The 70,667-nt window shown below is 39.4% G+C and overlaps 5 protein-coding genes across 7 annotated transcripts in view; 4 read left to right on the top strand and 1 right to left on the bottom strand.

Annotated features, from left to right (window-relative positions):
• Positions 1-23,942, bottom strand: part of LOC134640043 (phosphatidylcholine:ceramide cholinephosphotransferase 1-like) — a 24,908-nt gene extending 966 nt beyond the window's left edge. The window contains exons 1-6 of the mRNA XM_063491609.1: positions 23,852-23,942; positions 6,295-7,161; positions 6,055-6,172; positions 2,919-3,072; positions 1,924-2,090; positions 1-1,495 (exon numbers count right to left, since the gene is read on the bottom strand). The exon at positions 1-1,495 is cut by the window's left edge and continues 966 nt beyond it. Of these exons, the coding sequence (XP_063347679.1) occupies positions 1,319-1,495; positions 1,924-2,090; positions 2,919-3,072; positions 6,055-6,172; positions 6,295-6,893 (1,215 nt within the window). The 5' untranslated portion in view covers positions 6,894-7,161; positions 23,852-23,942 and the 3' untranslated portion in view covers positions 1-1,318. The remainder of the gene's footprint in view (positions 1,496-1,923; positions 2,091-2,918; positions 3,073-6,054; positions 6,173-6,294; positions 7,162-23,851) is intronic.
• A 1,328-nt stretch (positions 23,943-25,270) lies between these two features.
• Positions 25,271-27,342, top strand: LOC134640403 (multiple inositol polyphosphate phosphatase 1-like). The gene is made up of 5 exons (XM_063492200.1): positions 25,271-25,850; positions 25,929-26,123; positions 26,378-26,475; positions 26,605-26,735; positions 26,961-27,342. Exons 1-5 carry the CDS (start codon positions 25,271-25,273, stop codon positions 27,340-27,342), a joined length of 1,386 nt encoding a protein of 461 aa, XP_063348270.1.
• A 2,337-nt stretch (positions 27,343-29,679) lies between these two features.
• LOC134639913 (multiple inositol polyphosphate phosphatase 1-like) lies at positions 29,680-37,851 on the top strand. The gene is made up of 5 exons (XM_063491430.1): positions 29,680-30,304; positions 30,383-30,577; positions 32,243-32,340; positions 34,730-34,860; positions 37,239-37,851. Exons 1-5 carry the CDS (start codon positions 29,716-29,718, stop codon positions 37,618-37,620), a joined length of 1,395 nt encoding a protein of 464 aa, XP_063347500.1. The 5' UTR covers positions 29,680-29,715; the 3' UTR covers positions 37,621-37,851.
• A 3,576-nt stretch (positions 37,852-41,427) lies between these two features.
• Positions 41,428-56,825, top strand: LOC134639894 (bifunctional 3'-phosphoadenosine 5'-phosphosulfate synthase 2-like). Of its 2 annotated transcripts, none has more exons than XM_063491405.1 (12): positions 41,428-41,819; positions 43,665-43,779; positions 43,862-44,097; positions 44,240-44,378; positions 44,550-44,668; positions 46,204-46,317; positions 46,919-47,030; positions 48,806-49,011; positions 49,131-49,266; positions 51,533-51,801; positions 51,885-52,114; positions 55,541-56,825. In XM_063491405.1, exons 1-12 carry the CDS (start codon positions 41,793-41,795, stop codon positions 55,680-55,682), a joined length of 1,845 nt encoding a protein of 614 aa, XP_063347475.1. In that variant the 5' UTR covers positions 41,428-41,792; the 3' UTR covers positions 55,683-56,825. The 2 variants fall into 2 exon arrangements, with proteins under 2 accessions (XP_063347475.1, XP_063347476.1); XM_063491406.1 differs by lacking the exon at positions 41,428-41,819 and adding an exon at positions 43,432-43,512.
• A 1,738-nt stretch (positions 56,826-58,563) lies between these two features.
• Positions 58,564-69,776, top strand: LOC134639955 (phosphatidylinositol 3,4,5-trisphosphate 3-phosphatase and dual-specificity protein phosphatase PTEN). Of its 2 annotated transcripts, XM_063491482.1 has the most exons (10): positions 58,564-59,345; positions 63,038-63,122; positions 63,254-63,298; positions 63,410-63,453; positions 63,656-63,894; positions 64,835-64,976; positions 66,693-66,761; positions 67,345-67,511; positions 68,241-68,582; positions 68,704-69,775. In XM_063491482.1, exons 1-10 carry the CDS (start codon positions 59,267-59,269, stop codon positions 68,884-68,886), a joined length of 1,395 nt encoding a protein of 464 aa, XP_063347552.1. In that variant the 5' UTR covers positions 58,564-59,266; the 3' UTR covers positions 68,887-69,775. The 2 variants fall into 2 exon arrangements, with proteins under 2 accessions (XP_063347552.1, XP_063347553.1); XM_063491483.1 differs by lacking the exon at positions 66,693-66,761 and having other exon boundaries at positions 68,704-69,776.
• Positions 69,777-70,667: the final 891 nt, after the last annotated feature.

The raw sequence follows: 70,667 nt of genomic DNA, 5'->3' as shown, positions 1-70,667 counted from the left end.
AGTTTCTGTTTTGTTGACATTTCCTCAGCTCGACACAAGTGTCACGCTGAACATTTCCCTCTACGTTTCATCACCAAAAAGGTTACGCGACAATACTCTAATGAGGTTAATTCTGATTTCAAACAAAGAACTCCGTGTGGGGAACAAGAGAGGGGCTCATTATCTCCTGAGGAAGAGATTCTGCATTGATGCACAAGACGTGTCCAGACCCAAAATAACTCAACTCAGCACCTCAGAGACATTTCATATGCAACCTCCAATTAGGGAGTGATTTTTCCAGATACTGTTGCAAAGTAAAACTAGCAGATGCGGTGTAGCATGCAACTGAGCATCAGTGGTTGGGCTTTGAACATAACCGGTGGCAGTTAAACCGTGGTGAAAAGGAAATGCTTTAGACATGAACAAAATACAATTAACAGTCATTGTTTCTGGTAGAACAGCGTTAACCAGCTAAGCACAAACTGACATCAAAGAGCACTGACAACCAAACTGGATACGTCCCTCTCTGCACTTAATTTTGGGAAGACCAATCTTCTGGCAAGGCTGGCGTAGTTTCTTTTATACATTCATGGGAACGAGACTGTGACCACGCCACGGTACGAGGAAGGTACCGCTGCAGACAGACACATTACATATAGTACTTGGACTGTTTTACAATCAAGCAAAAGAAGGCACTGGAAACATATTATACCACACTGGATTCTTATGCTCTCAGTTATCCATCTTGAAAAAGATAAAAATCTAAAAATCTTCTCTGGACATCATTTGTTTTTGAAAAATAAAGTCTGAAATGTTTAGAAAAATTATTTTTGCACCTTTGACTCGTTTCAGCAAGGATAGTTTACAAAAATTAAGCTGCTATTAAAAAAAAAAAAAAGGGAAAAAAATACTTATGGCATTTTGGTTCTTACATAAACCTCTGATTGACCCATTTGCACTAAAAATCTGAGAACATGACAACATCGACTATTCTTTTGTGCTGATAGGGAAAGAAAACTTGTGTGTGCTGTTTTGACAAACAAGTTGAGTTTTAAAAAAGTGTTTAAATGCTTTATAGATGTACTATAAAAGCAGAAATGTATGTTACCTTTGAAATGGAAACAAAAACAAATAAATTAGTGCTCTGTGTCGACAAATACTGTCAGAAAAGAAAGAAGAGAGGAAAAAGAAAATACTAGGTGGGTCACAGTGCTACCCATTTGGACAAGGGTGTTACTAGAGGTGAAAGGACAGCGCTACATTGGACAGTGCCATCTTCCTTGGTTAAAAACAGCACTTATGGAAGTCACAGTCCTTGCCTGCTTTAACATGATAGGGGTCACTGGATGTCCAGTCTGCTGTACTTCACGCTGTGGTTCCAGTGCAACGCTCGCCACGACAATGGCAGCTGGTAGTTCCGGGGGACCGGGCCGTTCACGTTCTCTTCAAAGTATTGGAACAGTCTATACCACCACACCCGTGAGAATGGGTTACTCTGTGATGTCTCTTTCAGCGACTGAAACACAACAACAACAAAAAGGAGAGATCACAACTGAGCCACAATTCCTATTGTGGCAGGTTAAGACCTTGTAATGGTACCTGTACCTCACATCCTCTATACAACTTACGTACTAAAGCACAGGCTCTATTCAGCTTTATTCGCTGCAAAAAAAATCACATTTGAATACATGTCTATGCTACACATGATTTTAGCCCACTGGTATGTGGTTGCTAGGCAACATGACGACATTATAATATCTGATATAGATAAGAACCTAGAGGGGCCTTCGGTATGTTTGTTTGCTCAACTCTTTATTGCAAAAGAGGATTTTGCTAATTTTGTGTTTTATAGCAAGATTAGGCATCTTTACTTTGATGACATTATCTTTGTCCAAGAAAATAAAAAATATAAATCTAGCAGACAAACATAAATGGTACAATCACCTGTTGGTTCGCCATAGTATGGTACCACCAGAAGAGACGTGTAGTGATAAAGTAGGCCACAACCACATCCACAGTGTAGTGGTCATGGGCAAGAAGGATGCAGACTATTCCCACTGCACTCAGAGTCCAGCAAAGCCAGTGATACCACCAGAATCGCTTTGGAGAATCTGCCAAAAAGAGAGGGAAAAAAAGTTCAATATACCAGAAAGAACAAACCATATACCAAAAAATTGTTTTCTCTTCCTATGAATTCCAACTCCTGTATCAGCTGGTACTGATGTGTCAGTGTGACCCTACAGCACTACTTAAAGCTTTTCTTCTTTTCACCACTAGATGTCACCACTCTATCAACCAGCACTGCAGTGCCATGTAACACAGGCAAATAAAGACCTTTCAAACACCAGGATTTAATCAAAAACATTGCCACAATATGATAAAGCAGTTAAAAAAGCTACAGCATTTCATCCGCATTCTGGGTTAGCAGTAAACAGGTTAGTGGGGGTGCGGGGAATGGGGGTGGGGGTGGTTAGATAATGGATAACGCCTGCTGAGCAACAGAAACTGTTGTTATGTAATCAAGCAACAACTAAACAAACTGACACTAAGATGACAAAAAAAAAAAAAAATGTCGAGACTGAAACACTTCCTCTTCACTTTTACACAGGGTCCACATTTGCTTGTGCAGTTGTGTCACAGTATCTACTTGAGTGTGAAATATCAATGTGATGCCAAAGGCACTAAAACCGAAAGACTAGTTGGTAAATCGAAAATATATAATCTAAGTCCATCTTAATGCTAATTTTAGTAGCAGAGAAAATCGGGGGGGGGGGGGGGGGGGGGGGGGGGGGACCACACATTTTTAAATGGTTTATGAGACTGTCAAAATCATCAGTTTTAAACAGAAAGCTTGACTTTGAGAAAGGGAACTGACCCTAGAAGTAAAATATTACAATATATTCTCAATTAAACTGCAACATAGACAAAGTTAAACTTACACTCTTTGATGAAGAGGTACGTTAGTGTCAGCATGACAGTGTGGCCACTATACAGGTAATCTCCACACATAGTGTGAGCACCTGTGATGGATAGTCCCCCACCGGCAATCATTTTCATTACTCTCCTCATCTGTGCCTCCCAGTTCCCAAGAAGCTGAAAGAAACACAGTCGTTCGTTAATTCACCTCTAAAGTATGACGCCATCGGCAAGTGTGTGCACATTACTTATAAAAAGCAAAAATGTAAAAGTTTGTCGTTGCTTTTTAGCTTCCTTTTGAATCCCCAAATTCCATTATTTTATGACAATTATATTTATTTAAATATAGGTAAACCATACTGAAGATATGACAGTTGCAAAACACCTGGTTACAAGTGAAAGCTTCTGCAACCATACGCTCACAAAAACGACTATATTGGAAGCAAAATGTACAGTGTGGAAAAAGGAGTTTTCACAGAAACCTATGCAGTCCTGTGAAACTGTAAGTACAGCCTTACTGCTTCCACAGGAATTAAGAAGGCTAGTAGCAGCCAGGTCCTGCTAATCAAATACATCTGATTAATAAATCATCAGCAACTGACAATTCCTATAAAAGCAGAGATGTACGCAGTTTGCTGGTCTGGTGCATTCAGGTGTGTTTTTTTTGTTTTGTTTTGTTTTTTAGAAGAAAGCCTCTCGTCTCTAAAATGACGCATCTGAACAAACCGCAGGACTTGAGAAATAAGACCGCAGCAGAGATGTTTGGTAAAAACCAAGACCAACACCTTACACCAAGTGTCAAGCAAAGTAGTGTAGAGGCCTTGATTTAGACTCATTTTGCAGCAGGACCTGCACACCTTGCAATCATTGAGCTGACTCTGGCTACGTCCACACTAGCCCAGATAGGTCTGAAAACGCTCCGCGTCCACACTAGCGTTTTCAGTCGTTTTCACAGAGTTGAGCGTCCACATTGAAACGGCCCAAAACGCTTACGTTCCAGTTCTGCGCATGCACAAAAGCGAGTGAGAATTAAAGAATTTCAAGAAAAGCTATCTGGAGCATGTACAAACTGATATGAATCTTTTTAAGGGCTGTCAAAATTGAGAGCAATCAAAACAACTGCTGTATAATGCCCTCCGCTATCTTTGTTTAATTGGTCACATGACTGCATCACATGACTAAAATGCGTCATCGTTTTAGAAAGTCTGCGTTTTCGAGTGTCCACACTGTGACGGGACAGCTCCGTTTTGAAATGTATGCGTTTTCGAGAGCGTTTTTAAAACGCTGCGTTTTTCCTTTAGGAAAACGCCGTCTCAGTGTGGACGGGAGGCCAAAACGGAGAGAAAACGATCCGTTTTCAAACAAAAACGCATTAGTGTGGACGTAGCCTAAGTTTAAGTGCTCTAATGTCAGGTGTGAAGACATCTGTCTGACAGCTTGACCTAAATTAGGTCAAGACAATGAACCCAAGCACAGCAGCAAATCTATAAAAGAGAGGCTGAAAGGGAAAAGAATCTAACTGGGTCATTGCAGGATCTAAAGTCTAGACATCAACCTAATAGAAATGCTGTGGCCAGCCATTAAAACAGCTGTGCATAAACTTATGTCCACAAACTCCAGTAAAAGCAATGCTGTAAAGACGAGTGACACAAAATATTCCCACATTGATATGAGAGACTGATAAAGTCGAATACAAAACAAGTCATTACTGCTAAAAGTGGTTCTGCAAGCTAGTGAACCTGCAGGGTTGCTTACGTTTTCCACAGGAATTCAGAGTCCTGTGAAAGGTTTTCTCACATGACTATAGTTTAAGTAGCAAAGTTTAAAGTAACAATAAATGATGAATCCCTTTGAGATGTTTGAACCATGAAAAAAAGAACTGTAATGCTGTAGTATCTGTTAATACCCATACCATTATGTGGATTTTATATTTTCTTTTAACATACAGAGTCAAATAACAAACACATCTTTGTTATTTGAAGACCAACTTCTTCAGGCTTTGCTGCACCACCGGAGGAAGTGGTTTAGTATTTTTACATAACAGCAAAAAGCAAGGGTGTACGACACTATCGGGGCAGAAAGGCTGTGTGGCTTATCTGCCCTCAATCTCACATTTCCCCCAAACATGTCAACATGAGCAGGGTAGGCTACATGACCTAAACTTTAGTAGCATGATCCTAAAATAATATTTTAAGCTAGGTACAAGAAGATATTATCCCAACAGAAAGCCTTGATTTAGGGATGTCAAACTCTTGGGCCCAATCCAGCCAACTTTGATCTCAATGGAAGCCCGTTTCCACCACTAAGAAAAAAAAAAAAAAAAGGATCCATAACTCAAAATTTCGAGTTATTTTCTCGAAATTTCGACTTATTAACTCGAAATTTCAACTTATTTACTCGACATTTTGAGAAAAGTAACTCGAAATTTCGAGTAAGCACTGCCAATCAGTAATCTACGTGAATGACGTCATTTCCTTGTTACCCGGAAGCTGAAGCCCTCAGGTACAAATGCTACAGCTAAGCTACTGGTATTACATCCAGTCATGAACGCACAGATTGCTGAGTAATTTCAGCATGGCTTCAAAAATGATGAAATCCTTGTGTTATTAGCTGAAACACATGGCGTTACTATCAGCAAACGTACTCGTGAAAGCTCCAATTTGTTGCGATCCGGTTTTGAGTGTGCGTTACTCTGCGCCATATGCTTCCAGGTAACAAGAAAGTGACCTCATTCACGTAGATTAACTCGAAATTTCGAGAAAAGTAACTCAAAATTTCAAGTTATGGATATTTGTTTGTTTGGGGGTTTTTTTTAGTGGCGGAAACGGGCTTCCATACAAGTGGGACAGGTAAGTGAAAGTCCCCTTTTTTGGCAGTGTCAAAAAACTTTAACTACACATTTAATACCTGACATTGTTTTTTCAACCAGTCGGCCAATTCTGGCCCTTGGGCTTTTGGTTTCTCATTCTTGATACAAAGGCTTCCAATAAGGAGATATGAAAATGCTTTCCTAGCATTTGCAAAATAGGAACCCAAAGAAAGTTGAGCAACTACTTGACTCTCCCATGGCAAAAATAGATGGACAAATACAATCAGTGATCAGTGGGGACAACATTTGTTCCAAAATCAGTTAAGAAACAAACTATTCACTCTCCATACCTTTGGAGCACATTTAAAGTGCATCCCAGGAACAGGCAAAGTAGTGATGTACATTGTAATACACCGGTACATGTAGAGTGTGCCCACAATGAAAAAGAACCTTCTGCCTATTATTGACCTGGAGAAAAAAAGAAGAGGGAAGAGAAAGAAAGTAAATAAAAGAATAATATATTTCCATTTAAATGAAATTTTAGCTTTGACAAGCTAAAAGTTTACACCTAACTGAGACGGTGACTGTACCTGTGCTTGAGGAGTATCCACTGTATGAGCCAGAGTGCCACCAGGAGCATGCCGTTTATCTCACAGATGAAGAAAGCCCACTCTACCCTATCAAACCAGTCGAAGAACTTATCGGGCAGTGGTGGAGTGTGCTCCTTTGGCGGGACTCTCTCGTGGACAACCGAGATGACAACAGTGGTGGTGACAAAGCACACCACCGCATAGAGGAATGCTATGCCCGTCTTCCCCCACTCAGCAGGGAATGGTGTAGCCTCCATTGTAGGGATGGGAATTTGAATCATGTCCTGGAATTCCTTCAATGTGCCATTTCTGTGAGACTTACTAGTTCCGTTGGATATTCCACCAACGTGCCCATTTGCGTGGCCGTTTTTATGAGCCTCCATGTGTGTCTCTAGCTTTAGTGTCTCCAGTCGCTCCAACAGCTGCTGCCCACAATCAGACGACACCAGTGAGAGAGGAGGCTTTTGGAAATCTGCTTCTGTGAGCCTGAGTAAAGCAGGGCCATTCATCTGCTGGAGGGCATCTATGTACTCCGGCATTCCCTCTTTGCTCAACCACTGGGAAACATCCTCTGCTGTCCATGCCACCACCTTCCTCATTTTGGCCAGTGGGCAATGTGGAGGATTAGGATGGTCCCCAGACTAGAGGGTAAGGGTTAAAAGAGATTTGGCTGTTTAAAGGATAGTGGTACATCCTCTCCAGTTTTGGCACATGGTGAGTTTCGCACCTAGAGGGAGCCCAAGCCTCCTCTTATTGTGATGAAGAAAAAAAGGAAGCAAGATCTCTTAAGGTTAGGACCAATAGATGAACAGATGTGTGTCACAGCAGCTTCCTTCACCTCACAAGCTTTTTCCGCAGACTTCACCCCTGTGAAAAATAAAATGCTGTGAATCAGACTGCAGTGGTGACATTCATATCCATTTCCACATACTCCACCCTAAGAGAAGTTAAAACATGATTCATAATGCTAGTAAACGGCACTAAGTCAATTTACATGCAGACATCCGGCTTAGGCTGCTACTGGGTGTGGTCTGTACCAGATGCCTGGCCAGACCTGCAAGCCTGTGTGTGCATTCCGTTTAATAGAGCAGCATATTGCATGTTGCAAACCACAGATCAAACCACCAAAGATTTAATTCAGGGTTAGGGTTTCAGATTCAAATAGATGTTGATGGGAGACCTTCCATGCAAACACGAGCACATTATGAGTCTTATCTGCTGAGAGGGTGTAAAAATACACACAAAACATATCATGGAGTGCCTCTTTTGAGCTGCAACATAAAAGGGGGTTTCTGGTTCAAAATCACTATTATTTGACAAAGGCTCACAGATCTGAGGTAAATGCAAAGAAAGAGAAAGTGATGGATAGATGGAAGGAGAAAAGAAAACATCTACAGCGTGAGGCAGGGATTCATCGCTCATGGAATAAGCAGAGGAGACAGGGCCAAACACAGATAAATCCTAATTTCTACAGTTTGCTGGAGTAGACTGTCAAGCTAGCTGACCAAGTAATTCAGGTTGTTTCACAATATTATCAATCAAAACAAAAAATATCACAAAAGCTCATATACTCTGAGAAAATAACATTCTGCAAGTAAATCATGCCCTTTACCTTCAACTTAAGTTTTCTTTTTGTAGTGTGCACAGTAACATCAAAATCTTTACACCAGCTAGAAGATGAACTCACGTATCTGCTGCATTTCATTAGTTTGTTTATACACCGCGGTGTAGGCGGCTGACACAGGGAGGCCCTGCTTGTGATTCTGGGAGAGCAATGTACATCTGGAGACAAATTCTGCTCTACCACATGGATGGGTCAACAGAGCAGGAGGATGGGAGGGAACCAGGCTGAGAAGAGGAACTCATAAATCAAAATGAAGGTCAGAGCTGAGCACCAAGTCAGCCCCACCCCTGTCAGGAGGGCAGTCAGCCAGCAGTCATGCCCTCACACAGCCAGGTCAGCCTAGGCCAGCAGCAGCTAAATACACTGGCAGACTGACTAGTTGGCAGGACAACAAACTGCACATCAGTACCCCATCTCACCTCCAATCTGCTCAGAGGCCTCTTCATTTAGGCCAGCAAAACAGGGCCAAATAAAAAGGCTGTAAGCTTGATTGTCTACAGAAGCAGTAACACCTGGCATCGGATTTATTCTCGCTGATGTCAGGGAAATAATATGACCTAATCACCCAATAATTCCAAAGCATACAAAACACTACTAAAAGAAGAAGTGTAAAAAAATAAATAAATAAAGACAATGCTAATGGTACCCCCATGGACCAGCTACATGACATCCCAGCTGTGTACGAAGACATAGCATGCTGGGAGCAAAGCAGAGCAGCATTTACAACAATGTGTTAACAGTTCACAAGCAAGACAGATCAGAGATTAGCTGTCACTGAGTCAGCTGGGTGCGAACGACCTTCGGTCTATGAATCAGCTTACTCGCAAATAATCTCACACAAGCAAAGGGAAACAACAAACTAATTCTCAAACTAATAAAGTAACCTGTACAATCACACACCATGCCACATTATTAGGTACACCTGTTTATCTACCCTTTAAAGCAAATATCTAATCAGTGAGTCACATGGCAGTAGTGTCATGCATTCAGGCATGTAGACATTGTTAAGATAATCTAAGGTTCAAAGTACCAGAATGAGGACGAAAGATGATTTAGATGACTTGGAACGGGGTATGGCTCTTGGTGCCAGACAGGCTGGTCTGAGTATTTCAGAAACCCACACAGCCATCTCTACAGTCTATAAAATGGAGAAATCACCCACTGGGCAGCAGTTCTCTGATGAGTCTTGATTTCCACTGTGACATTTGGATGGTAAGGTCAGAAGTTGTTATACGCAACATGAAAACATGGATCTGTCCTGCCTTCTATCATCAGTCTGGGTTGCTAGTAATTGTGTGGGAATTTTATTATCACACTTTGAGCATGTGTAAATGCCACAGCCTTACTGAGTACTGCTGATGATCATGTCCATCCCATTATGACCACATCTTCTGATGGTTGCTCCCAGCACCATAATGTGCCATGTCACAAAGTTCAAATAATTGTGTGAATGCCTCAGAGTTCCTGTTTCTCTTTATTCTTTATCCTTCCTTTATTCTTGTTGCTTCCGTACGTTTTTTGCACCTTAACTAGTCCCACAGTTTTTATCCGATTTTTGCCGTTCAAACTTTAAAAAATTCTGCTCCGAATTATGCCGAATATCTTTTGGTGCTCATAACTTCTATACTTTTTGAGATATTAAATTTTTAATGCAATTATTTTTGCCCATTGAAATGAATGGAACACATTATCAATGTGGTCACTTATTTCTGCTTGCAGGGCTGAGGTGTGTTTTAGCTCAGTGAGATGAGCAGCTGTTCCCAGACCGGGAGGGTTCAAATCCCGCTTATGGCAACATTTTTTTTAGTTAACAGTTAAATTTTTTAACCCTTTTCAACAGAAATTTCAGCTTCTTCATCCCTTTTCAGCAGAATTTTTAGTTTTTTCACCCCTTTTCAGCACAAATCCCAGCTTTTTCAGCTGTTTTCAGCAGAAACCTCTTTTCAGCAGAAATTCTGCTGATTCACCTCTATTCAGCAGAATTTTAAGCCTTTTCACCTCGTCTCAGCACAAATCTCAGCATCCTTTGCTCATTTCAGCAGAATTGTCAGTTTCTCCATCACTTTTTAGTTTCCTGCAAGCCAGTTTGGTTCAGTGAGATGAGTAGCCGCCTTAAGCCCAGGAGGCCCGGGTTCAAACCCTGCTCAGGGCAACTTTTCTTTTCAAGAGACAGTTAAACTTTTTCACCTATTGTCAGTACAAATTTCTGCTTCTTCACCCCTTTTCAGCAGATTTTTCAGTTTATTCACCTCCTTTCAGCACATAGTTTTACTTCTGCTTTTTTCAGCAGATTCCACTACAAGACATTCACACAGCATTTTCGCAGGAAATGCAACTTTTTCTAGTGTCAAACTGGTTTTGTGAACATGGCATGGTACCAGATCTCAATCCAGTAGAGCAACTTTGGGATGGGATAAAAAGAGAGATTTGCAACATGGATGCTCCCAACAAATGTGGAATCTATGCCACAAAGAATTAAAGCAGTTCTTAAACCAAAAGAGAGTCCAACCTGTTACTGGCAAGGTGGACCCTATGAAGTGGCCAGTGAGTGTATTTGCATGGACAAATATTATATTTGAATTTGAAAGATACCACCTTTCAACAATATTTTTGTTTAGTTATTTTGGTACTTAGGTATGGTGCGGTACTTTTTCATTGGCTGTAACGGTTATATGACCCTATGGGAACTTAAGGATTCTCTGATAGCAAAAAGTGTGCGTGTGTGCGCGTGTGTGTGTAACACACACACACACGCACACACACACAGAAACAGAAATTACACTAAGGATTGCAAGCAAACAAGCAAAACCCTCAACCTCATATTATTGTGAATTTTGAAATGCAACAAAGATAATATGTATGTATATGCATCTTTAGTCGTACACATAAAGCAGTGCAAAGTCCACATCCTATGAAGTGACAAGTCAAGCAAGCAGATGTCTTAAAAGATAAACTGTAGATAATCAACTGTGTAGACAGAGACATGGTGTTTTTACTCTGTGTTTTAAGAGGTTTTTACTCTGTGCCATTGATGTTCTTTCTTAACTGTGCAAATTTAACTTCTTGAGCGATGTGGACAGTACTCACATGAGCTGTTACAAGTTTGTAAGTCTCATTTTAATATTAAGTATGCATTCTTCAAAAGATTATTCACCCGTTATTGGGTTTTGATAGGCAGCTACCCAGTTGATTCATTAAAAGTCTTTGATGCATGGCTGAATCACTTCAGTAACCCACACCAACACAACTGATGACTTCCGCATGCATTTCACAATGTGGTCAGTTGTGCAAAGATGAAAAAGAAGATGGGGGTTTAAACTTCTCACTGTAGCCCTTCTTCCGTTCTTCAGCCAACTATCGCTGTCACTTATTGTTACCCACTGTGAAACACTCTGATGCCTTTTCAGAAGAGACTGTCTGAAAGTAGTCCAATTTTCAGCCGAGGACTAATATTGTCAGCTTTTCTATTCCTTATCAGGTATTAAAATGGTGAATAAACATCATTATTTTCTATATTTGATACAAGCCATTCTAATCCTGCCAGTAAATAACTGAAGTGACTATCTACCAGGTATTTTCCAAAATGGAACACAGCCATTAAAACCAAATGAGCCTAGTACTTGGAATTCAGCATTACACGTAAAGCTAAGGCTTGCTGGCCAAAAGCATGTGGGCATGCTTTTCAACTAAAAAATTAATAATTAATTGTTGTTTAACAGCTACAAATACATCACATGGTGTGATGGAAAGAAATAAAGAACAAAAGAAGCAACCATCATTGTACAAGAAGCATTTTGGAGAAGCAGATCATGTCACCACTTCCTCATATTTTCACATGTAAGCTCTGTTGCACACAAAAAATAGAATTATTCTAACAATGATAGCTTTAACACGAGTACAGTACCACCCATGAGCAACAATATATCACCAGACAAACATAAACACACCATCCATAGTCTGGTTAGTGAGCCAAAAGTGGGACCAAGAGACTCATTTACAACAGCGACTATGAACGGAGAGTCGATTCAGATCAGTAATTCAAAAAAAAGCTTTTCTAAAAACACAGTTGCTCTGCTCGACATTCATTCCTGTACTTGACAGGGTAGACACACTGATGACTTTCTGTTGGGCCAACACTAGATACACGCTTTTTTAAATGCTTGAAATGAATTTGAGCTTAAAGTGTCAGCTGTGTGATGCGCTTAATTACTCCTTACGTGTTGCAAAATGTATGTTTGCATGAATGGACGCAAACACATTGTGTTTATATTTTATCTGATTTTATCAATTTTGCTGCACATTTATTTGTTTTGGAGGGGGGTTTTTTTCTAACCTTTCCAAAATAAACGGCTGCCTCTTGTGACAGCTGAAACTTCCTAGCATGACTAATCACCTTTGTGAAATTAGGAGAAGTACAGACTTGCATATTTTGGGCTGTGAATACAGATGTACACTACAGATGTTACCACAAAAAAATGTGCACAGAGACAAGTAAACCGGACCTACCTGTGATGGTTTATCTGTGGATCACTCAAGCTGGAACATGTAGATATGTTTTTTGTAGAGCATTTAATTTTTTTTCCTTTTTTTGGGCCAGTTAACCAATGACAAGAAGAGGGGAATGTCTCCAAACCATGAAAAACGATTCAGAGGGCCAAGGTAACTAGCAGTAACAAGCAACAAACTGAGCTAATGGTATGACTAGTAGAAAAATGTAGCAAGAGGCAAAGGGCAATTAGTCAATTAATTATCATGAGTCAAATTCTACCTCTTTACTTTGATTTTACCTCTTGCTGGTCAACTACAACTGAATAAATTTAGGAAAAACAAGATATTTATGATGAATATTAGTGAAAAAAATTACTATTTGTTAATGAGCAAAGAAATCTGTGATTATTATTTGTATGTGGTTATTATATTAGTTGTATTATTTGTAATCAAAAAAATTTTGAAATTAAAAAAAAAATATTCAATCGCCGTCCGCTAGTAAAGATTACATTAACTGGATATGTTAAAAATGAGTAAAACACTAAATGCAACAGAAATAAAATTACACATATCTAATTTTCCTTCATATAAACTGAAAAGTAAACTAACTTGATCATTTATTATTTGTCTTTTGGGACGAGGTTTGTTATAATACAAACCATCAACCACAAGCATGGAAGCATATAAAAAGATCATCAGCTGCGCAGCTATTTTGAGAACAACTCTTGCACCTACAAAACCTGTGCAATTATTTGGAGTTAGCCAAGCACATCACTTTGCCTTAAAAGGGCAACTAATATTAGTGTTATTAAAATTATTTGTGCTTTGTTTCTGATGAATCAAATGTGGTGAAATTGCAGTTCTGTTTTTTAATTATAGACGCACTAACATAAAAGTAACCACTCTCGGTGTTTCAACTCCAATTATGTGGAGAGGAAAAAATTGATGGATTTCAGCTTTTGATGCACAAGTGTCTCTTATTCACAGCGCCCAGGGTTATTCATTTTGGCTCTTTACTTTTAAACTCTGGTAGATTAACTGCTAATGAAAACTGTTAGTTGCCCCCTAACATAAGCTACACAATCTTTTTTTAAGCTACATATTTAGCTATTTCTCATTGAGACACAGCTAAGCTATTGCAGTTGAAAAGAAGCCACAGTAAAAAAAAAAAAGGTCCTAATTATATTCTATGCACAAGATTTAAAGTAAAATAAAATTAAATACAGCATTAGTTTTCTAACTACGTCACCTACATCCATACACACATTAGTAAATGTCCAATCAAAGTTCAAATCAAATCAAAGTTTATTTATATAGCACATATTAAAACAACAGTGTTGACCATAGTGCTTCACAGTCAGTCAAAACACGAAACAATTAAAACAAACAATAAAATAGGACAACAAACAATAGGTAACAAGACAATAAACTAAAATCAGCCAACTAGTTAGAATCAAAGGCCAAAGTAAACAGATAAGTTTTAAGACGAGATCTAAAAGACTGGATAGACTCGGCCATACGAATATGTACAGGGAGGGTATTCCAGAGTCTAGGTGCCACGATCGCAAAATAATCCAATAATTCGATCAGAAAATTATTTAACTGTAGGCTATAGACTTTGCATGCCACATGACTTGTCTTAAGAAAAGTACACAGTTACTTTTGTTGTTAGGCAGTGATCAATCCAAGCTCCATACCAAGCACAATTTAGAAATAATGAAGTTACTACTCTTTTGTCACATGCTTGCATGCAAGCAACGCTCTTGGACAGGAGACACTCATGGATGTTGCCTGCTGCTGCAGGCATGTAATAAAACAAAGAGTTGCACCAATTCCAGATTTTAACTTTTTTTTAAACTCTTGCCAAAGTGAGATTTAACTATTTAAATCTCATTAACCTGACATAGATTCACACAGCCACATCACAGCAATAACTTCTATTCTCTATAAACTTTCTGAGCTACAGTAGATACAGCACTGTATGCAGCCTAACACGTTTGAAAGGTGCTGGTTGACTTTTAAGAGGTCTATGTGAACTTCCGCCAACTAAAGGCGGTTTTTTTTTTGGTTTTTTTTGGTTTTTTTACACCCTCCGTGTCACTTGTGCACCAGTGTAAGTGGTGAAATGCAGACACTTTCTGATATTCACAGCTCAGAACGAGTACTGATTTATTGAGAGTATGACGAAAAACTGCCAGCAGATCAGTTCGCTACTTTACACCAATAAATCTCACATGTGAAAAGCTTGTGTTGCCTTTAACCTATATGTCTGCATGTGATACAATGATCATTTTGTGTAAATGTAAATACATTTTATGTCAATGGAAGTAAACAAATATGACATTCCCACACAACTGCTTTTAAAAAGGAATGAATCGTTTATCTTCTTCCTGTTCTGTGATCTAAGGGAGTTGGCCCTTTCTTTGTTGAGATTTTGAAAGACTTCTATCCGATTACAATTTTTTTTGTACCTTTGGAGCCCACTAACAATGAATGAACAAGACGCTCTCATCTGTATCCCTTTACAGCACGCAAACAAACACCCCCATTGAGAGACAATGAAAGGACAATATTTACATAACCGGGCTAACCTGGCTGCAGTGAAAGATTATATTGATAAAATGCAACCCTGTTTGTTCCTGTGAATCACATGGTAGTTCAGAGAGCCCTACTCATTGGAATGAGTTAATTTGGTTAGGCCAAGTCCTTCAACTATGGTCCCATTTCTAAGAAGCAGAGCCACTGAGAAGGTTAGATTCACAAGAAGAAATCCATTTGTAAGCATCCTTCACACTGGTACTATACTTTAAAACTTCCTTAGTGGTGAATACTCAGGAATGAATAATCTCCTTGGGCTACATAAAATAAAAAATATTAGGTTATATTTCTGTTACTAACTACTAAAAAGGTAAGGCTAGTGTGGGGAGGAAAGAAATCAGTGTTTTTTAAAGTCCTAGCACTTTATATCAGGATAAACATGCTACCAAAGTAAACATCCTTGCTGTTGCACAGTTGCTTCTTAATAATACTTAATCTATGCCAAAAACACATCTAACTTTCTCATTTAATCTACAGCTTGATGTTGCTTTCTTAAAATAACAGAATGTGTATTTAGTGTTGCAGAGGGGTATGACCCCTTTGAAATGCGACCAAAAATAAATGCAAAAACCAGAATTGCAAGCATCATCTCTTGAAGTGACCCGATCAGCTTCAGAAGCCACGTGAAATGCAGAACGAGATACAGCCACTAGAAAGTTTTGCATAATATTGCAGTGACAGTGACAACTGCCATGACCAGACTATGAACTGTGGTTATAACTGCATGACTGTAGGTATAGTACAAAGTGCCCATGGAATAATACTGTCATTAAAATGAGCCATTTCTATTCCTTCCCATGTTGGATTTAAAATCCAAAGGGCCCAAAGGCAAAAATCATTCCGTCTTGAATGAATTCAATTGAAGTTGTTGAAATGTTAACTCCATATCATTCTTTTACTACTTTATGTTATGAAACCTACAACATATGCTGTTCATACCTTAAAGGTCCTGCTATCACAAAACAATGTTATCTCAAGTCAATCTGTTAACTGACAGTGTAAAGGTGTTTAGCCAAGGGTAATGATGAGACAGGCCACAAAAATAGGATAGGTGTTTGCACAAGTCTCTGGGGGAGCTGAATGTCACAACAACCAATGTACTGAGAGTTTCTGTCTTCTAATGAGAAAACCACCTGTGGCTTTATGGGTCATGGATAAAGATGACAGGCCCATACAGCCCCAGAGGACCATCACACAAATTAGCTAGATGCTCTGTTCATCTGTGTGTGGTGTAGACATTTCATAAATTATATCTGGGATAGCAAAGAGAAGACTTGTTGTCAACAGGGAGTAGTTAGTGTATTACCCAGCATTGACTACATATTAGCATTTATCAACAATCTGACTACAAAGACGAGTCTCACAGCTACAATGACCTAGCAGACTTGGGCAGAAAATTCCCAACCTGCCAAAAATGTTTTCTGACTGAAACTAGAAAATTGATAGCTTATGTCATTTAGAAAAATCGTAAAACATTTAAAGCACACTTTAAATGCCAACGAAACACAATAATGATTCTCAACTAGAGTGGACTTTGGACTTTTAAGGATCATTAACTTACTGTACTCCAAGTCTTCTTGGTCCTTCATGTCTGGGTTTCTGCGACCTCAACAGTCTTTACGTGAAGAGGCAATCAGTGCGCCCTTTTGATATCCTCATGGCAAGGAAGGTCAAATGGAAGGGAAAACAGCTACTTGTTCATCTATATTAACATACTATTTTATTTAAACTATGTATATGACCTCCTTAATCCATTAGGCATAAAAGTGTATGTTAAAGGTTTAGTCATGTGGAAGCCAGGGCAACAAGAACCAGACAAAATTGTATAGGTATGATTAGTCCTTAAAGCTCATTACCATGTAGGCTCAAACTGTATCTTTTGCAGTCTGCTTCCTCATTATACGACTGACGTAAACTGAATGGGAAATCATCTCTTACTTGACTTTCTAGCAATCCTTTGTGTCTACACAATTTGTTTTTCATATGTCATAGCACTGGTCTGCCTTTGGTCACTGTTACACCAGTTACCCCAAGTACATTACTAGGTTCATTGTTCCATGTAAAATAGGCTAAAATCTACAATAAGGCTGCACCGTATCATACACTCTGCAATAATATTCTTATAAATTTTTATGTAATACAAAAGGGTTATACTATGCATTTACATGCATAACACTGACACTAGCCGATGTCTGAGTGAGAGACCAGCATGTCAGCCTATGCCAATACAGTACCTAAAATTGTAGCTATTACAGAGGACAATACTTTATTTAAATGTTTAACGGGAACAGTTTTCTTACATAATTTGCAAAATCTGTTTCATCACTTGATAAAAAAAATAAATAAATATCTCCATCAAAGCACCACAAGGCTATGACGACAAGTGACGAGATGCAAGCAGCTGGTGACGTGCAGCCCTAACTCCCATAACTAATATGGGATGCAAAGAGAAATCAGAGCTACCTGAAAGAAACCAAAAAGGAAAATACCCAGCTCAGATGTATGCAAGGAAAATATAAGCTTATTAAAAGGCCTTCAGTGGTAGCTTGATCTGCTTAAAATGTCTTACCAACAGCCCCACCCATCATGCTTGCCAACATGTGTTTGTCATGGCCCTGCATCAACTAAAAACTTAAACTAAAAGCTCACACATCAACTCCAGTGAAATTGAGCTAAATACATTTAAAGTCTGTTTTGCTTTTTGATATATTCATACTTATGCACTGCCCTTTTGTTGCAGTATTATTAAAATGCCATCTTGTATTTTGACACAATTTCTTTCCTGACATTTCCGTGCTACTAGCCTAGATTTCTAAAAGCTGTTGTAGGACACAAGAAAACTGGGGCATCATGTGAGTGGTGGTAAAATTTCATGTGTTTCTAATTATGGCAGAAACAGTACTGAAGCTCTCTGCATTTTACTTGGGCAGTAAATGTTCAATTAAACCAATAGCAGTTGATCAATAAAATGTAAAATCAACTAACATCTGCATTAGCTACTAGCATTAACACATGAGATTGCATATTAAGGCACAAATATGCTAACTATTTTCAGTCATCAAATACATATCAAAATGTTTAAATTATAAAACCTATGAAATAAAAAACAGAAACTGAATATTAACAAAAAATTACAATACAGAATTAGTTAGTGTAAGTGGTACTATTGCCCACAACTAAGTTTAAACTAGGCTAAGTTACTGCTACCCAAAGGGAGCGCACAGTAGGGATCAAGCCCTAATTAGGAAGATTTTAAAGAGTGCTAAAACTCAATGCCAAGCTTGTTCTGAGTTATTTTGATAATGACAGCAAACGATAGACCTTAAGGTCAAAGTAGTTGCAATTTTAGTTAATCCCAGCAGTGTTAGAAACGAGAGGCTGTTCAAAAGAAGCTGGTGTTTTGGTTAAGCAGCCAAATATGCTGAACCATACCTATTAATCTAATAAATGGTCCTTTTATCAGTTTTCTGATTTTGCTGGTGTTGCCTTATTTATGCGCAACTACCTTTTTATATACAGTATATAGCATTTAGCTGCTTTTTCATTAACTCTTTTTAGCCTAACATAGAACAAGCCCACCAGAGCTTATCTTTACATTTTTATGTGCTGTTGTGCCATTCTTTGGAACATTTCAAATGGCTATGAATCAATACAACTGTTATATCCCAAATTAAACTACAACGAAATTAAAAATTGTTTTTGTTTTTTTGTAAGTTTTTTTTTGTTGGGGTTTTTTTTTTGTTTTTGTTTTTGTCAAAATGTCAAAGATGTATCCCTCAAAATTGTCAATGGACATTGATATACACTCCTTTTTATAAACTGCAGCAAAAGCAAAAATAGACATTATTCTGCACAATTTGCAAAAACAACAGCATGTGCATCAAAATAAACTATTTCCAATAGTGTCATCAAAGTGTCCCAGGAACTATACAAGAAGCCACAAAGTCAAACATGACTTTCAATACCACTAGTAGAGGCCCCGGGGGGGGGAGAGAGAGAGAGAGAGAAAAAAACCTTTCCTGTTTGTCCGGTTTTCAAAGGTAATGGCCACATTAAACCATGTGATAGGTCATGCTGACAATGTGATGGCGTTTATTCCGACATAGGATGTGCTATGAACAGCTGATCAGATTGGCAAATCATGTGTCTGGATTATAATGTTTTTGTTGTTGCATGTGCCTTTTACATGACTTTTGAAAACCCATTAGTGGAAGGAAACTGCAGACTGGGGCATGCTGAATGCATGATATGCAAATAAAACTCCAAAATCTTTATTTCCAAAAAATAATGTTCTAACTTATTTGTTTGCAGTTCTACCAGGATTTAAAAATAGATCTGCAAATAGGATCGCAGGGCTCCCATCAGCTTTTAAGGGTTAAATTTAGGTAAGTAAGTCATTGAAAAGTTTCATTTATATAGCAGCTTTCAAGACTAATATCACTAAAATCACAACAAAAATGCTAGAAATAAAAACATTTCCTGAAAGAAAACTTTTTTTTTTAAATTAGTTTTTAGCTGAGGTCTTGAACACAAGACCTCAATTAACCTAAAGATGTTCCTAACTGAATGCTATCTGTATATAAGTGATAAGAAATGTCCTTAAAAGTTCTCAAAATGTGCAGAACAAGGATCATACAATTGAAATCAAAAGAGCTCAAAAAAAGAACCTTGTGGCTCACCACAAGCACAAGAAGTGAAAAAGGAGCTGAACTTAGAAGCAGCCACTGAAAAAGATTACTCTTCATATCTGTGTGAACAAAGTGAGCACAAGATTTTGAACAGTCTAGCCTGTCAGTCATGACTAGACAGCACAGTACATAAACAAACAGCAATGTCAGAATCTTAATTGTTAAAGGGTGGTGAGAAATTTGAAAGCGGTAACCATCTTAGCATCAATAGTTGTTATATAAATATTAACAAAAGGCAATATTTATTAAGTCGTAAAAGCAAGCATGAACCTAAGATTTAACACAAACATCCAAACTGAAACTGAGTCAAAAGTTAAACCAAGTTTCTTAGTGTAACTCTAGGTCCCTTCGCCACTTTTGCCAAAGGGACCTCGTGTTTCCATTACTTTAGGCACAAATCTCACAAGGGCCACAAACAAGTACTTCTGTTTTCTCTTTATCGAGTCAACAAATTGTGAGCCATCCAATTTTTAATAGTCTTTGCACTTATGCAAGATCTATAACTTAGAAACATCTTGAGGTTTAAAACAGATATGTAATTAAATGTCATCTGTGTATCAGTGATAACAAATGTGGACCACAAGGACAATATATATCAGAAACTATAAAGGCTCCAAAATAGAACCTTGTGGCACACCATAAGCACAAGAAGTGAAAGAGGTGGTGAACTTAAAAGCAGCCACCAAAAGAGATAATTCAGTGAGATATATAGAGTTTTTAAAAAAAAGAAAAAAAAAAGAGGACTTTGAACAGTCCAGGCTATGACCAGAAGGCACATGATGTAAACAGACAGCAATGCAATTATTAAAGGGTGCTTAGAAATTTGAAAGAAATTGCCATCTTAGAATCAGTAAGCGTTACATAAATATTAAGAGGGACCATTTGTCAGACTAGTCTGAATTTATGGTTCTTAATACCCATCACTAGACAGTAATCCTGGACAGTAATCCAGTCAAAGCCATTATACATGAACACAAGTTATTAATAGTGTTATGGACCTAGTAGCTACACAACATAGAAAAACATATTTAGTTACCTTTATTTTTTGTTTTTGTAATTACATAATGTAATTACATAATTACATCATGTGTCAGTGTTTGTGTTTCTCTTGTTTGTTAGCTCAATTTTGGTCACTTCTGTTAGATAACTTACTTCACCTTATATGTTGACATTGTATGGTTTGTTCCGCTAAACTCACCTCTTTTAATGGCCCAGAACTATGATTTCCAATTACAATTTGGTTGGTTTTCCATTTTTAGGTAAAATAAAAGACATTTGTTTCAAAAACTACACATGTGACCAAATGTTTAGCCAGTGGCACCAACATAAAATCATTGAAACCATTTATTTACCACTAAACATTCTTTAAACCTCACTATATCATGAAGACATTTCAAAAATAATCTAAATAAAAACTGAAGCAGCAATGTGCATGAGAAACAAAATTTTAGCCATGACTGAACACTGTGTTACTAACCACCTTGGCCCTTCACAATTATTTATTCTGAAAGAAGGGTATTTAATCCTAGTGTTGCAGTTCAACCCCACTTCAAAAGCACTGACAGAAGGACTGTGGCACCTGACAAGTTTACAACTTGTATAGTTTATGCCAGTACGAAATAAAACTCTGCCACACACACCACCCCCTGGTCTGAAATAACTTTAAAATTTGTGAACAAAATCCTCAAACAGGTTAAGCATATTACTAGAGATGACTACATTTCTAGAGAGAAAGGTAAGGATAATAACACTGGTCACATTATCAAGCACACCTGACAATCTAAAGCACTCTAGTAAGGTGCTTTTCTACTGGGTCCACTTTTATGATGCCCATAATGTTCGTTTTTCCCTGACACTGTCACAGCTTTGTTAATTGTTAACCAAGACCTCCATCACCTCTGCAAATATATCAGAAATCGCTGGTTGGCACAAAGTGACGTGGACTGATGGTAAAACTTTAAACACGTCAGCAAACCCTAACTCCACATATTACATTAATATAAAAAAATATTAACATTAAATACATCAAGTATATTTTTGACAAATGAATGAAAGAAGAATAAATGTAAACTCAATTAATGGGGAATAATTCAAGAGTTACATTTTATGCCCAAAAGTGCGTTATTTCAATCTGCGCTGCCCAGGTAATGGAGAAGTAATCAGCCAGTTATTTAGGGTTTCTGAGCATGACTAATATTTAGTTTATATGGGTATCACTATTACAACAAAACAAATCCACCCAAACCACTACACCAGTATGCAGTATGCACTGCTAACACGCCCAGTGTATCTTTCACAAAAGGCTTTATTTACTAAAACTCTGTGGTGAGTGCACATGCAGACTTCTTCCCCCCTTTTATCTGCTTTTCCCTGTCTTGGAGTTTGTGTCTCACTTGTCTTCGTCATCCTGCTCTGTTCATAACTGTGTCTCTCCTCATTTCCTGCCGCTGTCTGCTTCTCTCTCTCTTCTGCAGAGGCTAGACCCAAAAATTTCCCTAAGCTTCCACTAATAGCGTTTGTCGGCAAATGCAAACATCACTCATAAAGGTGCTACTGTCACTTAGATTCAAAAAGTTAATGTCAAAACCTAGACAACGGTGCTAACAAAAATAATAATTACACCACCTCATACACTTTAATTGCATCCTGTAACCAACATCATTGATAAACAAACAAACAAAAAGTAGAGTTTGTGTGTCTGTGTTAGATATTTTTAATTTCTAAATTAAAAATAAAAAACTGGGCGGGGGGGGGGGGCAATAGTCAATGACAGCATGGAAACCCCATTTCCTTCCCAGTTCTCGAGGAAAAAGGAAATTCATGATCGCTGGTATTGTTGTCCAATCTGTTTTTCATGGCTGTGCCTAGAGGAATCACATTTTTTACCCCTTACTAAACGAAAAAAATCTGTTTTCTTGCTTGTCAAATGCTTGTTCAATGTGTGGCATGCTTCCCTTGTGCAATGAGGCGTTCTCTGCAAAAGCTCTGAGTACAGTGACAACAATAAACCCCATTTAACATTTTGCCTTCTTGACACTGGCTGCAGTCACACTGTTTATCGCAGTGAAGAGCTGCTTTCTCAACAGTTTCTTGGCACAGACATCTCCCTGTTCACTTCGTTCACTGTCTCTTTTGACTGGTGAAAGTCTTCAGGGCATTTCCTTGTGCCCTGTGTGGATATCGGTGGTCATACACAGCAAATAAAACAGATTTCAGTTTTGTTTTTTCAAAGAAGCTACAATTATTTAAACACCTCTGTTTCCTTAAAGTGAAGTGGGCTTCTCTGTTGCAGTGTGTGGAAAACAGTACTATGTCAGGTCCCACCTCCTCTTCTTCTTCTTAAGAGAAGCAAAACAGATGCGGCTGTTATTCAGCCAAGAAGCACAGGGCTAAAACAAATGTTTGACTATCTTTTTCTCTCGGTTAATATTTACACAGAAAGAGTAAGAGGAGTACAGCGAGATTGGTGGAAAATACATATACTGATCCGCCGTCTCTGTAACGTTACCGGGCACACCTGAGATTTAGCTTTGCATCCAAATAATGGTTGACTCAAGTGACTTAGCGTGCTAAAAACACCGCTTTCATTCACACCAAGGCCTTAGCAGCCGTTCTGTATAGTGTGGCTTAAAAGCTTATAGTCTGACCACCTAAAAATAGATAGACAAGCTGGCGTCTTCAGTATTTAGCTAGCTAGCCTGCTAGCTTGGGCTCTTGTATTGAAAGAGAGGGTCTGGGAGGACAGTAAGCAAGTGTGAGTGTGTGTGTACAGGAATAAAAACTGCACATCAATAACCACCACGGGTTAAAATTTCCACACAGATGAGTGTAGCTGAATCCCGATAAACGATAACGGGACATGTTTAGTCGAGAAGAGTCGATAAAAATGTTTCAACACAAGGCCAGGGAGCGCTTAGTGGGCTAACGCAACGTTTGGAAATACATGGAAAAGATAAGAAGTGGTCGCACAAAAGAGCAGCTGTTGCAATACAGCGGTTTATCTTTCAGTTTGTAGTTAACACATTAACTTAGGTTAACCTATCTCCACATGACTCGGAAGCCAAAGTGTTAACTTAACAACTAAATATGGAACAGAGAGGTATCTTTTGATAGCTATGTTCGTTTTCGACATTAGATAACTGTATTGAAATTGCCTTACCGTTGAGATGTTTACGGACCTCTTCTCGACTCGTACTGCTCAGTACCGCAATGTGGTATGTATCTTTTGGTCAGTGGGGTAGGCGGGTTAGCAGGGAGTTCCCCACACAACGTCATCAAGTGCTGCCTTCAAGGATAAATGGAAATCGCACAATTTGAAAAATGACGCTTCATGCCAATACAGCAACGTGACCAACGATGAGACTCAGCAGCACACGACTCCCATTAAGCATAAAAAAGCAGCAAAATTGACAACCTACAGCTCGTTTCGGTGTTTTTAGCAGCAACTAGAAATGTTTACATGTTTAATTTATGATTTACCAGCTCAGTCGGAGCATTTAAACACAGCAACAGTGACAACTACAGTGAGGGAAAAATGCAATGTTGTACAGGAACACGACAACTTCAATCATTTTCATCTGAGGCCATCTATTGGTGAAGACTGGACTCTACTTAGTAAGCCACGCTTACTTTCAATTCTGTGTCAGAGTCTTTGATTATTTCTGAAGTTATGAACTATTTTTTCTCAGATTATTTCTAAAAATTACCTTACTGTATCAGTAATACCAAAGCCTTCAGGACATTGTTGTTGTGATTTATATTAGAACTATATAAACTGAACTGAAAATAAAAAGTGGGGTTAAATGTAGTATATATTATGTTATCAGAGGTTATCATAATTTAAAACATAAATAAGAAAACAAGTCTATCTTAATGAACACAAAGCAAATTCTTCAGACAAGCATTTAAAACTGACTGAAGATAAAAATTTGAACCAGCTGGTTTAAATCTACACTATCAAATCATCCTAATGCAATTCTACCATAAAAGGTAAAAGAGCCAATATGAGGCCCCTAGACCTAGCACATTCTGATTCTGTTTTTTGCTTCTTTTGGCATTAGAAAAGAATGGATTTTCTCAAGTTTACTCTTTCACTGTCTTCAAATCCTGATCGACCATAAACAAGAATTTTATAAAGAACTTTGCATTAACAAATGTGTGACTTTTTCTTTTTAGCTAATGAATGTCTTTTATTCATCAGGATCTAACCCTAATTTGTATAATGCAAAGCATACTGGGCACCAAGAAGTCATAAAAACATCAACAAACACGCCCAACCTTTCACGTTAAATATGTTTTCATTTCCTGTTTGTTCAAAACTGAAATTAAAATATCTAGTGACAAGTACTGGAGGAGTATTTAATGAATTGTAATTATGAAAGACAAAGAAACAGTGACGTATCAGTAATGACTGGAAGGGACTTGGGAAGTTAAAGGGGAATGGAAAGTCCTTGGAATTGGAACATGTGCTCTGTGGAAATCAAGGTAAATAAACTGCACTGGACTTTGCTCTGTCCTATTTCTGATGGTGTGACATTGATTTTTTTTTTTTCTTTTTTGGTCTCTTCAAGCGTGCATCATGCTGACTTTTCTTTGGAAATTTACAGTGTTTCATGTTTTTTACACCTCTGGGTTTTTATCTAATTACGTGACGTTCGAAGATGAGGCTAATATACCAGCAATCGCCAAATATTTCAACACGAAAGGGAGGTACGAGGAGGTTAACCCGTATCTCAGAAAGGACATACTTGCTGTAAACAGATCTATTTTACAGCCTCCACTGGATGAATGTCAACAAATTCATCTGACAGCCATAATAAGACATGGCACAAGATACCCGACGACCAAAAATATTAAGGAGATGCAGCAGCTCTATAACATCGTCCTGCACAATGCCTCAGGAGAACAGAGCTGGCTGCACAAATTGCAGACCCAGTGGAGGATGTGGTACACTGAGGACATGGACGGACGACTCGTCCAGAAAGGTGTGGATGAGCTGAAGCACCTGGCTGTCAGGCTGTCAAAGCTGTTCCCCTCACTGATTTCAGAGGAGAAACTTCGAGGTGGATTCATCAAATTCATAACCAGCTCAAAGCACAGATGTGTCAACAGCACACTGTCCTTCAAGGCAGGACTGACAGAGCTGTGGGATATTAAAGGTATGACCATGATTATTATGATGGACCCTTTATGCATAACCTGTTGCTCATTATAACCTGTTGCTTTCCTCTGTGCAGATGTGGAGTTTGATCACGCAGTGAACGATGCTCTCATGAGGTTTTTTGACAAATGCACCAGGTTTTTGGAGGAAGTTGATAACAACCCATCAGCTGTGACAGAGGTGGAGAAGTTCAAGCAAGGGCCAGAGATGAGGAGGGTCCAGCAGAAGATCGCAGACATCCTCAACGTCCAATACAGTTCCATCACATACGGTTGTATCTACAAAACCAAACTGAGTGTATTATCTGCACTCTTATTATCTGTATTAACAGAGCAATGCCTTATTTATAATATCATATATCTTACATCTAAGGTACTTCAGTGTTAACTTCATTCTGAGCAGTCAGATGAAGGCTGCTCTCTAAATGCTTCCTAGTTCATTTTGTGAGGATGCCATCTCTCTGGAAGAGAAGAATTCATGTTTGAACAGCCTGTGTTACTGAACCACTTAACATTTATCTTGCAGATGTGGCTGAGGCTGCATTTTACTTGTGTGCTTACGAATTTGCAATTAGGTCAGTGAAGTCCCCCTGGTGTGAGCTCTTTGACGAGGATGATGCAAAGGTAGGAGATAGCGATCAGATATATTAAGTGCAGATGTTTATGAGGTTGTTAGAGAAGCCAGAAGAATCTTTTGTGGTTTAAACAGTTGAACATCTTGTTTCAATTTTGTGCATTTATCTGGTTTAACAGGTTATTGAGTATGCAAGTGACCTAAGGGAATTCTGGAAAAGAGGCTATGGTCATGATATTAACAGCAAGGCAAGCTGTATCCTATTTCATGACGTGTTTAGCCGAATGAACAAGACGGCCGCTCAGAATAAGTAGGTGAACTTTTAATAACCTGTGGGTTTCTGATGCCCTTGATTAAAGAAATACATGAAATAATTATGTTTAGATAACTATAAACAATTCATCAAAGGACAATTTTATATGGCATGTGGGATGGACTCCAGAGTCCCGCTTTTGTGTTTTCTTTACAGTTTATCTTCAGATTTACAGCAGGAACTGTAGCTAATTTTAAAATTTCTTTCTCCTCTGTGCGGCAGGTTGGGACAGCAGGTGACTGAAGCTGTGACAGTCCAGGTGGGCCATGCAGACACCCTTCTTCCTCTGCTTACCCTTCTGGGCTTCTTCAAGGACAGCGAACCGCTGACATCAACCAACTATGCTGCACAGGCCCATCGCTCATTCCGCACCACTCACATGTTGCCCTATGCAGCTAACTTGATCCTGGTGCTCTCTGACTGCGGGGGAGGCGATCTCAGACTACAGCCGCTGCTCAATGAGAAGCCTGTAACTTTCCCCGGTTTGACTGATCGGTCTTCCATGCCGCTCTATCGTGATGTCCTAGAGCACTACAGTGATCTGCTCCAAGGCTGCAACTTTGAAACCGAGTGTCAGCTGTTCAAGCAGCCTGCTAAAGTTTAGGTAGATATTAACAGCAGCCTTGTTATTTAATTTTTCCACAGTGGAACAAATGATAGGCTCCTACAGTAAAAATGCAACTGGCTGAAAAAGCTTTTATTTCCAAGTGTTCCATCTTGAAGCGATGACCATCTTTTCTTAAGCTCTGACATTAAAGAAATAAATGGACAAATATGCTCTGTTTTATTTCTTTTAATTTGTTTAACGAGATGTTCAAGAAATCTTCTTTTATAGAAAAAAACCCCCAAAAACCTTTAAGTAGTTATAAGCTAAATTCCATGATTGCCGATGGTATATGATTCATTCAAAACTAAATAATAATAAGACATTTTTGCATTAGAGGAGTTCCCATCTGTGGAGTCATAAATCCAGCATAAAGGTTTACAATAGCAGAAGATAATGTCTTTTTTAAATGTATTTATTATTTATTTGCTTATTTATTCCCTGGCAAGGGAGAAGACACTCTCCCCATCCCCCACCACCACACCTAGCATGCAGACACACACACACATATCTTGGCAACACACATGAAAGTATTTCACAACTGATGTCTCAGTTCTGCTTCCCATGCTTGATTTATGTGATTAAAGCCTGTGTTTCAGTGATTTGTGAACTCCCAGATGATGTGACACACACCAACAATAATTAATAACTGTTGTTTGCTTACTCCAGCATCTGCCTTTGCTGATGCCATTGGCAACAGGCAGTGTTACATTAAAAAAAAGTGCAAGGCTGTGGCTGTGTCACTGCCAAGAAGACAAACATTCACATATTTCACTCACTACTGACACAAATGGCTTTAATTTCAAGTTACATCACACCCTTACAGAGCTGTTTGGGGAAGTCAGAGAGGTAGATGTGCACATAAACTCTTTTCTATCTTAAATCCAAAATCTTACTTAACATCTTAAGTAGCTTGTTTTCATTGTTGTTGTTGTCATTTGTTTTTTTAAATTCCAACACAATCTGGGAATAAGTGGCTCTGGTGTGGAGTGTCATTTAAATAGTGACTGATGACTTAAGGTATTCCACACCGCAGTGGTGAAGCTAATAGTTACTGCTCTTCTACAAACAAACAGCTGTTGTTACAACATGCAGTTTAAATGATGCAAATGTTTAAGGTGAGATTTCACGGCAAACCTATTTTGCATGCTATATTTTGCATCATATTCAAACTGCTTAAATATTTGACTAGAGGTAGCATCACGTTTTTAAAAAAGAGGCAAAATGCTGAAATAAAATCCACGTGCTAGTGTGTGACTTTTATGAATAAATAACAGGCTTCTCTGAAAGACAAATCAACACCAACCCACCCTGAAAGCAACTAAACACTTTACTGTCTAAGGCGAGTGTCTGGAAGAGCCTAATTTGGGTGGTAGCAAGAGTAGACTAGTCTTAACAAGACTAAATTAAAGCTTAATATCTATAGAAACCAACAACAAACAGAATATAACACACAGAATAAATATTTCCATACAGATTCCTATAAACACCTTACTAACACATCTAGTAGAATGTGTCTACTCCCTTAATCTGTCACACTGGTTTGCCTCAGGAGCTGTTAATCAAATGAGTGGGCTTCCTTCACTTCTCATCCTGCTGGGGAGACGGCGAGTAATAGCTGAGAACTGCTAATATTTCCATTACCTGAGCACATAATTTTAATAAACTATGCAACCTACAGAATCTGAGTTTGCAACACATGATAAAAGTTTAAATCAGTTCTGATTAAGCTTTCCTTTTCTGTACTACCCCTCTGCTTCCTTACTTTCCACAAACTGTCACCTAAATAATCCTCCAAAATATCAGCTAAGCTCTATAAAGAATTCAATAAACAATAAAACATGTGCAGACTTTCAGTAAGCTGAAACTCTGATCTCCATTACAGTGCACTAATGCTGAGGGAAGATACAGTGATGCAAATCTGTGGGTTTGCATGTGCAAACAACTGTCTTTTGCTTACAGAAAGTCCTTTTTAATTGATGTTGTTAAGAGATTTTTATCACATTACTATTATTTACTAATCATTTGCTCCTACTACATTCCTAAATAAAGGAGTTAGAGTTTAAGATTTCATTTTAATTATGGAGACAAGTTGCAAGAAGAGAAAACTCTAGTACTTCAGATCAGGGTGATGTGCCCCAAAAAGTCATGCTATGTAGTCATGCTTCAAAAGCTTTAGTGTGAAACAGTAAGCTACTTTATCAAATCAATTCCCGATTTTAAAAACCAAAATATACCTCAAAGTATCAAATAACTTTTGGAAACCGACGGACAGTCATTTTCGTATCGTTCCCTCTACAAGGCATTGGTTGGACAGTCCCACATGATCGACGTCATTCTCGGGTCTGCGCACGGCCTCACAAGTAACCCATCATGACGACCGCTTTAAGGAAAACCGCTGTTTTTTATTTCACCATCATAACCGGTATTTCCAGCTGTTTTTGTACCGACGTGAATCCAGAGGAGAACCCAGAGATCCCAGCAATCGCCAAATATTTCAGCACGAAAGGAAGGTATGAGGAAGTGAACCCGTATCTCATAGAGGACATACTTGCTGTAAACAGATCAATTTTACAGCCTCCGTCGGCAGAATGTCGCCAAATCCATCTGACAGCCGTAATAAGGCACGGAACCAGATACCCGACCACCAAAAACGTCAAGAAGATGAAGAAGCTTTACGACGTGGTTCAGGGCAGCAATGTTTCCAACAGGAACTGGCTGCGTGAACTGCAGACCCAGTGGAGGATGTGGTACACCGAGGACATGGACGGACGACTCGTCCAGAAAGGTGTGAACGATCACAGACACCTGGCTGTCAGGCTGTCAAAGCTGTTCCCCTCACTGATTTCAGAGGAGAAGCTTCGAGGTGGATTCATCAAATTCATAACCAGCTCAAAGCACAGGTGTGTCAACAGCACACTGTCCTTCAAGGCAGGACTAACAGAGCTGTGGGATATTAAAGGTATGACCATGATTATTATGATGACCCCTTTATGCATAACCTGTTGACTATTATAATCTGTTGTTTTCCTCTGTGCAGATATGGAGTTTGATCACGCGGTGAACGATGCTCTCATGAGGTTTTTTGATAAATGCACCAGGTTTTTGGAGGAAGTTGATAACAACCCATCAGCTGTGACAGAGGTGGAGAAGTTCAAGCAAGGGCCAGAGATGAGGAGGGTCCAGCAGAAGATCGCAGACATCCTCAACGTCCCATACAGTGCAATCACAGATGGTTAGTGGTGTATTATCATAGCCATCATTTTGAGAGCATTACATATAGTCCGATTAAGTTGTAGATAGATAGATAGACAGATAGATAGATATAGAGTACCAGTTGATTACAGCTGATTAGAGTACAGAACACCTAAATATGACAGTGCATATATGTTTATATAGTAGTTAATATTGTCCAGGATTTCTTTGTGCCACTTTACACAGTGCAAGCTCAAAGAACTTGCAGTAGACGCAGTAGACTTTTTTTTCCCCACATGAATTCACAAGTAATGAAACTGGCAAAAAGCATACGTGATGCACATTTCACAACTTAAACATCAGTTGGCCGCTTTGGTTTTACAAGTCTACCGCTTGTTATGTTAATATGTGTTACCACTGTGGCTCTAACTGTTACAGGCATGTCTTTAACAGCAAAGTTAGATCTCACAGTCAGTGAAAGTTGATTTATAAACTACCCTCATCGTAGCTGGTGACATCTTTATATTGCCACAGAGGTGTGTGGCCACAAAAATTAATCCGTCACTCCTCAGAATGACACCAGCTTAGTAGTGCACTTCCTAAGGATTAAATTTACTGTGTTTTAAAGTAGATCAGATGAAAGCTTTTGAGTTAGATGTAGAACAGACAGACATTATTTATATTATTTATCTGTGAAATAGCTGGTGTGTTATTATTTACAATTCTAAATGTTAACACATTTATTTGATAATTTTGTCACATCTTGGCTTCACAGGTTTAACAACTGAACACTTTCTACATTTCACCAATAATTATTACTAAATTATTACCAAACATTTTAAAATAAAAACTTCTGGAATTCTGCTTATGGCATCTCACTGGGCTTCTTAAAGCAGATATTTGCACAGTAGATGGAGCTGTTTTCAAACATAAAAATAATAATACTGCAAGTTCACTCAGCGACAATGCTGATAGTAGAAGTTTGTCTGCTTGGTGCGGTTTAGGAACATGCAGCTTTCGACAACATTCAGCTGTGGCTTTGAAACAGCCTGAGTGTTGGAAAGTTCATTTCCATATTTCACAGAGAAGCGTTGTGCTTTTTTAACTCTCACATCTTCATTATACATGAAATGTGAAAAGAAAATACTGAAATAATACTTTTCAACCTTTTTTGACCCGTAATCTAACATGTTTTATCATATTATATATTTTAGGAGTCTTTTTCAGATGTTTCTGAGTTGTAAACAGAAATTTATTACATGCTCCAAAAAGCCAAATATGTATACATCTTGTTTCAAAAAAGAAAATCTTTTAAACCTCTGAAATGATCTTTGATTCCTAGATTTGTTACCATTTAAATGAACTACCTAACAGAATATATATTAAACTATAAAAATATATATAATATATATTAAAATATGTTTATTTGTACTTTAGTACTTTGCATTTAAATGGTGTCTTTCAAATACTACTCCATTCTCCATTCCATTATTTGTTGTCTTTATTACCCAAATAAATTGGAACTTTTACCTAATTTTAGGATTTTCTTCCATACTTAAAGTTGTATAAAGAAAATGCAACACATACCATGCTCCTAAGGTTTTTAAGATGTCGCTTCCTGCTTTCAGTTCTGTTTTTCTAACAGCTTCCTGACTGCTGGGATTTCACTGACTGTTAACATTGTGTTTTAATCTTTTTCCTGCAGATATGGCCGAAGCTGCATTTTATTTGTGTGCGTATGAGTTTGCCATCAAGACTGTGAACTCTCCATGGTGTCGTCTCTTCGATGAGGTTGATGCACAGGTGACACAGGAGGAGGGTTGCACATTGTGATAAAGCAGTAATATGTGCTTCAGATTAATTTTGAGTCATGTATCACAGTGGGGAAAGCATGATGACCCCACCCCACCCCCCCCCCCCCACCCCCCCCCCCCGATTACAATGTTTCCAGTTTCAGAAATGTCTACATTAAGTGGTATGTGTTTAGTATTTAGTTAGTGTTTAGTAATTTTTGTAGACTGTGGCAATTTATTTACAGGCCATATTTTTTTCTTACTAAGTGTGCTATCAAGCACATACACACAGAGATAGATGATGTATTACTGATTGGATAGAGCTTCTGTTGCAGATGTACGACCTAATCTCAGACAATCAGCCTTTAATGCACTCAGTACAGGAAGTCCAAAGAATCTAAAAGATATTTAAAATTTAGTCAGTGAATAAGTTTACAGAAAACTCTAAAACAGGAGTGTCAAACATTTTGAGGGCCAGAATCAGCCCAGGAAAGACTCCAATGGACAGTTTTGGAAAATATTAAGGAGTGTATAAAGTTTTACAGCTTTTTCTACTGATAAAGACCCCCACCCACTGCCATTCATACCACACCAAAGTACAAGGAAATTTTCTGTGAATTAATGAAAGTTTTATATTCTAAACTTATAATTGCAAGATAGTCTGAGCAATGATTAAACAGAAACTTTTCTGTAACTTTTCTAAATGTTTATCATGTAGTTTCATTAGTATAGCCCTATAGGTGATAGGGAACTAACAGGGAAGTAAAACTTAATACAGACACAAGAGACAAGACACTACTAAAATAAAACAGGAAGTAACACAGTCACGACCACAACCAAACTTAGAGATGGAGACTTGACAACCTGACCTTAGGAACACACGTGAACAAAACAGCAACTAAAACTAAAACACAAGGCTGAAAACACAGAAGAGCATACGCATAGGTGAAAACGAAACAACATAAGAATCATCCTGAGCATCATTAATAATAAACAGAACTTAAGAGACCAAAAAAATATAAAACACTGGGTCAGCGATTCAGGACCATGACGCTGATGATGTGGCTCAGTAATAATGAAGTCTGTTTAAGTTTAGACTTCTGTGGGTTTCAGGAAAAGGTGATCTCAGATTAAATATCACATTCCATAAAATGTGCAATTCAATTAGAAATGTCTAATTTTATAATCACAGGCTATAAAAGATCTCTCTCAGGAAACAGAACAAGGCTTCAAATAACAAAGGTGAAGTAACCACAGTAGGTAAACAAATAAACAAAGTGCTTGGCTGTTATTTGTTCCCTGGCATGTTCTGAGCAAAAGAAATTTGGAGACTATGGAGCCAAAATTGGGGGAAATAATACCTTTTAGTGAGGGGGGGGAAGAAAAATTAAATTCTTTACAAGTGCAAACTTTTTGTCACTTTATTAAAAATAAATTATTGTGATCTGACTCTCTTTCCCTTAACTGAAGGGACAAACACCCCGAACTACTAGAATAATAAAACTATAACCAGTTTGTCCAGTTGGTGGCAGTAATTTGCCGAATTTTGTTCCAATTCACCAAATAAATCGACAACAAGAAGAAAACCAGCCAAATTAAATGAGATACCCTGTATCACAGCTGTTGCATTTCATTTGGCTGTACAATGTGCACAGTCTGTTTTATGAATAAATAAGTAGAAACAAATAAAGAGACAAGCTTCAGATTAGAGAAAGATCCTGCCTAATGTGTCCTCTGCTTCACCTCACAAAGAGATTCCTGTGTCTTATGTTGCAATCTGATCTCAGAAAGCCTGAACTGTCACCTGCACAGTGAACGATCAGCAGGCTTCTACCCTTTTTGTTTAGTCATGCCAAATTTGCACATAGACTAGTTTTGTATTTGTAGTATTACCACAGCGTTGAAGTCACTGCATTAGCTCACAGTTTGATATAGAATTACCTCTAAAATCCCTCTGTTAGTTTATAAAGGATTCAATAGTTTGACTCCTCAGGACATTTCTGACTTGCTCACTGTCTATAACCCAATTAGACCTCTCAGGTTATCAGATCTGTTAACTGTTCCCAGATCCACACCTAAGTGTGCTGAGGTTGCTTTTAGTTACTGTGGTGCTGTCCTTTGGACCAAGCTAAGGCCAATTAATGCTTCACATTTGAAATCAAACTCAAAACGTTCTTTATTCTAACAGCCTTACACTTAATAACAGTGTGTGTGTGTCTGCGTGCCTGTAAATGTTAACTTGTATTTCATTCCTTTTTACAGTTTTGTTTTGCTGTTTTTATTGCCTTAGACGTTTAATTTTTTTTTTCAACTTTTACAATAAGCCCATTGAGCTTATGTGTAATGAAATGTGCTATATAAGTAAAATTGGCATTGACACTGACTTTCTTGTTCAACAGGTAATGGAGTATGCAAATGATCTGAAGCACTTTTGGAAAAGAAGCTATGGTTATGACATTAACAGCAAGTCAAGCTGCATTCTCTTCCATGACGTTTTCAGCCGTCTAGAAAAAGCAGCTAAAGGGAACATGTAAGCAAACCTTAAATGGTGTTACACTCTATTTTTCTCATGTTAATAAAAATATTTGGGGAAAAAGGACTCACTGCTCAGCCCTGAATGCAGGCAGAAGTAAAACTTGTTGGATATTATTTTAGCTGAAATACAGTATGTGGGATTTAGCTCAAAAGACAGCAGAGCTCATGTTCGCTATATTTCAAAAGTGTGGTTCATTAGCATACACTCGCTGGACACTTTATTAGGAAAGTTCCTATTTCACTGTGTTAAGTTGAACACCATCCCACACCCACACCTCTCCCTTGGCCTTCAGAAATTCCTTAAATCTTGAAGCTATAGATTCAACAAGGTGCTGGAAACATTCTGACTTAAAGCATCATACAATTGCTGCATATTTGTCAGTTGCTCCACTGAATTGAGATCTGATGATTGTGCGTTTGAGTGGAGTGAACCAGTTGTCGTGTTCATTAAACTAGTCTTATAGTCTTCATTAAACTAGTCTTATAATAATCTGAGATTATTTGAGATAGGCTGGGAGCAGCCATCAGAAAATATGTACAGTGTCTCAGGTAGGCTGCGGTGTTGAACAATGCTTACTTTGTGCTGCGAGACCCAAAATGCGTCAAGGAAAAAGCTCTCACACCACTCCACCATCACCAGCAGCCTGAGTCACTAAAACAAGGCAGGAGGATTCATGCTGTTTTAGACAAAATTTTGACCCTACCATCCAAATCTCTTTGCAGAAATTAAGATTTATTAGAACATGCCACAGTTTTCCAATTGTCTGTTGTCCATTTTTTTTGAGATCCATACGACTTGTAGCTTCAGTTTCTTTTTATTAGCTGGCAACAGTGGTCTTCTGCTGCTGTAGCTTATTGACTTCAAGGTTAGTTATTCACCATGTATAAATACCTAAATGTAATACTGTCATGTGATTGGCCAGTTAGATATTGGTGTTAAAATGCAGTTTAACAAATGTATCTAATAATCCAGCCACTGAGTGCAAGTTGTGAAGAGCCAACCCAGGTTGTGTTGTTACATGTGTCAAAAGGATGCAATCGTAAAGTTCCTGTTTTGAAAAGAGAACAACTTTACTACACACTCACCGTGAAAGCATGTGTGTGGGTGATTCTGAGTGTTTAAAATGAGACTGCAGAGTGAGCAGATTGTGGGTTGTACCTTTCAGCCAAGCATGATGTGCAAGCAACTGCAGTCATCTGTCACAGAAATTCTAAGACAAAAAAAAAAAACTGAAAAAACAACATTTTGTATTTCTCCAGTGAGATTTGTGGGAGTTTTAAAACATCAGAGTGAGAAAGGTTTGTAAAAGTTAGAACTTTCTGGCCTTGCCCTCCTTCACTGGGCTTGGTTTTAGCAATGAATTTAAATGAATGGATTTTGCAGTGTCATCTTGAGTAAGCTATAGAAAAGGTTACACTTAATCATTATGAACCTGAATTTTTAATAACTGGGATTAAAACTTTCCTGGAGAGACGTCCAGCCTGCAGACCACATGAGATAAAACATTAACATTGTTCTTAATTTTTGTTAAGTTTGTTTTCTAGGAGTAGCATATATGTAAGCCTTTCATCTTTACTGGAAAACATTAGGCTAATAATACTGATTTCTTTAAATAAAACTAGCAAATTTACTAGTTAAAGTAGACTAATAAAGGGAAATTAAATTAACTGTGCCACTGAGCATAATCAGAAGCTAACAACAGCTTTTAAAATGGAACATGGTCTTGCTTGTTCTTTGGAGCATAAGTTAAAGCTGTGAGTCAGCGAACACACCTTAAATATATAATGACCATTATGTTTTGTCTTTATAATCCATAGCATAAGAATAAAAACAACACTGGGTATTTCTCCAGCTAGATTTGTGGGAGTTTTAAAACATCAGAGTGAGTAAAGGCTTTGCCCTCCTTTTTGGGGCTTGTTTTTAGCAATGAATTTGAATGAATGAACTTTTGCAGTGTCATCTTGAGTAAGCTGTAAAAAAGGTTACAGATAGTATGAACCTGAATCTATTATCTGGTGGTTAAAGACCTTTAACAACTCTTTGCTTCTGACTCGTTTTCATTTCTAACAGGAATTTCTATTTCCTGCTCCTCCCTTATATGTACTTTTGATTAATTAAATGCTATTTCTACAAACTATTTAGAAAAAAAAACTACAGTCATATTTACAGTTTAAATTAATGTCAATCACTTCAAGGTATTTGAAGATAGTAATAACCCCATAATCCCCATGTTTGATAAGCTCAGCCAATCCCTAATAGATACCTGGTGTTCACAGGCAGTCAGAAATGCTGAGTCCATGTGGCAATCAACAAACCGATTAACTGACTATTTGAGTTCTGATATTTCAACACTGAAACTGTGTATTCTGTAGGTCAGGCCAGCAGGTGGCTGAAGCCGTGACAGTCCAGGTGGGCCATGCAGAGACCCTCCTGCCACTGCTTACCCTTCTGGGCTTCTTCAATGACAGCAAACCGCTGACATCAACTAACTTCGCTGCACAGACCCGCCGTTCCTTTCGCACAAGCCATATATTGCCCTATGCAGCTAACTTGATCCTGGTGCTCTATGATTGCGGGGGAGGTGACCTCAGACTGCAGCCGCTGCTCAATGAGAAGCCTGTAACATTCCCCGGTTTGGCTGATCAGGCCTCCATGCCGCTCTATCAAGATGTCTTGCAGCACTACGGGGATCTGCTCCAAGGCTGCGACTTTGAAACTGAGTGTCAGCTGTTCAAGCAGCCTGCTGAAGTTTAGGCAAGCACAGTATTTTCTGGAAAAGAAGGCATTATACCCACATTACCTTAGTCAGAATGTGTCTGTTATGTAAACCATGAATATTTCACTGTTCAACACGGCCTTTCTGAACAGGATTTTCACTCTAGCAATCCAGTGTCTCTGAAACACCCAAAGATCCAAACCTACAAAGTGAATTTGAAGTTCCTGTAGCATTTCAGTATTACCGCTGCTATAATAAAGTATATAACATTTTGGGTTTTGGGTTGTTTTGTTTTTTTGCAAGATTCGCTATCATCACTACACAACCTAATGCTTTGATTAAATAATCCATTTTTCCAGTGTAAACATTTATGACTTGCAGATTTAGGTCACTGACTTTTCTCAGTGTTCTGTCTTATTTTTAAGGTAAAGCAGTGAAAAACTATTTTAAATGCACTACCATTTGTGGGCAAGAACCATCTTCTAGGATTGGGGTCACTCCCAAGAATCACTTGTCCATGAAAAGAGAACATGTCTGTATGTTTGATTTAAAAAAAAAAAAAAAAAAAAAAACAATAATAGTAAAAAGGTTGGACACTGGGTTTATCTTTTTTTTTCAAAATCACTATTTATTTCTAAATGACAAAATAAAGGGAAATGTAATTTTGATAGCTACACATTAAATATTTACTGTGACATAAATGAGAAGGTGAATGTTTGGGTAGCCAGAAGGAAAAGTTAGGCATAGCCTATCAGCCTATTGGAAATGTCATAGGAAAAGCTTCTCTAAACTTGTCTACAACACAATCCAGTCATAGTCCAGTCCATGGAACAGTCATTACAGAAGTGCAAAGAGTGCATGAAATGTACAACAAACAAAATGAAACAGCTGCAGTAAAATTAAGCAAAATGGCACTTGTTAGTGACGGGAAAGCATCAGATGTGGTTTGTTTTTTGTTGTATTGCCATATTTTTATTTCCTTGAAAAGCAACATAATGCTTCTGCAACAGAAAACTATAGACTGTGTGTAAAAGCTGGGCAAAGCCAAAACAGTGAAGTCCCATTGCAACGGTTTGGTCTGAGCTTTAGATCTACGGTTTGGTAGATCAGACTGTAAAACTGAGGGACGCTGTACAGCCATTGGCCAAGAAATCATGATTGACAAGTCATTCACCAATGAGCATACGCTGGTTTATTCTCTTTTCTTGCTCTAATGATGACCATAGTTTACAAAATAAACTTTATCTTGTCAGCAAGGCTTAAAACTGGCAAATGAACACATACAGTCATCAGCAGAGTGTTTAGGCCACAGAGCAAGGAGGCTGATGGCTGTTTTCTCAGAAATGCAAGTCTTTTTGCCACCAGAGGAAGTGCTCCCTCCTGGCCATTTAGAAGAATACATGTTTAAATACACGTATGCATGTGTAAAGCAAGTCTGGCTTCAAGTTTGAGATCCAGAAGCGACAACCATCTTTAAAACAACCGTGGTAGCTTGTGGCCGTAGGGTGCCACAGCTAGGTGCCAATGCCACAATACTAGCCAGCTGTACACATCCACCGTACAGACCACTTTAGTTAAGTTTTTTTTTTTTTTGCAGTTTTAAAGCATGTATTAAAGCCTTCATCTTTACTAGAACATTTTAGGCTAATAATACTTTTTAAAACCTAGTTAATTTACTAGTTAAAATAGGCTATAATAAAGGTATATTAAATTTGTTGTGTCACTGAACATTACCAGAAGCTAACAACAGTTTTTAAAATGGAACACGGTTTTGCTTGTTATTTGGATATTTTTCTCTTTGTAACATTACAAGCAATTATCAAAACTATGAATCAGTAATTTCAAGTATCGAGTTTCAAGAGTGTTTCACCTTAGGGGGTGTACTACAAAGACAGGTTTCTTTGCACAACAAAATCTAAAAACCCAGTCAGAGAATACATTCAGGAAGATCGCAGTTATCAACTTTCCCTGTTAAGCCGATGTTTCAGGCTTTTAAGGTGTTGGATGTGCCCTTTTGTCATCTACAGCACAAAAGAGACCCAATGAAAAGATTATAATACAACAAAATGCAATATTGTGCTAGCAGAATGTCACTAATCTTGTAAATTAATTGGTTAATATATTCTATTTGTAATCTAATAGAGCACCTTTGGAATGTAGAACAAGAGATTTGCATCATGGATGTGCAACAACTCCATCAGGGCCAAAATCTCTCAGGAATATTTCCAGCACTTTGTTGAATCTGGAGTTCCACAGGATTCCATGCTAGGGCCAATTCTATTTACATTATATTCGCTTCCTTTACACAGTATCATTTAAAGGTATAGCATACATTTTCATTGTTATGCAGATGATACAAAGTTTTATCTATCCATGAAACCAGATGACACACAATTAGTTAAACTGCAGAAATGTCTTAATGACATATAGGCCTGAATGACATGGATATTTCAGTGTCTACATTTAGATAAAACTGAGGTTATTTTACTCACCCTAAAAATCTTAGCAACTTTCTTACTTAGATACTTACTCTGGATGGGATTACCTTGACCTCCACTAACACTGAGATGAATATTGGAGTTGTTTTTGATCAGGATATGTCCTTCAGTGTGCATGTTATACAAACAGGTATGCTTGCTCTTTTCCATTTGCAGTGTCTCTAAAATAAAAACATCCTTCCTCAGAGTGATGCTTTAAAACTACTTTCCACATTTGTTACTTCTAAAATGGACTACAGAAATTCACTATTATCAGGTTGTTCTAAAGCTCCCTAAAAGACTGCAGTTGATCCAAAATCCTGCAGCAAGAGTAGTGACAGAGACTAGAAAGAGAGAGCATATTTCTTCTATGCTGGTTTCCCTTCACCAACTCCTTTCTAAAGTTAGTTGTTGCAAACTTTAGAATCTATTTAAAATCCTTCTTCTCACATGCAAGATCTTGAATAGTCAAGTCCCACCTTATATTAAGGACCTCATATTACCATATCACTCCAACAGAGCACTTCACTCTCAGGCTATTGGCTTCCTTGTGATTCCTAGGGTATTTAAAAGTAGAATGGAGGCAGAGCCTCGAGCTTTCAGGCCCATCTTCTGTGGAATCAGCTCCTACTTTGGGTTTGGCAGATATACAGCCTCTGGTTAAGCCTGAAGGTTTCTTTTTTGATAAAGCTTATAGTAATGGCTAGATAAGTTGTCTTTTGTCCTGTCTCCCTACCCTCACCCCAAAACGGTTGTGGCAGATTGCTGCCCTTCTCTGAACCTGGCATGCCAGAGGTTTTTTCCTGTTAAAATGTAGTTTTTCTTTCCCACTGTTGCAGAGTGCTCGCTCAGAAGGTCATCTGCTTGTTGGGGTTATCTCTGTTTTCTCTGTATTCTTATAGGGTCTATACCTTACAATATTAAAGTGACTGTTGTTGCGATTTGGCGCTAAATAAATAAAATTGAATTAACGCTTATATTTTGTAAGGTTTAGAAATGTCTGGCTAGTTGATTACACATCTTTTTCTGTTGCTAAACAAACTTATGAACTCACTTATCGATACTTCTAAACTTTGAAAAACCCCTTTGAAAGACCCCTTTTAAGGAGGGGCTCATTCTCCCATTAGTGCTTCCTTACTGTGCCCTACATTTAATCATTAAACGTGGGCTACATTTAACCCCTTGTTGCCCCATTTTTGTGACAGACCGGCAAAATAGATTTCCAACCAGGAGAAACTTTCTACTTGCTTGTTTTATGACTGGATTTTTTAAAGAGATTTTTTTCATATGGGGTGAGGTGTGGTGTGAGCCAGCGTCTGGACGTGTTGGGGGGGGGGGGGGATGGGAAGACACCAGCGACTTCCTCGACGCCTCAGTAAGAGTGAATTTTACTCCAACGCTTGCCAGTTTGTGGCATTGGGGCGATATATCCAGCTTTACCCGGTCCGGTCGGTTTTGTTCCTCGTCCCGTCTTTCTTGAGGTTTGCCGGTATCCGCTTTTTTTTCTAACGTTGAAGGAGGAGGGCCAGGAGGAGAGGCAGGGCCAGTGGAGTGCTACGTGTCTTGAAAGTCCCTTTTAAACACCCCCCTCCGTTGCCTCTTTCGATTACTATAGCCCAAAGTTTCTTGCTTTATAAGTCGATCCAGCATCCGACGAACATCCAGGCCTGCGTGTGTGCAGCGGTCCGAGTCCGGCGTCCAGGAGTCCTTTGGCGGCATAACACTAGAGCGAAATGTCCGGAGTGAAGAGGCTTCGCACAGTGAGTAGATGTGGAGATAACGGGTCGAAACAGACACCAGAAATGTAAGCTGTCATCAGATTAGCCCCACAAAAAGCGAAATGTACTGTGTCAGCCAGCAGCCCGACATGTGTGCGAACTTAGTGTCACGTTAATAGACTACCTGCTTTAAGCCCTCCTTAAAAACGGCGATCTTACGGAGGTCTGCTGGTCGTGCAGAACAAAAAAATCTTTTTTTTTTCTTTAGGAGTGATTGTTTATTTAAATGTAATTTTCTGCAAAGCAGCGTTCACTGTCAGGCTTTTTTTTTTACTGTCCTGCCAGGTGTGGCTGTTTGTAGACTTGCCTCGACTCTGAATGGGACAGTTGTTGTAGTAACGTATCCATGTCAGTGTAGTTCATTCATAACATAGGGTGTCTTTTGAGAGAGGGGAGAAAGAGGCCCCTGTTAAAGTGCTAGAGTGATGCTGCACGGGAATGCCGCAGACATATGTGGAGCCACATATGAGGGATACACCACTGAAGGGGTGCATCATTACTGACACTGTGTAACACTGATGCAACCACGAAGATTAATCATCAGCTTTCTTGATAAAATCACTCAGTCACTTTTCAAAGGAAGTTGCGAAATAGTTGCTCCTTTTGACATTTAGTAGCTAATTCAATTGGCTAAGCTTTCAGAATTCCCATGCTGAGCAATTCAGGAGCAATTAAACAGTAAGAAATACTCATGTGTCATTTTCTTTGAGGAATTCGCTGACATAGTTATCAGCATTTATCCCCTGTGATTTCCTGAGAAAGAGGATGGAAGTTGAACTGGAGTGAGGGGAGAAGAGTTACACAAGGGGCATTCTTTAAAAGGAATGCAACAACAAGAGAAAATGAAAAGGGGATTGAAATGAAAAGAGGGTAAAAAAAAAATATTAAGTTGGGATGGTATTATTACAAAAGGTATTACAACTTTTAATAGTGAATGATGGGACTTTGTTTTTCCAACCAGTGCCATCATTGTATTCATGATGAGGTGGTGTTTTGGCAGCATGAGGCTGCAGTGGAAGGTGGCTCCTATGTTTAAGAGAATAGCCCTGTTTGTCTAGGCCTCTCCCACAGCGTGTGGGTCTGTATATTTTTCCCATGCAGTAAGCCTTCCATGTCCTTTGATTGATACACACCTTGATTTGTGCTGTGTCAGAGTGCAGGATTTTTACAACCGAGGCTGTGTTAGCACCGGGAAAAAAGGGCTCTTTTCACAGAAGTTCATCCAATGGCAGCTGGAATTCTGTGCAGTCCTTCGGGCTGTTAAACTACTTTCATACTGGGTGGGCATTATAGGCGTAAGGGTGTAGGGAAGAAGGGCGATTGGGTGCAGAGGGTGAACGTGTGGGCACGAGCACTGCCACATCATCGCTTGGCTACAGGCAGCACACTGGACACATTGTCAATTATTCCTCCCCCTCCCTCCCTCCTTCCCTGCATCCCTCATGAGCTTCCCTACCTTCCCATTTATAAGTCTATACAGCTCCATTCATTCACATCCACATAGTTACTTTATCCTTGTAGAACCAGTCGGATTCAGCTAATCTGAAAAATTATATATGACGTGTTACTTTACATGACTTGGAAGTAAATTTAAAAGGATCCAGTGAAAAGCAAATGCTATTTGTTCTATGACATCGTGAACAGCAGGTGATACTTGTCTATGATGTCTATCCAGGTAAATATGTGAACTGAATACGCTCAAACTGAATACTCTCAAACTGAATACTCTTTTGTCTGCTTCTGAGCCTATATATTAAGTCTGTATGTTACAATATGTTAGCCTATATATTTATAATATATTTTGAGCCCCTGCTGCTTCTCTTTTAGAATCTCAACAAGGCGACCAATGTGGTGTACCAGGCCCACCACGTCAGCCGGAGCAAGAGAGGGCAGGTCGTGGGCACCAAGGGGGGCTTTAGGGGCTGTACCATCTGGCTCACTGGTAACTCTTCATAGTTTTTCCACCATATTTAGACTGGGATCAATTTGCTTATTTACTATACCCACCATGCTTTTACCTCTAGGTTTGTCTGGTGCTGGAAAGACTACCATCAGTTTTGCCCTGGAGGATTATCTCGTCTCCCATGGTATCCCCTGCTACTCACTGGATGGAGACAACATTCGCCACGGCCTGAACAAGAATCTGGGCTTTTCTGCCGAAGACCGCGAGGAGAACATCCGGCGTGTTGCAGAGGTGGCCAAACTGTTTGCCGATGCCGGCCTCGTTTGTGTCACCAGTTTCATCTCTCCTTTCGCCAAGGTGAAGAAAGCTTAAGAGTTACATGCTGCATGTGATTATTTAAGGCTGAAATCATTGCCTAACAAAGGTTGACGCTAGATTTTAAGTCGACCTCGAATCAAAAATGCATTAAAATCATGTATCCGTGCTGTTTCTCCCACAGGATCGCGATGAGGCAAGGAGCGTCCACGCAAGTTCCGGGCTGCCATTTTTTGAAGTGTTTGTCCACGCGCCTCTTGAAGTGTGTGAGAGCAGGGATGTGAAAGGACTTTATAAAAAGGCTCGTGCTGGAGAGATCAAAGGTCAGTGTGATGGTACTCACAGCAAGAAACATCTATGAGATATGAAAGTCTTCCCAGACCCTATGAATATCTACAGGCTAGTTCACCACATGTTGTAATTCTGTCTCAGTCAAGTGATTAGGTAGTATTAATGCTGATAGGGTCTGAGTGATATCTGTGGTTTATTGCCAGGTTTCACTGGGATTGATTCAGAGTACGAACGTCCAGAGCGTCCAGAGCTTGTTCTGAAAACCGGAGAACTCTCTGTAAATGAATGTCTCCATCAAGTGTTGGACCTGCTCAAGGAACAGGTATGGTTGCAGTGCAAAAGACTTGCTCCAGACCTTTTAAAGCAGAATAAACCACTGCACAGCCCAGTGTACACAGACACTACCCACAATGTTAATTTATATTTGGCAATTTCTCAGCTGTGTGGCATGATCAAGAGGACACCATATAAATGGTGTAAAGTTATAAATAAAGTTATTTTTTCACAAAGTAGAAATAAATCTTAATTTAAACATGAAGCTATTGTACTAAAATAAGTTCAGTATATTAAGGGCAGCTACACCACCTTAAAAACAAACAATAAGTCTTGATAATTAACATCAATCTTTAAGCATTCTCTGCCCATCAGTGAAATCTTTCACATGAGAAGGAAGTGGTTGGTAACAACTAGCGAGAGGCAATGAACTACCTGGTACTATTCAGTGGTTTTATATTGCAGCAGCAAACAATAGTGATTCAGCAAGTACAGTGTTAAAAAAAAGAAATTAACTACAGGATTACGACTCCCTTTTTTTTAGTGAATGAGCACTATGTTTGCACTTCATGTATGTACAAACATGGATCTCTATCACAAAAGAAAAACTGGAAAAACAGGTGAAGCTCAGACCGTGGCATGTAGAGATTGTAGCTCTTCGTAGAAAAGACACTAACCGACCTTTACACACACACAAACACACACAGTGAAGATACAATTGAGTATTTAAAAGGCCATTGGTTCTGTTGCCAAGCGTCTATCTTTACTGAAGGAAAGGTTGCTGATAGAGTAAATGTGTAAACATGTGTGTTTTTACAGCCCCGGTCGTTGAGGTAACAGGTGACTGATTTAAAAAAAAAAATATCCCGCTGTGTCAACATGAATACGCAGACGCAGTTTGCACAGATTAATCCTGCTGTGTAGAATTACATCAAACAAAATCAGGCAAGGCATTCACAGATGTTTGATTTTACTGAAAGGAGCTTCCATAAACTCAAACGGTGCAGAAAATAAAGTATTTAGCCAATACTATACTTATGAATGTGCTATTTATTTAGTGTGCCGTGTCTGATTCAGAATGTAAACCTGTAATTAGACGCACTGTATGCACCACTCAGCTAGTGTCCAAAGGCGAACTTCTTTGGCTTATGTCACCTTTTGTTCCCAGAATACACTTGGCTTGTTCATCATGCAATTTAAGCTGTTATTACTTTTTCATACCTGAACAATCATGTGACAGTACCTGTCCCTTGGCAGCAGAACATATAGGAGTGAGAGCACAACGATATGTTTTTACTGTAACCGTTTTGCTATAAGGGAAACAGAGTAATCTCTTGAAGGATCTTTCAGTGCAAGCACAAAACATTAAATAAATGCAAATCATGCAAAAAAAGCACCATTTTGCACCAAAAGGAACAAAAAATATGCAGCATACACCCAGCAGTATAGTTTAATCTAAAAAGAAATGTTATTTTACAGCCTTCCGATGCACTAACTGTGCTGTTTAAACTCTTAAAAGGTCATTGAGTCCCTACATGAGCAGCGTTATTAAACTGTGAACATTCACTTTCTTCTTGTATGTAGAAAATTGTACCAAATGAGATCCTGGAGGAGGTGACTGAACTGTTTATCCCAGGTGACAGGGTGAACCATGTTCTGGCTGAAGCAAACACGCTGCCCACCATCAGCATTACAAAGGTAAGTACACATTCTACTGTCACATAGCAAATGAGAAATCAGAGTCAGTACTCAGCATTCCAGACAGCTGTTCATGGGTACGTTCCTTGCAGTGTGGACACTGTGTACTAAGGAAATATTTCCTTTTCCCTGGTTAATCAATAGGGAAATGCTCACGTGACTGTCAGTCAATGTTCTGCAGATGCTAACAGATGTGCAGCTTCTTGGCAAACTTTGTTTCAAACATTGTGAAAATAAAGGTAAATAAATCAGTAATGCTCATTTTAAAAAAAGAAAGTATTTTAAAGTGAATTCATTCTCCGTGTAGTCAAATTGTCATTTTACTCTTTGTGTGTATAGTTGAAATGGTTTTTGTAAATCTGCAGCTCATTTTGTCTGTCTCTATTTTATCGTATTCCACTGGGGTCAATCCTTCCACTGTTAAATTATTCACTTATTTAAAGCAGGCCTACAGATTAACTTGTGAATACCACTGAAATGTGTTTAATTTGCAATACAACAAATAAAATATATGGCTTTCGTGAACTGGAATTGCAGTTTACAAGTATTTTGTCTTATTTTCTTTTCATCCTGCTGACGATGCTGTTTTCTTCATCTACAGCTGGATCTGCAGTGGGTGCAGGTTTTGGCCGAGGGCTGGGCCAGTCCACTAAAGGGATTCATGAGAGAGAGAGAGTTCCTCCAGACTATGCACTTTGGCAATCTCCTAGATGGTAAGAGAAGTAATTAAACTTTCTGATAACATCCCGGGACAACATCTAGACACCACCTACCTGCTCCTAAAAGTGACATCAGGCAGCTGAATTGTGATGAATTCAGTTAGTGTGGGGATGTCAGACTAATTTTACATACACTTTGATCTTATGTGGGCCAGACCAGTGAATCTCCCCTTTCTGCCAGTGCAAAGAAATGTAACTACACATTTAATCAATGAGATATTCTAACATAAGAAAAAGAAGTGCAATGTCAGCAGTAAACAGTAAATGAAAGAAATCTCTCAGCATGACTCTTTTGGCTTAAATGGTAAGAAGTACATGTGTAAACTTACAGAAATCTGTTATTGAATTATGAATGGCGTTCGGGGAGGTCTTTATTGATAGGAAAAGCTGTAAAACTTGTGAAAATACAGTTGAAAGTCCAAAATTCATGTCTAGCCATACATTGGGCCAGATCGGAATCCGCACCAGGCCGATACTGGCCGCCAGGCCTTATGTTTGACACCACTGAGTTAGTATATCATGCATGCGATCTTTTCAGTCAGTCTAACCGCATGTGAACATGTTATCTCCAAGTCTAAGCAAACTGTTCACAACGACATCTAGCATCATTTACGTATCACTTTCAGCCTCAAACAAGCCTAACCCTGGATACAAAGCACAAGTTGAAATATCTGAAATATACTATGTGAACAGAATTATTGGGCCATGCCTCCTAATCTTGAAATTCAGGTATTTTCACTGTCATTGCCAAGACGTGTATAAAATCCAATCTGTCTAATAAACATTTGTGAAAGGATGGGTTGTTCCAGAGAGCTGACTGCATTCAAGCGTCACGCTGTAATAAGATCCTATTGTTGCAGCAAGTCGCTTCATGAAATTTGTTCCCTCCTAGATATTCCATTCCCAAGTGAAAGTGCTTAGGAACAACAGCAGCTCAAGACAGGTAAAGTTACGGAGCAGGCTTGGCGAGGTCGGCTGATGTGAATGGCGTGTAAAAGTTACAGAAGCTCTGCTGACTCAGTCGTCACATATATATAACATAGCATTTGATCTCAGCTGTTTCACTTCTAATTCACAGTAATATTAAAATGTTGGTCTCTCTTTCATTTTCTCCATTCACAATTCGGCAGTGAGATCTCGCTCTCGCTCTATGAGTATGTGTGCAAGGGGTGTAAGGCAGCTCACGCACACAACAACGGGAGAGAAAAGTGAATGCTCAAAAGTGTGGCCACACTTAACTAGGGTTGATGTTGATAATCTTTGTTGTTACAAGTCGGTTACACTTGTGGCAACAAACTTTACACATACTGTAAGTCAGAAATTAAACAATTTCTCTGTTCCTCTTTTCTCTTTATGTGTGTAAATAACACAGGCAAATTATTGTCTGGTTCGTTTTAAAATGAGGCAAGAATGAAGGGAAAGCATGAATGAACCTCTAATTTTTAAAATAAGCACATGCTATTTCACTAAACATACAAAATTGCTCTAAAGTACATAGTATGCATGCCCTTAAAGCAAAGAAGTAACTGTAAAAGATATTATTATTTAATGACAGACCAATTAATTCTTTGACTATTTCTTTACTGTCCAATAATAATAGTAATTATATTTAATTACAGCTCCTGTCTGAGATCACGCTCCTTCTCTTTAAAGTGTTTGTCATTAGTGTGCTGCACCTGTTTTCATATTGTCAGTGTAAAAAAAGAAAACACTTGTAGAATGATAATTACTTGGCTTTGTATGTTTAAGATCGCTTCATCTTCTCTCAGGTGGGGCCATCAACATGTCTATTCCCATCGTCCTGCCTGTTAGCTCTGAGACCAAGGAGAAGCTTGAGGGCTGTGCAGCGGTAGCTCTGGAGTACCAAGGTTCACGTGTGGCTGTTCTCAGGAACCCCGAGTTCTATGCGCACCGCAAGGAGGAACGCTGTTCCCGCCAGTGGGGCACTACTTGTCCACAACACCCGTACATTAAGGTTATAATGCAGATATTAAATGTGTGCGCAGTTAAAAATTTGGAGACTGGAAGGTGTTCTCGTGCCAGCATTATGCGTTTTAATGATGAAAAACTGTTCTCTGCTTTTATCCTTGGCAGATGGTTATGGAAGGAGGTGACTGGCTGGTAGGTGGTGATCTGGAGGTGCTGGAGCGAATCAGATGGAACGATGGACTTGACCAGTACCGCTTTACTCCAATGGAGCTCAGGCAGAAGTTCAAAGATATGAAAGCAGGTGAGAAAATCTAAAGTACAACACTGCAGTGACGATCAGGAGATAGAAAAGTGGCCTTTTGTTTGGTTTGTTGTCAGTAACTTCCAGTGTGTCACATATATTTCTCTATAATAAAGCAGCTATGGTAACCGGTGAAAACATGAAAAAATTAAAGCAGCGTATTTAGCAATACACCCTTTGTCTTTCAGAAAACTTGACTAAGGACCAGATGGAAAAAATTAAATGGTAACTTTAAAGCTGCATGCTGATTTTTGTGACATGTCCTGTGATCAATGGACACATATTATAGTTAGGTCTGTAAGTATTTGGACAATGGCAGTTTTTGTAAATTTGCCTCTGTACACCACCTCAGTGGATTTTACTTCACACAATCAGAATTTGATTGAAGTGCAGACTTTAGTTCAAGGTAACAAAAGTATTCAATTATTAACTGTTTAGCAATTACAGACATATTTGTATATGTACTCCCACATTTTCCAAGGCTAATCAGGAGTTTCATGGGCAGGCCTGTTCTCTCATTATTCCCCGGCACATTAAACAAGTAAAACATCTGGAGGTATTCCAAGTGTTCAGTGGAATTTTCAGTATGGGGTCCAAAGAGATGTTGATGCAAGTGAAAAAGCCCATTATTAGACTGAAACCCAAAATAAACCTATCTGAGTGATAGCAAACACTTTATGATCAACAATCTGCTCAGAAACACCAAAAGGTCTGAGCGATTGCATAGCAACCGCAGAGAAGATAACTGCAGTTGATGACTGCAGAATACAAAATTATATCCAATAAAATAAGAAAAGAGTTGTTTTCCTTAATTTTTACAACACTGGTTACACTTCAGAACTGGAAGGACGATTAGATTTTTCTAAAAGCAACATCTCAAAGAGCCCACATGGTTGTGGAAAAATAAAAACAGGATTAACTTGTACCCAAATGACAGAGGTCATCTGAAACATACCATATTACCTGTTAAACAAGACAGAAGAATATTCACATGTCATTATGGCATGACCATGTATGGTTACAGGTTGAACCAGTTTTTACTGATGGTTTAACTGCCCAATTATTTTTGCGCCTCTGAAAATTTGGGCAAGGTTGCAAAAATAGTTGTTATTCCTTAACAGTTAATGCAAAACTTTTGTTAAACCCCTTGAATCAAAATGCTGAAAGTCTGCACGCCAATCACATCTTGATTGTTGCATCTGAAATCCGCGTGGTGGCAAAACTAAGAAGTGTCTTTGTCCAAAAGCTAATGGAGCTAACTGTATTCCTGAATGCAATGAACAATTACATGACATCATCTGTTTTTACTTTTACCCGCTCACTTTGATGTGACTGCTTTGTGCAGATATTGTTTTACCTATTCATGTTATCCACAATGCACTGTTTATTTTGGCCCTTTGTGTTTTTACTATGCTGAGGTTTGTTACCGGTGTGAGAGCATGGTGTTATCTGCACTAGGTGGACAATAACCTGTACTTTCTTATTGTTAACAAGCCCAAAGCAAAAAGAAACCAACAGTCTGTCTCAGTAGTTTCCATAGCATGCCAAGCCCAAACCTGTTTGTCCCCACCTAAGAACATTTTAAAACATGTGATTCCTTAAAATAGCTTTGGACTGTTGTTATAGAAAACATCAACGTCAAACAGAAGGAAATTATGCATTTTGGGGGCTGTGTTTAGTATGCTAAGGAGTAATTAATGTACATAGGACTGACTTAAAATAAACACAATGCTATTTCTTTCATGCTTGTAATGTCACCCAGTGCAAAAGTTTAAAAAAATGCTGAATATGTGGTCAAAGTGGGAAGCATTAAGTCTTCTTCAGTAGCAAAGCCCTATAGGACCAGTTATTAAACAGCAGATTAACATAACTAACAAGTAATGCAGATCTTGTAAGTGTGTGAATGTATAGCTAAATTTTATGTTAAACCCACAGTTAAACTACGCTTTATATATATTTGTATAGATAGATATAGAAGGAGGAGAAAATGTGAGTGGACAGTATTGTTGGTTTTTAGGTATAATGGGATTTGTTGACAGTAAGAAAAATATAAAATTCTATGCATCTGTCTGTCATCACACACCACCAACATTTTTGTTGCTTTTGTTCTGATAAAAGTGAATTTGAACACTATGATCAGGGTGTATTTGAGTTCTGTTAAAGGCATGGTTCGCATGTTGGCTGTGACACATATTTTGGAAGGCATGATCATGAAGCGCGTGTGTCTATTGTATGTTAATTTTATTATATGCTCCTCTGTCTTTAGATGCGGTGTTTGCATTCCAGCTGCGTAACCCGATCCACAATGGTCACGCCCTGCTCATGCAGGACACCAAGCGGCGACTGCTGGAGCGAGGATACAAAAATCCAGTCCTCTTACTTCACCCGCTCGGTGGTTGGACCAAAGACGACGATGTGCCTCTGCAGTGGAGGATGAGGCAACATGATGCTGTCCTGGAGGAGGGCGTGTTGGACCCAGCCAGCACCATTGTTGCCATCTTCCCTTCTCCTATGATGTATGCTGGACCTACAGAGGTGAGCAGCAGCGGTGGCTTATGGCTCACTCAAAGGTTTTAAAAAATACGTGTGCATGTGATATCAACTTCAATGTCTTTCAGGTTCAGTGGCACTGCAGAGCCAGAATGATCGCCGGAGCAAACTTTTACATTGTCGGCCGGGATCCTGCAGGTATGCCTCACCCAGAGACTAAAAAGGACTTGTATGAGCCCACCCACGGTGGAAAAGTGCTGTCCATGGCCCCAGGTCTCACCTCTGTAGAGATCATTCCCTTCAGGGTAGCTGCCTACAACAAAACTAAGAAGGCTATGGACTTCTATGACAAAGACCGGTGAGTGATGAAAGATCTGCAGGTTTTTCTTGTAAGTTGCAGTCAATATTGAACCTCAAGGGGTCACACACTTCTAGAGATGCGAAATTAACTGCTAAAGCCCCGTTCAGACCAGACTAAAGACCGGTCAGTGACCCCCCTACTAACCACCTGAAGTAATCTGAAGTTAGCAAACACTAATAAAACAAAATACAAAACCCGATACTTGATTGTATATAAGCGTCTCAAATTTAATTGCTGAAAAATATAATTCTACCCCTCCTTCATATCTAATGGATGATTGCAGTATTCAGCTTCCTTTCACAAGCTAATGGCCCATATATGAAATGACAGACAATTATAAATATACGCATACATTCACTTAGAGCTATAACAAGGCTATTATAGTTAACTAAAACTAAAGTAAAAACTAAAACTAGATGGTTAAAAACCATTGTAATTAACTAAAATAGAAACTAGACTTGAAAAAAAAAATACAAGGGACATCTTGTGGGCAACCGCTTTCAAATAGTTGTGTTTTTATTGTAATACCTGTTCTAATTTTTCCTAAATCTCGCCTCTGACATGTCCTCCACACAGCAATGATTAATAACAACTAAGACTGAAACCAATAAAACTAAACTAAAACTAAACATTATTAAGTAAATATTAAACTCAAATGAACAAACTCACTCTGGAACTTAAACTAAACTGAATTAAAAGCAAAAAGTCAAAACAAAATAAAAATAAAAACTAATTATATGATAACTCTATTTATAGAATCACTCACACACAATTACTGACCTTAAGCGCATTCAGGTTTAATAAACAATGCTATTTAGAATATAATATTTATACTCTGAGACATATATATGTATATATATATATATATATATATATATATATATATATATATATATATATATATATATATATATATATATATATATATATATATATACAGTCAGGTCCATAAATATTGGGACATCGACACAATTCTAACATTTTTGGCTCTATACACAACCACAATGGATTCCAAATGAAACGAACAAGACATGCTTTAACTGCAGACTGTCAGCTTTTATTTGAGGGTATTTACATCCAAATCAGGTGAACAGTATAGGAATTATGACAGTTTGTATATGTGCCTCCCACTTCTTAAGGGACCAAAAGTAATGGGACAATTGGCTTCTCAGCTGTTCCATGGCCAGGTGTGTGTTATTCCCTCATTACCCCAATTACAATGAACAAATAAAAGGTCCAGAGTTCATTTCAAGTGTGCTGTTTGCTTTTTGAACCTGTTGCTGTCAACTGCCAGGATGAGATCCAAAGAGCTGTCACTACCAGTGAAGCAAGCCATCATTAGGCTGAAAAAAACAAAACAAACCCATCAGAGAGATTGCAAAAACATCAGGCGTGGCCAAAACAACTGTTTAGAACATTCCCAAAAAGAAGGAACGCACTGGTGAGCTCAGCAACACCAAAAGACTAGGAAGACCACAGAACACAACTGTGGTGGATGACCAAAGAATCCTTTCCCTGGTGAAGAAAACACCCTTCACAACAGTTGGCCAGATCAAGAACACTCTCTAGGAGGCAGGTGTATGTGCGTCAGAGTCAACAATCAAGAGAAGACTCCACCAGTGTGAATACAGAGGGTTCACCACAAGATGTAAACCTTTGGTGAGCCCCAAAAACAGGCAGGCCAGATTAGAGTTTGCCAAACGACATCTGAAAAAGCCGTCGCAGTTCTGGAACAACATCCTATGGACAGATGAGACCAAGATCAACTTGTACCAGAGTGATGGGAAGAGAAGAGTATGGAGAAGGAAAGGAACTGCTCATGATCCTAAGCATACCACCTCATCAGTGAAGCATTGGGGTGGAAGTGTCATGGCGTGGGCATGTATGGCTGCCAGTGGAACTGGTTCTCTTGTATTTATTGATGATGTGACTGCTGACAAAAGCAGCACAATGAATTCTGAAGTGTTTCGGGCAATATTATCTGCTCATATTCAGACAAATGCTTCAAAACTCATTGGACGGCGCTTCACAGTGCAGGTGGACAACGACCCAAAGCATACTGCAAAAGCAACCAAAGAGTTTTTGAAGGGAAAGAAGTGGACTGTTTTGCAATGGCCAAGTCAATCACCTGACCTGAATCCGATTGAGCATGTATTTCACTTGCTGAAGACAAAACTGAAGGGAAAATGCCCCAAGAACAAGCAGGAACTGAAGACTGTTGCAGTAGAGGCCTGGCAGAGCATCACCAGGGATGAAACCCGGCGTCTGGTGATGTCTATGTGTTCCAGACTTCAGGCTGTGATTGACTGTAAAGGATTTGCAACCAAGTATTAAAAAATGAATGTTTGATTTATGGTTCTTGTTCTGTCCCATTACTTTTGGTCCCTCAAGAAGTGGGAGGCACATTTGCAAACTGTTGTAATTCCTACACTGTTCACCTGATTTGGATGTAAATACCCTCAAATAAAAGCTGACACTCTGCAGTTAAAGCATGTCTTGTTCGTTTCATTTGGAATCCATTGTGGTGGTGTATAGAGCCAAAAATGTTAGAATTGTGTCGATGTCCCAATATTTATGGACCTGACTGTATATATATACATATATTCACACATATGAACACATATATGCATATATGAACACACGTATATGAACATTCACATATACTGACATTCATTTACCATGTGGTATTTGATAAAGTCCTTTGTCATCCATGTGCTTGTTGAGACTGTCTCTTTCTATTCCAGAGTTTGGCTCCACACATAGAAACATAAAATAAAACTGTAAAAAAGTGTGGCACAAACATGAAACACTTTCTTCATTCAGTGAACTGGTTCTTATATAGCACTTCTCTACTCTACCTGAGCAATGAGAGCACTCTATACAACACGCGTTATTCATACAAGAATGTTTTTCCATGCTTAAGTGTTTTCTATGTAACATTCACACTCCAATCAATGCATCTGAGAGCAATGTGAGGGTCAGTATCTCACCTAAGGACACTTGGCATGTAGACTGGAGTAGTCAGGATTCAGACTGATTCTGATTAGTGATGACCTGCTCTAACTCCTGAGCTACAGTTTTAGGTGCAGCTCTCCCCTCACCAGCTGTTGAAGGAATACACATTTTGAACGACAAAGGGTAGTAGCTCATTAGTACTTATTTGGGTGTTCTTTACTGAACAGTAAAACATTGCATTGCCTTCTACACACTTTTACGGCAAAAACTTCAGGGCCAAACTAAAAATTTCACAAAAATCAGACTGTACGTTATTAGGCTTGTGCATTTATATGTGTTTGTGTGGTAGTTGGTATTTGTGTCAAGATCTAATCACGGCGCTATTATAGAATTTGCAAATTTTGATTTCTAATAACCTGTCCTTCCCACTGTATACTCCCTTTCCCCCATTCTTCTACAATTTCTCAGACACAACGAGTTTCAGTTCATTTCTGGCACCATGATGAGGAGCTTGGCTCGGAGCGGGGAGAACCCTCCAGATGGTTTTATGGCCCCCAAAGCCTGGAGGGTGTTGGTTGAGTACTACACCTCTCTTCAGAAGAAAAACTAATCAACAAGCTCATGAGCAACTATCCATTTTATTCTTTAGGATTATTTAAGGTGGGATGGATTTTTATTGGTGCAAACTGCAGGGGTGGGAGTTTTATCTTCACCAAATCAAAATATGAATCTCATTCCTGTAAAACAATGGGGAGATTTTGTGATTATATGCATATTACCTTAAGCTATGTGTTTTAATAAATTAAATCTAACTTGAATTTTTTGTATGACTGTACACATAGGAGCACATTCCAAGACAAGGAAATCTTTATATATATATGCATACATGAGACACTGAAGGGCGCACGACAAAAAACATGCACATTGAAGTTTTTATTACCTTTTTAACATAACAACTGTATCACTGTATTTGTATCACCTGAATGAAAGCTGTAGTCTTATCATTGCACACAGTGCCTACATATTATAGATGCCATTGTGTTAATCCCTCATGTTAATCTTTCATATTGTTATGAAGTACTACAGGAATTTATATATATAAAATGTGTCTTTGTGTTAAATGTCAGTCCTATAAAACTGAATTTTTTTGTTGTTGTTGTTGTTTTTTGTCTTTAAGATTTCTGTGACTTCATAAAGATTGCATATGCATTCATATTATAGGATCTTTGGTCATAGGAAAATAAATGTAAAATGAAATAATAAAAACACTTATTTGTTATATGACTATTTAGCGACTACATTGCACAGAGATGATATGTACTTTGAACAAGATGATTCAAATGTTTTCTGCAGTACCTCTGGCCCGATTGTGACTGTGTGGCCCTGGTTGTGCAACAATACTTACCTCTTCTGTCTGTACAGAGTGCATGTTTATCAGTGCTGTATAAGGTTAAAGGTCTGCCGGATAACTCCATTTAACGGATTGGCGGGGGGGTGTATAAAAGAGTCCGGTACCAGGTGCGGCCGGAGCTGCGAAGCCAAAAGTGCAATGCCGCCATCTGCTGGCAAAAATGTGTAGAGACGAGAAAAAAACGTAAATGTGTGTAAAAGGGCACAATCGAGTTTTGGTTTCCGCCTTAACAGCTAAACTCAGTGACAGCGTATTGTATTTATTTACTGAGATGGACACAAAGACAGTCAATTATCCCTGCATGTTATCCTAAAACTTCCAGCTGTTCTTTTTATAAGAATAAACCGGACTAACAGCAGTCACACTGTCATTTTGTGCATTAAGAGAGCTCGGGTTTAGGCTCTGGATTGACTCTGCTAACTAGATCTTTTATAACAGATTAAGGAGAACATGAGACGCTTTCAAATTACACTTAAGAGATGGTTGAGCGAAGTTAGAGGACTGATTCATTTCGCTTCTGATTAAGCTGCGAGGGCTTACATCGCTACAAGATAAGTGCTCTTCAGTGGGGAGAACTAGTCTTCCCTGTAAGAAGAAGATTCCTAATTAGCCTTACATGGGATCAGATCATTTAATCTGCGATGTTCCAGGTAAACCCATTTAAATCTGCTGAACTGTACCCTCACTACTTTATAAAATCTCCCAACTACTCTACACCCAGCATGTCATGTCACTGAGAAATGACCAGGTGTAAATCTCCGGTGTCCTACAGACCTGCATATTCCTAAATACAGGCTGCAGTAACACTCCAAATCGGATGCACTACTCTAAGAGCAGAAGTCACATTCCCACTCAGATGTTCCGCATTGCAAGGCTGCTAATTTAAAATGACTATCAGCTGCACAGCTGTCAGGTTACATGGACTAAGCCCAGCCTCCTTGTTTCCAGATGCTGACTGATGTTGACACACAGTCTTACATTAAGCGATCATTTTATGGGTGTTGTATTCTGTGACCAAAGGATCCATTTAACTGTCTCTAAAGCTTTCATGAAATTTAAAACAGTGAGGTAAGGTGGCTTCTGTTGGTATGAATGAAATACATCAAATATTGAGCTGCTGTTTTTGTTGTTCTTTAGTCGTCTGATTGTATTTTCACACACACACACACACACACACACACACACACACACACACACACACACACACACACACACACACACACATTTCAGAAAACAAGTGCGGAATGTCCCAGATGACAACTTGATTTTGTTTGTTTGTTCAAAGCCATTATTGAGAATAACAACCCAGTAAATAGGCCTGTATGTGACATTTGAGCAAGCGGAACCAGCAGAAAATCCTGGCTGGATTTCCCTCCTTACTATGGATTATTGAGCGATCGCTTCATCTCTAACTCTAAATACAATGAATAACTACTGTACACGATATTGTGAAGGATGCACCCTAAATTTAACTGTGAATTTAACTTCACAGTTTGCGCACACCGCAATTTTATCATGCAGATTTAATCCTGTTCATTTATTTATTTATTTATGGTGGTGTTCATCATTGCAGACAAAGTGCATGATCATGCAATTAACCTGGGTATAAATTACTTGCTTTGAGAAGAATGAAAAAACAAAGGAACCAAGGGAGATATTGTCATCACATAAGCATTTCCTCTGTAAAAGCAAATGCAGTGCAAACTCGTGGTCGGCAGTTTGCACTGATATACTTGCCATACCCGAAATGACAGTTTAAACCGCGAAAAGTGACATTATGTTGGAAACTTCCCTAATTACATCACACGTGATCACTGACAGAAGGGAGCGTCGTAAGCGAACACATTTTATCCTTCCGCCACAAGCACGAAATAATTCTATTATCTCGCTTTTCGGGGTCAGAACGATTACTCGTGTAGGTATTTTGCTTTTCAGCGCGTATTCTTAATTAGTAAAAGCATATTAGAGACGTGTGCGTTTGTCAGGTTTCATTAAGCTGTGGGACTATAACGATGACGGCGGCGTGATACGTACTCTAAAATCCCAGCCTGCTCTACCTTCTTTTTTTCCTTCTGTGGAGGCCATGATGGGAGCCTGAGAGTTCAGCTGGAGCTAGAGGAGCGAGAAAAGAAGATGATTTCCCGGGACGGAACTGTCAAATCAGCCTGTACACATTTCTGAACTTTGTATAGTCTCTATACATCGAAGGTGGAGCCTGTCACTTTTTTTCAGATGTGTTCCTGGCAATCAGTCGATGACAATGTTGAATCGTTAGGGGGCATTTGGATCGAAAAAGGAGGTAGCATTAGCTATTGTTGCTAGCTAGCTGTGCTAGCTAGCTAGTTAGCTAGCGAGCTAGCTACGTCTTAGTGACTGGATACGGGTTTAGAGAACCGGTGAGTTCTCTGTCTTCTTGCTGTCAATCGCGGCAGCTGCCATTGAGCCTTCAGCTTGGACATTTCACGGCATTCTGAAGTATTTTCCTCTGAGGACACCTGCATGTATTTTATCCGGGGGTGTTTGCAAAACGAATTGCAGGATTGGGAAAGTCGGGCCTCCGCGGAGGAGCAGAGCAAGGCCCGTCTTTATGATCCAGAGGAAGCCTTTCTAATCCTACCGACAGCCACCGCTACTGCTGGCTAGCACTTCTCTGTCAGGACCTGGAAAATTCAGCCGTGAGCCACCGAGAGCAGACCCAGTGACTGCGACATAATCGGCCAAACCGCCAATACTAGATAAACTTTTCACCAGTTACCCCATATAGACTCCTGTCACCTGCTACAATGTCGTCGATTATAAAAGAAATGGTCAGTCGGAACAAAAGGAGATACCAAGAGGATGGTTTCGACCTGGACTTAACATGTATCCTTCTTAATTTGTAAAGCCTTCGGGCCACTGGTCACTAACATGTTCTAGCTGCACTGGTTAAGAGCACTGGAACCAGTCCGGTGGAGTAACGTGAGGTAGATGGCTCCCCTGCTACTTATCGTAGCTAGCTGCTAGTTGGTCCGACAGCGCAGCTTTGCTGTCACCCAGCATGTTTGAAAGATGGTGGATCTGTCAAAGCGGCACGTATGAATACCACACTAACATCACAGCTGGAAACCTCTGTTAAGCTGGACATTGGTCTCTGTGTTTAAATGTGACAAGGCATTTAGCCTGGGTGAACCTGGATGAAGGTTGTGAAATTGTTAGTCATTTGGCCATATTTATCATTTTAAATCTGTGCCTCTCGTAAGCATATATGATGCGTTTAGGATTTGTTTTAGGGTATCTTTGGCTTTCATTTACATCTTCATTTGCTACCCAGGTTTTTAATTTATGGTGGGTTTCTCGTTTGTTTTGACACAATCGAGCAAATGGCTAACTCTTGCCCCTCTCATCTGTGTTTCTTGATGGATTTAATGTTCACTGATGGATATAAACGTTTAAAAACTCCTTTCCCTTTTGTTAAGATGGCTATTAAAATATTTAAAGAAATTAAATTTCAATCTTCACAGCAGGACTGACACTGACAATAGCTGACCTGGTTCACTGGTGCAGTATTCCCGCTTCTAAAGTTGGTGCTTTTACTTATTTGGCTTGTGATAAGCTAGAATAGCAACTGAAGTGGTTGACTTTGGGCAGCTAAATGCAAAATGTAATTTGCTACAGTGCTTAAAGTTGGTTAATGGTAAAAGTTTCAATTGATATTCCTTTATGTGTTGAGATCGCCTCTGTGAGTCCCAGAGTTTGGCATTTTTGGTTTTATGGCAGAATTAAGTTGTCAGATCATATCCTATTGTTAAAATAAATATATATATATATATATACAGTATTTTTTTTAAGTAAACTAAAAACAATACAAAGCCAGCTTCTCAAATGTGAAAACTTGGTGTAATCAGTTTACTGTAAGAGGAAATTAAGACGTTTGAAAATCCCACCTGGGCTCTGGGACTTTTTCCACATTATTATTGGGCTAAATGGGTGGTGTGTGTGTGTCGGGAGGGGGGGGGGTAGTAATCTAGAATCTGAAATGGCAGATTAATCAATAATGGAAGTTCCAACCCTATCTGGTTCCTTAAAGTATACAAAGAGTTGAGCGGGCTGGAGTGTTTATGTACAGAATTTACTTTTGTTATTGTTAGCAACTTGAAAACCTGGCCGAGTGGCGTGTTTTTTGTTATTTCTCTTCTGAAAGTGCAGATGTAAAGCTGAGTGCTAGTTACCTTGACTTGACACTATAGATAGAAACATAGTGAAGTGATTTCAGGCAGAGCTGTCAGCTATGATGTATGTGTGACTGCAGATGCTGATGAAAGGCGTGTCTCACAGTATTTGATCTGATGTTTCTCGCCTGCTTTTATAATGTGGTAAATCGAATGTCATGTCTTGTCAGTGGCAGGACTCTTGTGGTGTGCCTCTACAGCTTTGTGCAGGTGTGAATGGGGTACACCACTCAAAAGTGGAATCTTTCTTTGGTGTGAAGCCACCTCTTGTTTGGATGTGGGCCCTTTCGAATTATCCCTTTTATCATGTTTGGCACTATGTCTAAAAACAATATGGGCTTTCTGCAGTTATGTAATGCAGTATCACAGTTCTGGGAATTGCCCTTAAAATAGAGTTGCCAGTGATCTTGTATCATCATTGCTGTCTGAGTGCTCTCTCCCTCTCTTACCCTCTCAACCCACCACCTCTCCTCTCCTTTTTCTCTTTTTCTTTACTACTCCCACTCCTAATTCTCCCTCCCTCTGCTTGCCCCTTTTCCTCTGCTCTCCTCCTTTCCTGTCCTCCCCACCTTAGCTCCTGCTGGGTCCCACTCTCCCTATCTCCCCCCCTCTCTCGTTCTCAGTTGTGGATTTGGCATATGCATAGAGCTGAGGCAGGGCTGGCTTTTAAGAATAGGCGTGTCTAAAGCATCAGATTTTTTTTTTTTCCTCCTACTTGGAGCTTCCTTCAGGGGTCCAACATATGAATCTCTTTCCAGCTGCAGAAACCAAGACCCCCATGCTCTGGGCTGAAGTTCTCCCTGAAGGTTTGTAAAGATCACTTAAAGTCTGACTGGACCCACTTTGCCTGTAGATCCACGGGTTAGAGTAGCCCATTATAAAGCACTAAAAACCTGTTTTTATCTCCTAATTAGGTTTTTGAGCCCTTAATCGACAGGTTTATTATAGTACAGGATATACAGCTAGGCGGCTGTGCTGAGTTTCAAGGAAGTAGCTTGGCTGTATGCAAATAACCTCAAAGATTTGCTATTGGGCTGGCTTGAATTTATGTACGAGGCCTGTGTTGTGCATAGCCTGGTTGCGTGAAGGCACTTACTGAAATCCTCTGATGGGGTTTTGCTGAAAATTTCCCCAAAAATGGCTGAAACAGCATTAATGTCTGCCGTAGTACAGTTGACCCGGGTTTGTGGAAAACCTTTTTTTTTGTACTTGTAGGTCTGCTGATTGAACAATGAGCTGTGTGTATGCACACTGAATCAAAAGAGTTGACCTTGTGGGCTCTTTGCATCCACAGGTACTTGTATGTGCACTGCACACACCACGAAAGTTGAGGGCTGCATAGAGGCTGCCGGCTGCGCTTTCTCGCCAGAGCTGTCAGATGCGTGTGTCAAATTATTCTGACCAGTTAAAAAGTGATTTGACTCTGGGTGGGGGGGGGGGAAACAGTCTGCACAAAACGAAACACATCCAATTAGAAATATTCAGCCTTTCTATTTTTGATGTTGTGGCACAGGAAGTGTAAGAAAAGGTTGCCCTTTAGTCAGTGGTTAAAGTGTGAAATCCCACAGCTTAGACTGACGAGCAGACTTCAGTTACAGGTAGGCGTTGGAGCCGAGCCTTCAAGACATGCATGCCAACCAAATTATTCTTTTTCAGTGCAATGTGACACTGATGTGCGCCTTTAAGAGTGAATGTATGTCACCGTATAATTGGCCACGACATTTTCCTCACCGTTCTTGCGGAAATATGGAGCCATTTGAAACGCAAACACCACCTTTTTCTGCACCTGCAGATTCGCAGCTCGGCGCATTTGTTTTTTGAGTTAACTTTTTTTTCCTCTTCCTTGCATGTGTGACTTCATGTTGCCCGCTTGCAATCTCGCAGATATTCAAATGTCTTTGGCTGAATTCAGACTAGATAAGTCGAACATTTGCGATCATCCCAATATAACTTTAGGTTCTAAAAATACATGCAGGTCAGGGAGCAGCGACTCTACTCATGCACCCACATGTGGGCCTGGCTGAAGCAGGAGCGCGGTTACTCCTGCCGTCACTGCTTGCTTCTCACTGTCAAGGCCATCTGTCACAACATGCACGCACATACTGACCAGCACCCCTCCCCTATTCTCCTGTCTATCCATAACTACAATCACACTCTTATAATGGCGTGGACTAAAATTTTTCCCAACCCTTTCACTCATGTCTGCATTCTTGAAGTTGTGCTGTAATGGCAAATTCTTTTAAGCAGTCCTATCCTTTAAAAGCTTTAGTTCTGATGCTGGGAGCCTTGGTAGTAGCTCCCTCTTGATTTACTGCAGATTGTACATTTCCTTGACTGCTTGAACAGATATTTACCCAAATATCATTGCAATGGGCTTTCCAGCAGAGAGACTTGAAGGCGTGTACAGAAACAATATAGATGATGTAGTACGGTAAGTGTGATCTCGGTAAAGGGTAATATAACAAACATGCAGTTTATTCTGCAGTACATGAGTTTATTCGTTTTGCTCTAGCACTTTGATCTCATATCGATCTAATGATTTTATTCTTTTTCTGCGGACAGGTTTTTGGATTCAAAGCATAAAAACCACTACAAAATCTACAACCTGTAAGTTTCTACATTTTGTTTGCATCTGAGCTCATCTTTGTTTACTTGCCAGCTTCCTCTTGTGTGATTGCTAACTGGAGTTTTCTGGGGGGGATTTTCTTGACATTTCAGCTGTGCAGAAAGACACTACGATACTGCCAAATTTAACTGCAGAGGTAGGCTGCTTCACGTTTTCTATAAATGCTGTCTTTAAGAAATAAAAGCCCAGCTGAAGGCCTGATGACGCACAAGGTCATCAGATCTCTCAAAATACTCAGCATCTTCCTGCCCACCTTGTCTCTGCTGACCTGTTTGCACTGTCTCCCCCCCCCTCTCTCATCACAACTTTGCGTGGGCTTGCATCCCGTCACACCTCAGTTGCACAGTACCCCTTCGAAGACCATAACCCTCCTCAGCTGGAGCTAATTAAGCCGTTTTGTGAAGACCTGGACCAGTGGCTCAGTGAGGATGACAATCACGTGGCGGCCATCCACTGTAAGGCCGGGAAGGGCCGCACCGGAGTCATGATCTGCGCGTATCTCCTCCATCGTGGGAAATTCCAGGAGGCCCAAGAAGCACTTGACTTTTATGGGGAGGTCAGGACAAGGGACAAGAAGGTGAGATCACGAAACAAATGCTTTCAATTCAGAAGGCTTTATTACTTTTTAGAGCAGTTGCATCAAGCAGGGCAGTGACTGATGAGCCACATCCTGCTTAATTGGTTTCAAATTGAAAGTAAATTTTATGTTCAAGCTAAGAAAAAGAGAGAGAGAGCATACAAGATGACTGAGTTAATTTTCACTAATAATTATCAAGGTTGCAAAGATTTGAACACACATAGAAAACAGAAGCATAATTTCAGGCACCAGCGCTCTGTTTTAAGAAGTAATGCATATTAAATGAAAATACTCGAAGGTGATCTCATGTTGCATCCTGCGTCCCTCATCTGCGTCGAAAACCACGGATGTCAAATTCATTTTGCGTTGTGGGCCACATGCAGATACGGCCTACTTTGATCTTAAGTGTGCCGAACCAGTGAAACTCCCTTTTCTGTCAGTCTAAAAAAGTTTCACTACACATTTAATCCCCAAGATATTTTAACATAAGTAATAGTACTGTAGTTTCATCAACACATCTCACTTTTACTACATGATTAAAAAATGCTGCTTTGCGCTTAAAATGTAAGAAATGTGTAAAATTACAGAAAAAGACTGTCCTGTAATTATAAAATGAAAAATATTTATTTTCTTTCTTTTTTCTTTTTGCTGTAATCCCACTTTAAAATCATACATTTCTATAGTAGATAGTGACTAATCGGGAACTTTCTGTTATTTGTTTATCTGTTACTTATTTACAGTGGTTTAGTATGACTGGCTGTGGGGGAAAAGCCATAAAACTTAGAAAATACACTTAAGTCTCAAATTCATGTCATCCTTTCCATTTTTTTTTTTTTAAAGCCATCCAGTGGGCCAGAGTGGACTCTTTTCTGCGCCAATTCCGGCCCCTGGGCTTTATGTTTGGCACCCCTGGTTTAAACATTGTTGCTTTTGTTTGCAGGGAGTAACGATCCCGAGCCAGCGTCGCTACGTCTACTACTACAGCTACCTACTGAAGCACCAGCTGGAGTACAAGCCGGTGGCATTGCTCTTCCACAAAATGGTGTTCGAGACTCTCCCTATGTTCAGCGGGGGCACCTGCAGTGAGTCACGCTCATGTTCAACTTCAACTCCAATCTAGGGCGTAGGCATGCATACCGCTGTTCAGACAGAGCGAGGGCCTTGCATGTATGGTGCACCGTGGGGCTAACCCACACTGCAGCATAGCACCGTAGAGCATTGCAGGTCATCTGTGGTGGAGCCAAGTTGTCCTCTGCTGTTTCTTTTTTATTTATTTTTTAATAGCCTTGTTGAGTACAGCTGAATTTCGTGCTGTATTTAACTAACAAGGGCGGCTTTGTATTGATCAAATCTGCTTGTTGCTGCTCACAGAAAATCCCAGTGAACCAGATCCCCACTGGTTGTCTTAATAAAAATTTCAGATTTTTTTTTCATAGGAGCCTTTTAAGATTTTTATTAGCTCCGAAAGCTGCAAAGTCAAGCCATTAATTCAAATTTTTTTTGGCCCCTCTCGAGGGAGAGACTTTTATAGGAGTCAGATTCTGTGTGGTTTCATTTTCTATGCTCGCTATCAAGAAGAATTACAGCATGCCCTTGTATAGAGGAGAGCGCATCCTATAGTAGTAGCTACATAAGCACAGGTTTTACATGTTTTCCTAAGGCCGAACCAGGAAGTAACTTAAAGTCGAGAGGAATTTAGATGGCGGTAATTTTAGCAAACAATAGCGCAGCACTCGGTAAGTCACTGACGGTAACAGCCACTCAGTTATGAGTATTTACATATCACTGCATGTTTGCTCAGAGTTTAATTGATATGACGGCTGTAAAATGTCTGCCAACATTAGCACTTGTTCTCCCCTGTTGGCGTAGTGACAAACGCAAGCAGTCCAACCCGTTTGATTTTTTTTTTTTTTTTTTAACAGCCGTCAAAACCAAATGCTTACTGCAGTGCTACCTTTAGTGATTTCCCCAAATTTCTAAGCAAATAATGTCACTCTTCTCAGTTTAATGTCGTTCCCTGTGTTTCATTTTTCATGTTCACATCAATGCACAGTGTTTAGCTGCATGTAGAAAACCTTTTTTTAGTGTTTAAATAGTGCTCTGTTTTAGCCTGAGGAGGGGGTTAAAAAAAGTGAAATAATTCTGCTTATCTGCTCAAATGCATCTGAGTCATACGATGTTGTGCTCTCCTCGTATCTGAATTTGTCCATTTTTAGCTGTCGGTCAGAAAAAGCAACCTCTCCTTCCTTCATGTCTGTGACTTCTTTACCCTAACACGTGACTGTGCTGCACACCCCTGACTGTATCGATCCTTCCTTTTTTTTTCCTGCTAACCCTCTGCTTAAAAAGGCCCTATTCTGAGTTTGACGTCTTCGTATATGCATCGCTTTTTTCTGTTTTGCGGTTTGTTTTTCTAGCTTTTCTAGTTCTTAGCTCACTGCAGTGATAAAATAGAAACTAGTTTAATTGCTAGAAACTGCTCAATGTCAAACACTTTTCTCTTTATTTCCACCGAAGAAAACTGACGCATTTTGGTCGTTTGATTTTCAGCAATTTCAAAGTTCCCCGTTTGTTTCTTCCCCTTTGTGTTTCTCATGTGCACACTAGGTGCCTTGTCAAATGTTTTTGTAAGATGCACAACTCCGCTTTGAAGCCACGGATTGAATGTTGTTATTAAGAAAAGCTATGTAGATGTAAATATTTGTGTAGAGCTCTTGTGTTTTGTACCTGCTGTGCTGTCAAGCCCCTGACAGGCCAGCCAGGCCCTGTTTGTGATAATCTCCTTCTTTCTCTCTAAGGGGACAGTACCATTAAAAACAGGAGCGAGCCGACCCCTCAGGGCTTCAAGAAAGGGAATTGGCATTGGGGTAAATGAGCCTTTCATCCATTATTATTTTTTCACTCATTTGTATTTATATGGCCCCAGAGATCCAGCAGGCAGGAGCAGTCTGAGGTAGACATGTTGCTTAGCAGGAAAGGAAAAGCTTAGGGGCACATGAAGTCATCTCCAGCACCACCCTCCACCCTGACAGGAAGAAGAAAGGGTTAAAATTCTTCTAAATGCAACGTGTTGCGCTGGTCCAAGACCAAACCAATGACTGACTATCAGAATAGGGTCCTGTGTCTCTGGTTCTGGGTCTATTTGGGTGTTACATTTTGTGGCCTGTTAACTTTCCCTTTCTCCTCCTTAATTTTAATATAATGTTTTATCACTTTTTTTTCACTTACTCATTGGGTGGGAGGTGGTGGTGTGCTGTGCCATTTTCTTTTGTCAAACTCATGTAATAACACTGGTATCCTGTCTCGCCCTCCTGATTTACTCCCTCCTCCACTGTCACTCACTCCTCTTATTGTGCTTTCTGTCTCTTCTCTCCCGCTCCCCCCTTTCCCCTCTCACAAATCTCACCCATCGTGCTCCTCACCCCTGTACAACGTCAACACTTTTTCCAGATCCCCAGTTTGTGGTGTACCAGCTGAAAGTGAAGATTCACACGTCGAACCCCGCTCACACACGGCGCGAGGACAAGCATATGTTTTTTGAATTTCCCCAGCCGCTCCCAGTCTGCGGAGACATCAAAGTGGAGTTCTTCCATAAACAGAATAAGATGTTGAAGAAGGTTAGTTGTCTGTGTTTGGGAGATTTCATTGCGGCTTCATTTGCTCAGTCTAATTTAGGAGCTTATTTCAGCCACTGTATGCCATAAAGTGACTAGGTCACAGAACGATAAGACGACTAAGCATTTTCACACTTAGCAGGGTGCCAGCAATTACGGTTTTATTGCCACAGTTCTCACAAATAAACCAAAAATCAAAAATGTGGTATTTTTAATATCTTGGGTCTCTGTGCTGCAGGCCAGTTTTGTCCCAAAAACTATTAAAAACAGATCAATTAGGCACACCATTGGCATGTTCCTTCAGGACCACAAGCAGGGCAACTGCAGTTTATTTTGAGGTTCGCTGTCCTGCTGCCATAAATACTGAAATTTATATTAACCCACAGCTGAAAATAGACCCCAAAAAATGCACTGTTTACTCCTGTTAGTAGTGTTTGCTAAAAACTACACTGGTTAAATGCTCGCTAATTTCCTAAAATGACTGGGTGCAGTTTTTAACAAACGCTTCTGAAACGGGAGTAGAATAGTGCATTGGTAGAAAGAAATGTACTGGGTGCACAGCGGTTGGAAAATGCTTAAACTGACTAGTGCAAGGCTGGCTTTTCTCTGAATTTGTTGACAGTATAAAATGTACCAGAACAACTGATTTTGGAAAGAAACCTAATCAAAAACCTGTAAAGTTTCCTTTCAATACTTCATTCACTCAATCTGTTGTAACCTCTCCCCCTCCAGGACAAAATGTTTCATTTTTGGGTGAACACTTTCTTCATCCCTGGACCAGAGGAGAGTGGGGACAAGATGGAGAACGGGGCAGTTAACAGTTTAGAGAGCCAGCAGGGGCCACCAGGGCAGGGTCTTCCGGGACAGGGACCTGGACCAGGCCGACCGGGACAGGGCCAACTGCAAAGTGCCGAGTGCAAGGACAACTGGAGAGAAAACTACAGGGAGGAGAAGAAGGAAAGCAGCAAAGAAAGCGACAGGGACAAGGACTATCTCATCCTGACACTTAATAAGAACGACTTGGACAAGGCCAACAAAGACAAAGCTAACCGCTACTTCTCACCAAACTTCAAAGTAAGTGCTGTAATCTTTCTGCTGTTGAATAACCATATATCTGCTGTCAGTTCACTTTGCATTTTTAACTGAAAAGAGCAGCGACGAGACTCGTTTGTGATCATCTCGTCTTGGTTTCCAGGTGAAGTTGTACTTTACGAAAACCGTGGAGGAGCCGAACTCCGAGGCTAGTACTTCAACATCAGTCACCCCCGACGTTAGCGACAATGAGCCAGACCATTATCGATACTCTGACACCACTGACTCAGATCCGGAAAATGAACCTTTTGATGAAGAGCAGCACACACAAATCACAAAAGTGTGAACTCTTTTTAAACAGGAAAAAGGAAGAAATTATACAGCAGAAAAAAAGGAGAAAACTTGAATATAAACTCAAAAGAAGAACCTTTGTCCCTTCCCTCCCCCAGACGGCAATAGAATATCATCATGTCAAATGCCAATTTTAGGGGAAAAAAAAAAGATGAAATATCCTGACCAATATATTGTTTTGTTTTTTTCTTTTTTTTTTCTCTCTCTGGCACGACCATGAACCATGTGCGAGGTATTGACACTGTTGCCCCATGGGAAAAGGTGCTGTAGCTATAAAACTGTGTTTATATATATATACATACATATATGTATATACATATATACATGCATATATAACAAACTTTTTTGTGTCAAAGACAATGGAAAGAGTACCACAATCAGGAGATGGGAGTTGAAGTGTGGGAGAAGCTAGAATGATATACGAGGACTATGCTGCTCTTCTCCTGTCTAAACCAAGGCCAGTGCTGCAGTCACTTTGTTTCACTCCCTCTCTTCTCCTCTCATCTTTTACTCTTCCCCACCCTCCATCCTCTCCTCCTTCCTATATTCCTTTACTGTGAATGCTTCTTGTGCTCTTTGCAGGCTGTCTCACGTGACTTTTGGCCTTTGTGCAGTGCAAACTGCATGCGGGCAGTGGGTTGGGGGTGGGCGGGGGTTATAAAGAGGCTGTGATGATGTCTAAAGCATTGCCATTCCTGTTCCCACTGTGTATATGTTAAATTATGCAGAACAAGGCATCCCATGTAATTGTTAATGTTTTTTTTATCCTAAGATAATAAAAATATAATACACAAAACAGCAGGGAGACAAGTGTTTGCAATAATGTTGACACTACATTTCAAGGACAATGGTGAATTTGCATGTATTAGAATTGGCGTCCATCCCTAATAAATGTATGCAATGTTGTCTTTTTTTTTTTTTTTGGATAATGAAAGCAGCTTTGAGATGCGTCTTCTGCGTGGGGTTCCCCGCTGCTTTGAGTCATGCTCACAAAATTACATCACAGCTTTATGTAATAGAGCTGCTGTTTTCCGTTAATGAAAATCATGCAGAATGAAAATGAATTTTCAAAGTGCGCAGTTGTCATTGGGCGTCGCGGCTAGTGTGGTCTTTTAACTTGACACCGCTGCTGTCAAATGAAGTCGTAATTTTAAGTGACGGTACCCAGACCCTGTAATCTAAATTTTTAGCATGTGTGAGACGGGACTTTAGTGCAGAGCGCTGTCCCTGGTGAGAGGGGGGAGGAAAGAAAATGCTGTAAAGCAGGTTGTCGTTGGAGCTGTGTTAACAGTAACTTCCTGCTTTAAAGGTCAGTGCTGCAAATAGCGAGTGGGACCTGAGTTAGGGAAGTGATGGAAGGATTGTTGTTAGAAGTTCAACTGAGGGCGAAGAGCCCACTTTAAACAAATAACACTGAGTGGAACCAGGGAGCTGCGAGCATCTAATGGCAGTGTAGTAGTGAGAAAAAGCAGAAATTGGTTGATTATATTTGGAAACATTGCTGCTGATTGGAGTTTGTGCAACCTCGCTTTCGTGGTTTTTGTTACATTTTTGCCAAGCACCAATAGATTTTTCTGAGAAGCAAACTGACCTCTGAACCCTAATAAAAACATTAACATTTATGAGCCAAAGCAGCCCGACTTCATACCAGAGTATCAGCGCTGCATGTGGAGTGGCTTCTGCTGGTTAATAAAGGCGTTCTCCATATGAAATGAGCAGAGGAAGGAAAGGCTGCCAGCCCAGGAGGGAGGAGTGCGAGGCCTCTGGTAGATGAGC

This window comes from Pelmatolapia mariae, linkage group LG13 (genome assembly GCF_036321145.2).
Source record: "Pelmatolapia mariae isolate MD_Pm_ZW linkage group LG13, Pm_UMD_F_2, whole genome shotgun sequence".
Taxonomy (NCBI): Eukaryota; Metazoa; Chordata; class Actinopteri; order Cichliformes; family Cichlidae; genus Pelmatolapia; species Pelmatolapia mariae.
This window is presented reverse-complemented; position numbering and strand designations above follow the sequence as displayed.

What these genes read in the sequence shown, in the direction of transcription:
- LOC134640403 (XM_063492200.1), top strand. Translation starts at nt 25,271, where the DNA reads ATGCTGACTTTTCTTTGGAAATTTACAGTGTTTCATGTTTTTTACACC. An exon ending in ATACAGTTCCATCACATACG is followed by an intron (nt 26,124 to 26,377) that starts GTTGTATCTACA and finishes TTTATCTTGCAG; the next exon opens with ATGTGGCTGAGGCTGCATTT. An exon ending in TTGACGAGGATGATGCAAAG is followed by an intron (nt 26,476 to 26,604) that starts GTAGGAGATAGC and finishes CTGGTTTAACAG; the next exon opens with GTTATTGAGTATGCAAGTGA.
- LOC134639913 (XM_063491430.1), top strand. Translation starts at nt 29,716, where the DNA reads ATGACGACCGCTTTAAGGAAAACCGCTGTTTTTTATTTCACCATCATA. An exon ending in ATACAGTGCAATCACAGATG is followed by an intron (nt 30,578 to 32,242) that starts GTTAGTGGTGTA and finishes TTTTTCCTGCAG; the next exon opens with ATATGGCCGAAGCTGCATTT. An exon ending in TCGATGAGGTTGATGCACAG is followed by an intron (nt 32,341 to 34,729) that starts GTGACACAGGAG and finishes CTTGTTCAACAG; the next exon opens with GTAATGGAGTATGCAAATGA.
- LOC134639894 (XM_063491405.1), top strand. Translation starts at nt 41,793, where the DNA reads ATGTCCGGAGTGAAGAGGCTTCGCACA. An exon ending in GAGTGAAGAGGCTTCGCACA is followed by an intron (nt 41,820 to 43,664) that starts GTGAGTAGATGT and finishes CTTCTCTTTTAG; the next exon opens with AATCTCAACAAGGCGACCAA. An exon ending in GTTCAAAGATATGAAAGCAG is followed by an intron (nt 49,267 to 51,532) that starts GTGAGAAAATCT and finishes CTCTGTCTTTAG; the next exon opens with ATGCGGTGTTTGCATTCCAG.
- LOC134639955 (XM_063491482.1), top strand. Translation starts at nt 59,267, where the DNA reads ATGTCGTCGATTATAAAAGAAATGGTCAGTCGGAACAAAAGGAGATAC. An exon ending in TGCCAAATTTAACTGCAGAG is followed by an intron (nt 63,454 to 63,655) that starts GTAGGCTGCTTC and finishes GTCACACCTCAG; the next exon opens with TTGCACAGTACCCCTTCGAA. An exon ending in ACTTCTCACCAAACTTCAAA is followed by an intron (nt 68,583 to 68,703) that starts GTAAGTGCTGTA and finishes CTTGGTTTCCAG; the next exon opens with GTGAAGTTGTACTTTACGAA.